At 42.6% G+C, this 72,089-nt stretch overlaps 2 protein-coding genes and 1 long non-coding RNA gene across 10 annotated transcripts; 2 read left to right on the top strand and 1 right to left on the bottom strand.

Annotated features, from left to right (window-relative positions):
* Positions 1-15,066: 15,066 nt before the first annotated feature.
* LOC127322818 (uncharacterized acetyltransferase At3g50280-like) lies at positions 15,067-17,424 on the bottom strand. Its single transcript, XM_071823128.1, has one exon. The coding sequence runs from the start codon at positions 17,330-17,332 to the stop codon at positions 15,722-15,724; it is 1,611 nt and encodes a 536-aa protein (XP_071679229.1). The 5' UTR covers positions 17,333-17,424; the 3' UTR covers positions 15,067-15,721.
* Positions 17,425-33,524: 16,100 nt separating this feature from the next.
* Positions 33,525-35,361, top strand: LOC127316531 (uncharacterized). Of its 2 annotated transcripts, none has more exons than XR_007860511.2 (5): positions 33,525-33,713; positions 33,796-34,005; positions 34,269-34,403; positions 34,512-34,575; positions 34,766-35,361. It is a non-coding gene; the product is annotated as an uncharacterized lncRNA (long non-coding RNA). The 2 variants fall into 2 exon arrangements; XR_011750816.1 differs by having other exon boundaries at positions 33,525-33,721.
* Positions 35,362-43,261: 7,900 nt separating this feature from the next.
* LOC127322793 (uncharacterized) lies at positions 43,262-48,041 on the top strand. 7 transcript variants are annotated; one of them, XR_007865124.2, is made up of 7 exons: positions 43,268-43,737; positions 43,956-44,072; positions 44,147-44,322; positions 45,066-45,142; positions 46,125-46,236; positions 46,890-47,039; positions 47,742-48,041. XR_007865124.2 is itself a non-coding variant. In XM_051351213.1 (6 exons), the coding sequence occupies exons 3-6, from the start codon at positions 44,308-44,310 to the stop codon at positions 47,866-47,868; spliced, it is 369 nt and encodes a 122-aa protein (XP_051207173.1). In that variant the 5' UTR covers positions 43,275-43,737; positions 43,956-44,072; positions 44,178-44,307; the 3' UTR covers positions 47,869-48,041. The 7 variants fall into 7 exon arrangements, 3 of the variants coding, with proteins under 3 accessions (XP_051207162.1, XP_051207173.1, XP_051207170.1); XR_011748045.1 differs by lacking the exons at positions 43,956-44,072; positions 44,147-44,322 and adding an exon at positions 46,358-46,400 and having other exon boundaries at positions 43,262-43,737; XM_051351213.1 differs by lacking the exon at positions 46,125-46,236 and having other exon boundaries at positions 43,275-43,737; positions 44,178-44,322.
* The last annotated feature ends 24,048 nt before the right edge of the window (positions 48,042-72,089 follow it).

Genomic DNA, 72,089 nt, shown 5'->3' with positions numbered 1-72,089 from the left:
CGTTGGGGCAAAGTAATTTGGTTGTGTTGTGCAGGTTCCACGTTGGCGCCGGAATCCCTGGTGTTGCGCCACACTACACTCCGCCGCCATCAACCTTCAACGTGCTTCTTGACTCCTACTGGTTCGATAAACCTTGGTTTCTTACTGAGGGAAACTTACTGCTGCACGCATCACACCTTCCACTTGGGGTTCCCAACGGTCGTGTGCTGTACTCGTGTCAAGCTAAATTTCTGGCGCCGTTGCCGGGGAGATCAAGACACGCTGCAAGGGGAGTCTCCACCTCCAATCTCTTTATTTTGTTTTTGTCTTGCTTTATTTTATTTACTTCTTTGTTTTCTGCACTAAAACAAAATACAAAAAAATTAGTTGTTAGCTTTACTTTATTTGCTGCCTTGTTTGCCATATTAAAAAACACAAAAAAATTAGTCACTTGCATTTACTTTATCTAGTTTGCTTTATTTACTATTGGTAAAATGGGTACTCCTGAAAATACTAAGTTGCGTGACTTCACAAACACAAATACTAATGATTTCTTATGCACACCTATTGCTCCACCTGCTACTACAGTAGAATTCTTTGAAATTAAACCTGCTTTATTGAATCTTGTTATGAGAGAGCAATTTTCTGGTGTTAGTTCTGATGATGCTGCTGCCCATCTTAATAATTTTGTTGAACTATGTGAAATGCAAAAGTATAAGGATGTAGATGGTGACATTATAAAATTAAAATTGTTTTCTTTCTCATTAAGAGGAAGAGCTAAAGATTGGTTGCTATCTCTGCATAAGAATAGTATTGATTCATGGACTAAATGTAAGGATGCTTTCATTGGTAGATATTATCCTCCTGCTAAAATTATATCTTTGAGAAGTAGCATAATGAATTTTAAGCAATTGGATAATGAGCATGTTGCTCAAGCATGGGAAAGAATGAAATCTTTGGTTAAAAATTGCCCAACCCATGGACTGACTACTTCATCCAAACCTTTTATGAAGGATTGAATTTTTCTTCGCGGAACTTATTGGATTCAGCTACTGGAGGTACTTTTATGTCCATCACTCTAGGCGCCGCAACAAAGCTTCTTGATAATATGATGGTTAATTACTCTGAATGGCACACGGAAAGAGCTCCACAAGGTAAGAAGGTAAATTCTATCGAAGAAACCTCCTCCTTGAGTGATAAGATTGACGCTATTATGTCTATGCTTGTGAATGGTAGGACTAATGTTGATCCTAATAATGTTCCATTAGCTTCATTGGTTGCTCAATAAGAACATGTTGATGTGAACTTCATTAAAAATAATAATTTCAACAACAATGCTTATCGGAACAATTCTAGTAACAACTATAGGCCATATCCTTATAATAATGGTAACGGTTATGGTAATTATTATGGTAATTCTTACAACAATAATAGGAATACATCCCCTGGACTTGAAGCCATGCTTAAAGAATTTATTAGTACACAAACTGCTTTTAACAAAACTGTTAAAGAAAAGCTTGGGAAAATTGATATACTTGCTTCTAAAGTTGATAGCCTTTCTGCTGATGTTGATCTTTTGAAATCGAAAGTTATGCCTAATGAAGATAAAAATATTAAGTCATTTGCTACAGCAAACGCCATCCAAGTTAGAATTAATGAGAATATAAGATTGATGGCGGAATTGCGTGCTAGGTGGGAGAAAGAAGAAAATGCTAAAGATAACAATGTAGCTAAAGTTTGGACTATTACCACCATTAGCAATGAAAATGCTTCACATGTTGACACACCTCCTACTATCGATGATAAAATAATTGGTGTTGGCAATGTTTCTACTCCTAATGCAAAGTGTGCAAAACTGCCTAAAACTGCTAAAACTGCTGAAACTGCTTGTGATAAAACTGCTGAAATTTTTTCCAACATTGGGGACAATGATCCCATTGCTTTAGATTATAATGGTTTAGATTTTGATGATTGTCATATCTCTGAAGTTATAAAGTTCTTACAAAAACTTGCTAAAAGTCCTAATGCTAGTGCTATAAATTTGGCCTTTACAAAACATATTACAAATGCTCTCATAAAAGCTAGAGAAGAGAAACTAGAACGTGAAGCTTCTATTCCTAGGAAGTTAGAGGACGGTTGGGAGCCCATCATTAAGATGAAGGTCAATGACTTTGATTGTAATGCTTTATGTGATCTTGGTGCAAGTATTTCCGTTATGCCTAGGAAAATCTATAATATGCTTGACTTGCCACCATTGAAAAATTGTTATTTGGATGTTAATCTTGCTGATAACTCTACAAAGAAACCTTTGGGGAGAGTTGATAATGTTCGCATTACGGTTAACAATAACCTTGTCTCCGTTGATTTTGTTGTCTTGGATATTGAATGCAATGCATCTTATCCCATTATATTGGGAAGACCTTTTCTTCGAACTGTTGGTGCTATTATTGATATGAAGGAAGGTAATATTAAATATCAATTTCCTCTCAAGAAAGGTATGGAACACTTCCCTAGAAATAGAATGAAGTTACCTTTTGATTCTATCATTAGAACAAATTATGATGTTGATGCTTCATCTCTTGATAATACTTGATATACACTTTCTGCGCCTAGCTGAAAGGCGCTAAAGAAAAGCGCTTATGGGAGACAACCCATCATTTTACTACAGTACCTTTGTTTTATATTTGAGTCTTGGAAGTTGTTACTACTGTAGCAACCTCTCCTTATCTTAATTTTTTTGCATTGTTGTGCCAAGTAAAGTCTTTGATAGTAAGGTTCATACTAGATTTAGATTACTGCGCAGAAACAGATTTCTTGCTGTCACGAATTTGAGCAGTAGTCTCTGTAGGTAACTGATACGTCCCCGACGTATCCATAATTTCTGTCGTTCCATGCTTGTTTTATGACAATACTTACATGTTTTGCTTGCACTTTATGATGATTTCATGCATTTTCCGGAACTAACCTATTAACGAGATGCCACAGTGCCAGTTCCTGTTTTCTGCTGTTTTTGGTTCCAGAAAGGCTGTTCGAGCAATATTCTCGGAATTGGACGAAATCAACGCCAAACCTCCTATTTTTCCCGGAAGGCTCCAGAACACCGAAGAAGAGTCGGAGAGGGGCCAGGGGGCCACCACACCACATGGCGGCGCGGGCCAGACCCTGGCCGCGCCGGCCTAGGGTGTGGCGCTCCCAGGTGCCCCCCTGCGCCGCCTCTTCGCCTATAAAATCCCTTTCGACCTAAAAACGCAGTACCAATTGACGAAACTCCAGAAAGACTCCAGGGGCGCCGCCGCCATCGCAAAACTCCAATTCGGGGGACAGAACTCTGTCCCGGCACCCTGCCGGGACGGGGAAGTGCCCCCGGAAGCCATCTCCATCAACGCCACCGCCTCCGCCATGCTCCGTGAGTAGTTCCCCCATGGACTACGGGTTCTAGCAGTAGCTATGTCGGTATTCTCTCCTCCATGTACTTCAGTACAATGATCTCATGAGCTGCCTTACATGATTGAGATTCATCTGATGTAATCGGTGTTGTGTTTGTTGGGATCCGATGGATGATACATTATGACTAGTCTATCTATAAAGTTTGTGAAGTTATTGTTGCTGCAATCTTGTTATGCTTAATGCTTGTCACTAGGGCCCGAGTGGCATGATCTTAGATTTAAGCTCTATATTGTTGCTTAGATTGTATCTACAAGTTGTATGCACATGTCACTGTCCGGAACCAATGGCCCCGAAGTGAGAAGAATCGGGAAAACCGGAGGGGATGGCGGTGATGTGAGGATCACATGTTTTCACGGTGTGTTAATGCTTTGCTCCGGTGCTCTATTAAAAGGAGTACCTTAATATCCAGTAGTTTCCCTTGAGGCCCGGCTGCCACCGGCTGGTAGGACAAAAGATGTTGTGCAAGTTTCTCATTGCGAGCACGTACGACTATATACGGAAAACATGCCTACATAATTAATAAGCCTGATATTCTTTCTTAATGCTTTGATTTCTATCAATTGCCCAACTGTAATTTGTTCACCCAACACTTGTTATTGGAGAGTTGCCACTAGTGTAGATAGCTGGGAACCCCGGTCCATCTCTCATCATTATATACTTGTTCTACATGTCATTGGAAGTAGTATCTACTATTTTCTGGTGCCATTGCTCTCATATTGCTATTACTGCTGCTGTGTTACTGTTACTACTGCTCTCATATTACTGCTACTTTCACATCACCCCTGTTGCTAGTGCTTTTCCAGGTGCAGCTGAATTGACAACTCAGTTGTTAAGGCTTATAAGTATTCTTTACCTCCCCTTGTGTCGAATCAATAAATTTGGGTTTTACTTCCCTCGAAGACTGCCGCGATCCCCTATACTTGTGGGTTATCAAGACTGTTTTCAAGGCGCCGTCTTGGGAGGCATAGCTCTACTCATAAGTTCACCTGGGGAGTACACTCTACCTCTCTCTCTGTTTTATTTTATTTTGTTTTGCTTAGTTTACTTTTGTCTAGTTTATTTGTGCTTAGTTTATTTCTGTCTAGTATTATTTTGCGTAGTTTACTTTTGCTTAGTTTATTTTTGTCTTGTTTTATTTGTCTCATATACCCAAAAATCCATAAAAATTTGAAAAACCAAAAAATTAAAAACTGCTGTTATGGGAGAACCTACAACCTACTTGGAGCTTATAGAATGTTATAATAATTATAGAAAATCAAGAACTGGTAAAATAATGAGTGCTATGATAGAGAAATTAAATACAATTGCTAGAATCTTGCTTAGACGCCATGATATAAACTGTTGCTCTCAACAGGATACTAAACATCTTAAATTTCAATGTGGCTTTAGTGAGGAATTTTTTATTAAGAACTATAACCGGAATTGCTATATTCATTATGGGTTCGAAGAGGTAGAACAATTTGTCTTATTTATGGGAGCCTCCGAGATAGAATCCTTCATGGTTGAGAATTATGAAACTTGTGCTATTTGTAAGGACCTTAAAGATTATGTCTCTACTATCCTTAATTCTTGCATAGAATGCTACAGTAGGAATCCTTATATCCTTGATTATAAAGAGAGACACATTAATGCACAAGAATGCACTCACAATTTGCAGGAATCGGTGGAAGAAGAAACTGATGAACCTGAAAGCTCATTGGATGAAAAAGAGGAGGAAATTGATGAACCTGAAAGCTCATTGGATGAAAAAGAAGAGGAGAGCGATGAACAAAAGGAGGAAGAATGGATTAGCTACCCATGCCAACCTTCTAATGAGAGTAACTCTTTATCTCTTACACTATTTGATTGTCCTCCATGCTTACCGGAAGAGGTTGAATGTTATGTTCCTGTGGATTCTCTTGAAATATTACCTATGAGTAAAACTTGTGAGAATAATTATGCTACTGTTATATATGATAATCCATGCTACTTTGATAAATCTTATGATAATGCTTTGTTTGTGCCTGATGTCGAAATGCATGGTACTAAAGAATTTTGTTTGGCAAATGTTTATGATAAAGCTCTAGATGATGGTCCTATGTTACTTGATACTATTAATTGTACTACTAATGAAAATGAGATTGGAGAAGATTTAACTTATTCTATGAGTCCCATATCTCTTGAGATTGATCAACTACCTTGTTATATTATTAATAAAAGTAAGTTTGAAAGTTTTTATTCCACTATTCTTGAACTTGATAAAAATTATGTGTGTGGAAATCATGAAAGGTATGCTGCATGTGATAGTTATATTGTTGAGTTTATTAATGAAGCTACTGAAAATTATTATGAGAGAGGGAAATATGGTTGTAGAAATTTGCATGGTACTAATACGCCTCTCTATATGCTGAAATTGTTGAAGTTACACTTGTTCTATCTTCCTATGCTTGTTACTTTGCTTTTCATGAACTTGTTTATTTACAAGATTCCTTTGCATAGGAAGCATGTTAGACTTAAATTTGTTATGGATTTGCCTCTTGATGCTCTCTTTTGCTTCAAATACTATTTCTTGCGAGTGCATCATTAAAACTGCTGAGCCCATCTTAATGGCTATAAAGAAAAGAACTTCTTGGGAGATAACCCATGTGTTATTTTGCTATAGTACTTTGTTTTTATTTTGTGTCTTGGAAGTTGTTTACTACTGTAGCAACCTCTCCTTATCTTAGTTTTGTGTTTTGTTGTGCCAAGTGAAGCCTCTAATCGAAGGTTGATACTAGATTTGGATTTCTGCGCAGAAACAGATTTCTATCTGTCACGAATCTGGGTCTAATTCTCTGTAGGTAACTCAGAAAATTATGCCAGTTTACGTGCGTGTTCCTCAGATATGTACGCAACTTTCATTAGTTTTGAGTTTTCTGATTTGAGCAACGGAAGTATTTTATTAAAATTCGTCTTTACTGGCTGTTCTGTTTTGGCAGATTCTGTCTCTATTTTTTGCATCGTCTCTTGTGGACTTTAAGTGAGCTTTTCTAGACATAGAGAGCTGTAGCTAATGTTTTATTGAGTTCTTTCAATGTGCCACTACAGGACCAAGGTGGATTCAAATTTTTTGAGTACTAACCCCTCTAATGAAGTTTATGAGAAGTTTGGTGTGAAGGAAGTTTTCAAGGGTCAAGAGAGGAGGATGATATATGATCAAGAAGAGTGAAAAGTCTAAGCTTGGGGATGCCCCCGTGGTTCATCCCTGCATATTTCAAGAAGACTCAAGCGTCTAAGCTTGGGGATGCCCAAGGCATCCCCTTCTTCATCAACTTATCAGGTTTCCTCCCCTGAAACTATATTTTTATTCAGTCACATCATATGTGCTTTACTTGGAGCGTCTGTATGTTTTATTTTTGTTTTGTTTGAATAAGATCGGATCCTAGCAATCCTTGTTTGGGAGAGAGACACGCTCCGCTTTTTCATATGAACACTTGTTCTTCGTTTTACTTTTAATGTTCAATGATAAAAGTTGGAAGCTACAATACTTATCTTTATTTGGTTGGAAGAAGAAAATGCCTCATATGTATTGGATAATTTGACACTTGGCAATTGTTTTGAGCTCTCAAGTAGATCATAAGTTTTTGCATGTAGTTTAAACCTATTAGTGGAGAACTACCGTAAAGCTTGTTAAAATTGGTTTGCATAATTGATCTCTCTTAAGGTCTAGATATTTTCTGGTAAAAGTGTTTGAGCAACAAGGAAGACAGTGTAGAGTATTATAATGCTTGCAATATGTTCTTATGTAAGTTTTGCTGTATCGGTTCATACTTGTGTTTGCTTCAAACAACCTTGCTAGCCAAAACCTTGTATCGAGAGGGAATACTTCTCATGCATCCAAAATCCTTGAGCCAACCACTATGCCAATTGTGTCCACTATACCTACCTACTATGTGGTATTTCCTGCCATTCCAAAGTAAATTGCTTGAGTGCTACCTTTAAACAATTCAAAATGCTTCTCAATTTGTGTTTATGTTTCATAGCTCATGAGGAAGTATGTGGTGTTTAGCTTTCGACCTTGTCATTTACTTTTGACGGACTCTCATATGGACTAGTGGCACATCCGCTTATCCAATAATTTTGCAAAAAGAGCTGGCAATGGGATTCCCAGTCCCAAATTAATTAAACTAAATAGACACTCCTCCATGGTATGTGATTGTTGGAAGGCACCCGAAGGATTCGGTTAGCCATGGCTTGTGTAAGCAAAGGTTGGGGGGAGTGTCATCATCATAATAAAACTAAAATAAAAAGGCACTCCTTCATGGTATGAGATTGTTGGCAGGCACCCGAGGATTCGGTTAGCCATGGTTTGTGAAAGAAAGGTTGGAAGGAGTGCCACCCAAAAATAAAATAAAATGGGAGCCGCTCTTAAAAGTCCGGTTGGCGAGGTAGTTAGTGTACCCATTACCATTCGTTGACAACAACAAACACCTCTCAAAATTTTACTTTTTATGCTCTCTATATGTTTTCAAAACCAAAGCTCTAGCACAAATATAGCAATCGATGCTTTCCTCTTTGAAGGACCATTCTTTTACTTTTAATGTTGAGTCAGTTCACCTACTTCCTTCCACCTTAGAAGCAAACACTTGTGTCAACTGTGCATTGATTCTTACATACTTGCATATTTGCATTCATCATATTACTTTATGTTGACAATTATCCATGAGATATGCATGTTGAAAGTTGAAAGCAACCGCTGAAACTTATATCTTCCTTTGTGTTGCTTCGATGCCTTTACTTTGAATCTATTGCTTTATGAGTTAACTCTTGTGCAATCTTTTGATGCTTGTCTTGAAAGTACTATTCATGAAAAGTTTTGCTATATGTTATCTACTTGTTAGCAACTATAGATCATTGCCTTGAGTCACTTCATTCATTTCATATGCTTTGTAATAGTATGATCAAGGTTATGTAAGTAGCATGTCACTACAGAAATTATTCTTTTATCGTTTACCTGCTCGGGACGAGCAGGAACTAAGCTTGGGGATGCTGATACGTCCCCGACGTATCCATAATTTCTGTCGTTCCATGCTTGTTTTATGACAATACTTACATGTTTTGCTTGCACTTTATGATGATTTCATGCATTTTCCGGAACTAACCTATTAACGAGATGCCACAGTGCCGTTCTGTTTCTGCTTTTGGTTCCGAGAAAGGCTGTTCGAGCAATATTCTCGGAATTGGACGAAATCAACGCCAAACCTCCTATTTTTCCCGGAAGGCTCCGAACACCGAAGAAGAGTCGGAGAGGGGCCAGGGGGCCACCACACCACATGGCGGCGCGGGCCAGACCCTGGCCGCGCCGGCCTAGGGTGTGGCGCTCCCAGGTGCCCCCCTGCGCCGCCTCTTCGCCTATAAAATCCCTTTCGACCTAAAAACGCAGTACCAATTGACGAAACTCCAGAAAGACTCCAGGGGCGCCGCCGCCATCGCAAAACTCCAATTCGGGGGACATAACTCTGTCCCGGCACCCTGCCGGGACGGGGAAGTGCCCCCGGAAGCCATCTCCATCAACGCCACCGCCTCCGCCATGCTCCGTGAGTAGTTCCCCCATGGACTACGGGTTCTAGCAGTAGCTATGTCGGTATTCTCTCCTCCATGTACTTCAGTACAATGATCTCATGAGCTGCCTTACATGATTGAGATTCATCTGATGTAATCGGTGTTGTGTTTGTTGGGATCCGATGGATGATACATTATGACTAGTCTATCTATAAAGTTTGTGAAGTTATTGTTGCTGCAATCTTGTTATGCTTAATGCTTGTCACTAGGGCCCGAGTGGCATGATCTTAGATTTAAGCTCTATATTGTTGCTTAGATTGTATCTACAAGTTGTATGCACATGTCACTGTCCGGAACCAATGGCCCCGAAGTGAGAAGAATCGGGAAAACCGGAGGGGATGGCGGTGATGTGAGGATCACATGTTTTCACGGTGTGTTAATGCTTTGCTCCGGTGCTCTATTAAAAGGAGTACCTTAATATCCAGTAGTTTCCCTTGAGGCCCGGCTGCCACCGGCTGGTAGGACAAAAGATGTTGTGCAAGTTTCTCATTGCGAGCACGTACGACTATATACGGAAAACATGCCTACATAATTAATAAGCCTGATATTCTTTCTTAATGCTTTGATTTCTATCAATTGCCCAACTGTAATTTGTTCACCCAACACTTGTTATTGGAGAGTTGCCACTAGTGTAGATAGCTGGGAACCCCGGTCCATCTCTCATCATTATATACTTGTTCTACATGTCATTGGAAGTAGTATCTACTATTTTCTGGTGCCATTGCTCTCATATTGCTATTACTGCTGCTGTGTTACTGTTACTACTGCTCTCATATTACTGCTACTTTCACATCACCCCTGTTGCTAGTGCTTTTCCAGGTGCAGCTGAATTGACAACTCAGTTGTTAAGGCTTATAAGTATTCTTTACCTCCCCTTGTGTCGAATCAATAAATTTGGGTTTTACTTCCCTCGAAGACTGCCGCGATCCCCTATACTTGTGGGTTATCAGTAACTCAGAAAATTCTGCCAATTTACGTGAGTGATCCTCAGATATGTACGCAACTTTCATTCAATTTGAGCATTTTTATTTGAGCAAGTCTGTTGCACCCCAAAAATTCGTCTTTACGGACTGTTCTGTTTTGACAGATTCTGCCTTTTATTTCGCATTGCCTGTTTTGCTATGTTGGATGGATTTCTTTATTCCATTAACTTTCAGTAGCTTTGTGCAATGTCCAGAAGTGTTAAGAACGATTATGTATCCTCTGAACATGTGAATTTTGATTATGCACTAACCCTCTAATGAGTTGTTTTGAGTTTGGTGTGGAGGAAGTTTTCAAGGATCAAGAGAGGAGGATGATACAATATGATCAAGGAGAGTAAAAGCTCTAAGCTTGGGGATGCCCCGGTGGTTCATCCCTACATATTTCAAGAAGACTCAAGCATCTAAGCTTGGGGATGCCCAAGGCATCCCCTTCTTCATCGACAACATTATCAGGTTCCTCTAGTGAAACTATATTTTTATTCCATCACATCTTATGTGCTTTGCTTGGAGCGTATGTATGTTTTTGTTTTTGTTTTGTTTGAATAAAATGGATCCTAGCATTCATTGTGTGGGAGAGAGACACGCTCCGCTGTTGCATATGGACAAATATGTCCTTAGCTTTACTCATAATGTTCATGGCGAAGGTTGAAACTGCTTCGCTAAATGTTATATGGTTGGAAACAGGAAATGCTACATGTGGTAAATGGTATAATATTTTGAATAATGTGATACTTGGCAATTGTTGTGCTCATGTTTAAGCTCTTGCATCATATACTTTGCACCTATTAGTGAAGAAATACATAGAGCTTGCTAAAATTTGGTTTGCATGATTGGTCTCTCTAAGGTCTAGATATTTTCTAGTAAGGGTCGAACAACAAGGAAGACGGTGTAGAGTCTTATAATGCTTGCAATATGTCTTTTATGTGAGTTTTGCTGTACCGGTTCATACTTGTGTTTGTTTCAAATAGCCTTGCTAGCCTAAGCCTTGTATTGAGAGGGAATACTTCTCGTGCATCCAAAACCTTGAGCCAAACACTATGCCACTTGTGTCCACCATACCTACCTACTACATGGTATTTCTCCGCCATTCCAAAGTAAATTGCTTGAGTGCTACCTTTAAATTTCCATTCTTTGTCTTTGCAATATATAGCTCATGGGACAAATAGCCTAAAAACTATTGTGGTATTGAATATGTACTTGTGTATCTTATTTCTTATTAAGTTGCTTGTTGAGCGATAACCATGTTCCTGGGGACACCATCAACACTTTGTTGAATATCATGTGAGTTGCTATGCATGTTCGTCTTGTCTGAAGTAAGGGAGATTTATCATGAGTTCAATGGTTTGAGCATGCATATTGTTAGAGAAGAACATTGGGCCGCTAACTAAAGCCATGATCCATGGTGGAAGTTTCAGTTTTGGACAACAATCCTCAATCTCTTATGAGAATATTATTTGTTGTTGAATGCTTATGCATAAAAGAGGAGTCCATTATCTGTTGTCTATGTTGTCCCGGTATGGATGTCTAAGTTGAGAATAATCAAAAGCGAGAAATCCAATGCGAGCTTTCTCCTTAGATCTTTGTACAGGCGGCATAGAGGTACCCCTTTGTGATACTTGGTTAAAACATATGTATTGCGATGATAATCCAGGTAATCCGAGCTAATTAGGACAAGGTGCGGGCACTATTGGTATACTATGCATGAGGTTTGCAACTTGAAGGATATAATTTACATAATACATATGCTTTATTACTACCGTTGACAAAATTGTTTCTTGTTTTCAAAATAAAAGCTCTAGCACAAATATAGCAATCAATGCTTCCCTCTGCGAAGGGTCTTTCTTCTACTTTTATGTTGAGTCAGTTTACCTATTTCCTTCTATCTTAGAAGCAAACACTTGTGTTAACTGTGCATTGATTCCTACATACTTGCATATTGCACTTATTATATTACTTTATGTTGACAATATCCATGAGATATACATGTTACAAGTTGAAAGCAACCGCTGAAACTTAATCTTCCTTTGTGTTGCTTCAATACCTTTACTTTGAATTTATTGCTTTATGAGTTAAATCTTATGCAAGACTTATTGATGCTTGTCTTGAAAGTACTATTCATGAAAAGTCTTTGCTATATGGTTCAATTGTTTACTCATTGTATTTACCATTGCTTCGAATCGCTGCATTCATTACATGTGCTTACAATAGTATTGATCAAGATTATGATGGCATGTCACTTCAAAAATTATCTTTGTTATCGTTTACCTACTCGGGATGAGTAGGAACTAAGCTTGGGGATGCTGATACGTCTCCAACGTATCGATAATTTCTTATGTTACATGCTTGTTTTATGATGATACACACATGTTTTATACATACTTTATGTCATATTTATGCATTTTCCGGCACTAACCTATTAACAAGATGCCGAAGAGCCAGTTGATGTTTTCTGCTGTTTTTGGTTTCAGAAATCCTAGTAAGGAAATATTCTCGGAATTGGACGAAATCAACGCCCAAGATCTTATTTTTCCACGAAGCTTCCAGAAGTCCGAAAGGGAAACGAAGTGGGGCAACGAGGCGGCCACACAACAGGGTGGCGCGGCCAGGCCTGGGGCCGCGCGGCCCTAGCGTGTGGGCCCCTCGTGGCGCCCCCTGACCTACCCTTCCACCTACATAAGCCTTCGTCGAGAATAACTCCAGTACCGAGAGCCACGATACGGAAAACCTTCCAGAGACGCCGCCGCCGCCAATCCCATCTCGGGGGATTCAGGAGATCGCCTTCGGCACCCTGCCGGAGAGGGGAATCATCTCCCGGAGGACTCTTCACCGCCATGGTCGCCTCCGGAGTGATGTGTGAGTAGTTCACCCCTGGATTATGGGTCCATAGCAGTAGCTAGATGGTTGTCTTCTCCTAATTGTGCTATCATTGTTCGATCTTGTGAGCTGCCTAACATGATCAAGATCATCTATATGTAATGCTACATATTGCATTTGTTGGGATCCGATGAATAATGAATACTATGCTATGTTGATTATCAATCTATTATCTATGTGTTGTTTATGATCTTGCATGCTCTCCGTTATTAGTAGAGGCTCTGGCCAAGTCGTTACTTGTAACTCCAAGAGGGAGTATTTATGCTCGATAGTGGGTTCATGCCTCCATTAAATCTGGGACAAGGATGAGAAAGTTCTAAGGTTGTGGATGTGTTGTTGCCACTAGGGATAAAACATCAATGCTATGTCTAAGGATGTATTTGTTGATTACATTACGCACCATACTTAATGCAGTTGTCTGTTGTTTGCAACTTAATACTGGAGGGGGTTCGGATGATAACCTGAAGGTGGACTTTTTAGGCATAGATGCATGCTGGATAGCGGTCTATGTACTTTGTCGTAATGCCCAATTAAATCTCACAATACTCATCATAACATATATGTGCATGGTCATGCCCTCTTTATTTGTCAATTGCCCAACTGTAATTTGTTCATCCAACATGCTATTTCTTATGGGAGAGACACCACTAGTGAACTGTGGACCCCGGTCCATTCTTTACATCGAATACAATCAACTGCAATACTGTTTCTCTTGTTTTTCTGAAACATCATCATCCACACTATACATCTAATCCTTTGTTACAGCAAGCCGGTGAGATTGACAACCTCACTGTCACGTTGGGGCAAAGTAATTTGGTTGTGTTGTGCAGGTTCCACGTTGGCGCCAGAATCCCTGGTGTTGCGCCGCACTACACTCCGCCGCCATCAACCTTCAACGTGTTTCTTGACTCCTACTGGTTCGATAAACCTTGGTTTCTTACTGAGGGAAACTTACTGCTTTACGCATCACACCTTCCACTTGGGGTTCCCAACGGTCGCGTGCTGTACGCGTGTCAAGTCTTCAGGGGCTGATGATTATTGTGATAATGATGATGATTCTCCTCCACCTGAGGTTTCCTCTATTATGAGTCCAATGAAACAGGTGGGGACTCAATCGATCCTTGATGAATCTGGTGATAGAGAGATGATGTCTTGGAACTCTGCAAACTCTAATGCTATGGTTCTATCAGCTAGTGCTTTAGAAGAGATCAATGGGGAGCAGGTTGTCAAGATTACTTCTAAAGAGGATGTTTTTGATAAAGATTTTGGCACCAGGGAGCTAGATGCCAGTGCTGAGGAGGATGATGGGAAAAGTCAAGCTGGAGGGCAGTGGTTCATCTCAGAGAGAAAAGGGGGTAAGAGAAGCAAAATTCTTCCAATTGTGGTGAAGAAAAAGAGTAGTAGGGTGTTGGACACTGGAATTTGCTAACATGTTTAACTGTAAGCTTGGTTACCTTCCAATGGTATACCTAATTAAGCATGCCCATTGGGGAGTACGAGAGTGGTCAATTTCTTCCTCTCGTGGCTGAAACCACTAAGAAATAGACCCTTGGCAGGGAAAGTTAATGTCATCTGCGGCTAGATTAACTTTGTACAATGCTTCCCTGGCTAATCTTCCGATGTTCCAAATGGGGTTCTACCTGCTTTGGGAGGGAGTCCATGGAGAGCTTGATGAAGTCAGGGGTACGTAGATTCTATTTGGAAGGTTGTTCTCAAGATTTCAAATACCACATGATGAAATGGGAGCATATATGCAGGGCGATCCCCTTGGCATTTTGAGTGTGTTGATACCGATTCTATAGGGCAATATATTCATAGTGGTGTGCACCATCTACTTGCTGAAGTAGCATCCACGGCGGCAGCTGAAGCCATCGCTATGAGCGAGGGTTTAGCTCTTTCTAATCGCTTCGGGTGCAACAATGTTCAAGCTGAATCTAATTCTATCGAAGTTGTTGATGCCCGCTCGGGTGAAAAAGATTGGTGGGGAGAGTCTTTAGCTATTTTTGCTAACTCTATAGATTTATAGCCGTTTATTGGATGCGTCACTCTTAGGCAGTGCCCTAGGGTTTAGGGAAGCCAGCGAAACTTGCTCCTAAACTAGCTGGAGTTTGTTTTTCTAATAAGGTTTCGTGTAATTAAGTTGGTGAACTCTAACTTAATTCACTGTAAACTCATACTACTGTAGTTATTCGGCACCACGAGATAATATATGAAGAGAGTATGATGATCCTTTTCCGGGGCATTTTGCCGTCTCTTTGTGAGAACACAGTACAACGCAGACGCTTACAAACACGCACGTATAAACACCCCTATGAACGCACGCACACCCTACCTCTATGAGCACCTCCGAGGGACTGAGCCGGCATATCTTGAGGTTGACGAAGTCACCACTGATATCTCGCTGTTGACGAGCACATCACATACCACTGAAAGCATAGCGCCGGTTAAATTCTAAAATAAATCCAGATAAATTCAAACATCCATACTAAATCTAGAACTTAAACCTGGGTGGACTGGTTCCACCACAAGAAACCAACTCACCAAAGCCAAGCTCTGTTTGCATTTTGCCGTCTCTTTGGTACGACTTGATTCCATTGTTCAAGGCACTAGCATCACTCACCGTGCACCTATCTAGTACCTTACCTGGTCACTCCCACATACTAGCCGACCAATACTTGATATTTCTTGATATCTTGCAATGATACAAATCCAGTAGTATCTAGCGCGCAGCAACATGTGTTACACGTGACATGTCCGGTGGGCGATCACAGATAGCCAGCCAGCAGCCATGCCACATCTTATGCGCTGGTACCGTACTAGTACAACACAGCAGGGGCAGGGCGGCCAGATGCGTTGCATCAAGGGCAAGGTGCAGGGGACACGTACTGCAGGAACTCATCGTCGCCGAGGAGGCGGGCCATGGTGTCCGGCGCGAGGCACACCTCGACGTCGACGCTGCCGTCCCCAGCCTGGCCCGGGAACGCCGACATCTTCCCATCGAATTTGTTGGCGCGCCCGCTCCGAACAGCCACGGCCCTGCCCCACCCGAAGTCGTTGCCGTCGTACATCGGGAACCGCGGCGAGCTGCCCATGGTGAGCGCTGCGCCGTCGGGGTTGCCCAGCGGGAAGCACCGCGGTGCCGCCTCCCAGTCTGCCGCGGCCTGCCGGATGGCGCCGTCCTCGTGCGCCACCACGGTCGCGTGCAGCCTCGACGCCGCCCACCGGAGGTCGTGGGAGGCCAGCTCGGCCACCGTCGCCGTCGTCGCCACGCTCTGGATGGCGTTGCCGAAGTAGACCGCGGAGATCTTCGGGCGCAGACGGTGCCGGCAGTTCACCGCCATGCGGAACGTCGTCGTCGCGTCGGCGGCCAGCTGCAGCCGCGCCCGCGTCACGGCCCTCCACATGTGCGCGCACATCGACTGGAAGGAGGAGATCTCTCCGCGGCCTCCCTGGACCTTCACCAGGTCATGCACGAGCTTGCCGTTAACCTCATCATCCTCGCTCGTTTTGCTGCAGCGGTTGGCCGCTGCCTTGAGGTCGCGGATCGCCGCGGCGCTGAAGTGGATGACTCGCTCTCGGAGGGGCGCCGCGGCGTCGAACGTCACCGCGGGGCCGTCGCGTCCGGAGAAGCGGAGAACGGCCGTCGAGCCGCCGAAGAAGTTGCGGGCGAAGTCCGGCGGCTGGACAGGCTCCCCGCGGCACAGCCCGGCCCACGTGTTGAAGAAGTGCCAGAACGAGGTGCCGTCCACGACGGCGTGGTTGGCGACGAAGCCGACAAAGACGGCGCCGTCGCCGAGCACGGTGACCTGGAACGACGTGAGCGGGCGGCGGTGGCCCTCGTAGCTCACGGTGCGGTCCATGGGGAACAGCTCTTTGGTCAGCCTGGTCGGCACGTCGGCGTCGGGCACGAGGAAGTCGCGGAGAGACAGGGAGGGCGCCACCGCATGGTAGAACTCGACGGCCGCGTCGTCGCCGCACCGGATAACGATGCGGCCGTCGGGGAGCGTGGCAAGCCGTCCCGCGAGCGCCGGGAAGACGCCGAGGGCGCGGGAGAGGGACGACGCCAGCGACGACACGAGGCGGGCCATCGGCGTGCCGGTGGGCGGGAAGAACAGCCCCTTCTGAATGTAGTGGCACGACAGCATGGGCATGTCGGAGACGGATAGCTTGAGGTCTCCGACCGGCGGGGACGCGCCCTCCGGGTGGACCGTCTGCTTCGAAACGACGGTGATGATCGGCGCCGGCGGCATGGTCGCGCAAACCATTTGGTTTAGCACGGCCATGGGCGCAGCCTCCACCACGACGTCGGCGGAGGTCGGCGGAGCCATTCTATCTGGATTGGTTGCCGTTGCGCTCTCGATCGGCGATGGCGTCACACAAGATTGTGGTGTGCATTGCTGGGTGGTCGACACGTTATATAGCCATGGAGATGGGTTTGGGTGCATGCATCTCCTCTTACACCTGTTCATGTAATCATGTTGCACATTTTCTGCGAAAGGTTTGTGGGGTGTGGCTCCCAGTCCCAGGTAGAGTATGCTCGAGTGGATGTGTCTGCTGATAACAAGTTGATCTTCCTGGCCACAAAGTAGAGAAAAGGGATAATTTACCACAGCACGATCCACCAGTGCGGTCGTTATAAAACCTGTCGCTCTTAAGATGAAAAGGTGTCGTGAAGCACGTTTCAGAGCCAGGTAAGTAGGATTCTACCCAAATATCTCCGGATTAGCATAGAAAATCACAGTACGTGTTCTATCTGATCCTCAACGTAGGTAGTTCTAGACAGTGACATACGCAATTCGATTTGGCACTTTGACCATGAATTGCATTGAAATATCTCCAGAATAGCCTAGAAGTTACACAATATACATACGTATTCTTTCTAATAGTAAACAGATAATTTAGATAGTGACATCAATTTTTGCATCCTCAAACTCACACTTTGGCCTTTACCAAAAGAAGAAACTTCGACAATTAATCACATTAAAGACATCTTTCATTCATAAAATAAAAAATGTCTTACTAATATACTACCTCCATCTCAAAGAATAAGGATTATATTTTTTGAAAAGTTAAACCAAATAAAGTTTGACCAAATTTTTAGAAGAACCTATCAACAAATATGATATCTTGTAGATACCATAGGAAAATATATTTCACTATCTATCTAATGATATTAATTTTTATTTTGCATGTTAATTATTTTTGGTAAAAACTTAGTCAAACTTGACATAGTTTGAATTTCTAAACATAATATAAGCCTTAAGCTTTGAGATGGAGGTAGTACAAGTTTAATATTGTACGAGAGCGTACAAGACAGATGTTTTATTGGTGTGTCATCGGATTTGGTGTGGCGTCGTCAATTTAATATGATATAATATCTCAAGTTCAAGACCCAAGTAATGCACTATTCAATATAGAAAATTGTTACGGTCTTTCATCAATCTTAAGATCTTTTCATGGCTACATGCATAGGCTTAGCGTGAGAAAGTGCCAAAATATATATTACCAACGCTTGACTTTGGTTGAACTAGTTGGTTCATCAATTTAATACTAACGAGATAATATTTGTTTCTAATTCAAACGTCCTAATCCTTGACTCCTTATCCACATCAAGTTGAGTAATTTCAAATTTTAGAAGTTTTGTACATGTGTGTTTAGTTTTGGTTTGGTTTATCCATAGTCCTAATCCTTGCCTCTTTATAAACATAAAGTTTAGTAATTTTAAATTTTAGAAGTTGTTTACATATGTGTTTAGTTTCGGTTTGGTTTATCCACGCTCCTAATCCTTGACTCTTTTGAGTAATTTCAAAATTTAGAATTTTCTTTGCCTGATCAAGAAACTATAGTAGTGGCGCATTGACATAGTGCTTTATTTTGGTACCTGAGCTCCATTGAGCTCGTTTTTGAAAACCTCTAAAAACATATTTTAAAGATACAAACTTTTTTTAAAAATAATGTAGCTAATCATGTATTATACTAGTGTGTTAATTTTCACTACAAAATACTCCCCCGGTCCATCAGGGATTCAGTACAAAGTTGTACTAACTTTCTACTAAATCCCTGACACTTATTATGGATCGAGGTAGCACCTTATAATTATATCCTCGGAAATACGAAAAATGGGGGGGGGGGGGGGGCATGATAAATGCAACCTCCGAATCTTCTAAATTTTTCCACTTTATGTTTTATTCATAAGCCTAAAATACAAGGTATTTTACATTAAATAATCTCGCTTGTAGTGTACATAGTTGAGTAGTTGAGTACACCCATGTATTTTTCTGGAATTTTTTGAAACTGTGAAAATCAAGTTTTCATTTTTTTAGGGGTTCCATGGAGCACAGGTACCATTGGTATTCCAAAAGGTTGGCAAGCATCCAAACTAGAACAAACTTTTTGATCATGGCTACCGAACCAAGCTCCAAGGAGGAATGGGGTTCCGTGACTTGCCTACTTTCAATTTGGCACTTCTCGCAAAACAAGTCTGGCAATTGTTGATGAAACCAGAGTCGTTATATGCTAGAGTGATGAAGGGGAAGTATTTTCCACATTGTGACTTCATGCAAGCAAAGAAAGGAAAAGACTCCTCGCATACATGGCGTGCTATCCTCAGTGGGCGTTATGCGCTGGAACGTGGTATGATCAAACGAGTCGGGGCTGGAAAGGATATTAAAATATGGGAGAACAATGGATCCCCACAAACAGATCGCTTAGACCCTTATGTAAACCATCGGACACCCAACTAACATGGGTGGCCGATTTAATAAATGCAGCCGAAGGAACTTGGAATGAAAGTCTGGTACGTGACACTTTTATACCAGATGCAAATGCAATTCTCTTCATCCCTCTTGGTGGAATTGAAAGTGACACTCTAGCCTGGGCTTTTGAGAAGCATGGTATGTACACATTACGCTTGACCTACCATCTTTTATCTAATGCTGCTATGGAACGACGCCTTCCTCTGCAGGTCATGACCTTCCTATGTGGAAACAATGCTGGCAACTGAATACATTGCCGAAAATTAAACACTTATGGTGGCGAGTTCTTCATGGCTACATCCCTACCATAGGAATTTTGAAGAGGCGCCACATAGAGGAATCTGGGACATGCGTTTTCTGTGGGCATCCAGATGAATCCATTTTCCCGTATTTCATATACGTATTTCATACATATGAATAGAGACCATTTTTACGAAAGTTTGAGTTTGCCAGGGGTACAAATGGAATAAAAATGAAATGATAAAACATTCCTAGAAAAAAATTATGCCAATTAGACTTTCATGATATTCTAATCAGATTGGATGGCAAAGATTTCTCATTTTATTTCCTTTATATTAATATAATAAAGCCATAATTTAATATAATAAATGGACTAGAAAGTTTGAGAAAGTTTGGCTTTACTTCGATTTAGAATAGCGCGCTTACTTTAAATTTCAAAAAAGAATTTGCGGGTTCTTTTTTATTTTGGAGTAGTAGAATTGCACGCAATCATATCTTGCCCATGTGTCATTGGAGCATGGAAGGCGATCAAGAATGTCACAGGTGTTAGATTGCCCCATCTGCACCCAAATACGTGGGTATCTGAAATTATAAATGGGCGAGTTTGCTCATGCTATGATGCTGAAGTTATCACAACTGCAGCATATAGCATATGGATGAGTAGAAACAAGCAGAAACGAGGGGAACAACACTTCAACACCCGCCAGTCAGCACACTGGATCACAGAAGTTATCTAGGAGGTTTGCTCAGCTATTAGACAATCAAACCACGACACCTTAAATAATGCTATTCGTTGGCAACCTCCTCCTAATGCATGGGTTAAAATCAATGTGGATGGCAGTTTCAATCCTTCATCTACAACTGGTTCTACCGGATGTATAGCTCAAGATCATGATGGTCGTTTTCTAGCGGCTCGAAGCCGTTGGTACAATTATGCACAAAATGCTCTGATAACAAGGCTTTGGCTTGCCGTGATGGGATTGAGCTTGCGAAGTACCTTGGAGTCCAACAGGGTAGTATCGAGATGGACTGTCAATGAATCACTTGAACAATTGTCGAAACGAGCGATCAGAAATTATGGAAATCCTCCATCAAGTTCAAACGCATGCCTCGCAGTTGGCTGGTTGTAGCTTACGGTTTACTAGACGACAAACAAACTATGCGGCACACTTGTGTGCGAAGCAATCTAGCTGTGAAAATATTAATACCTCATGGGTAGTGATGACACCTTCTTTCCTTGTAAGTTGTATCGAACATGATTGTAACTTGCTTGGAAATATATAAATGAAGCCATGAGCTTTTCTCAAAAAAAAAAGTTTGGTTCGGTACATTTTCGTCAACTTAGATTTCTATTTCTCACACAATTAGAAAAGACAATCCGCTAGAAACTACCATGATAGTTCTATGACTCCTACCTCTATTAATGACTGCCATTGTTCTGTTGCTAATAGCCAAAGGTGAAACTGGTTGATAGAAGTAAACTATAAAGCATTATATTCTATTATGGGAAACCCTCACAAATTCGAGAAGATCATGCCTTTGGGAAAACTTGTTCATAGTTTTTATTTAAAGGAAGAAACACATTAGTTTATCGAACATCAATGGAAGAATCGAAAAATTGTGAAGAGGTATAAGTCAACATGTTTTAGTTTAAGCGAGCATCAAGACAACAAAATAGTACTCCCTCCGATCCATAATAATTATCATGGATTAACGTTAATTTTGAACTAAAATTACAATAGTTATTATGGATCAGAGGGAGTATAGTACATATACTACTGATGGGTCATGGTACATTTCATGAGCCAACAGACGAAGGTGTGTCAATACATTTCGTTTCTTGCACATGACCAATTCCATAGGTCATAGGTAGTTCTCGTGTATTGGGCTCAATGAATTATTTCAACTTATCAAGGGGGCATCTAGCCTATCCAAGGATCCATAGTGTTCAAAGATGGTGCAAACCAGTTCAACAATATTCCACAAGTTAGTCTAATGTGGTGATTTTGTATGTTCTCATTTTTTTTTCATTTTTCATGCATACTTTCGTCACAAAAATGCATAAATATGTTTTTGATTGCCAACAAATTAAATAAGAGAAATATAGGAAGACTATTGAGAACAAAATTAAGAAGAACCAACCTATCCGCGCATGAGAGTAGTTTTCCTTGCAAACATCCAAGATTTTTTTTTTAAAGTGAGATTCAACTGCATTCCATTCCACATTCTCTAACATCCTATGACGAATTGGAACCCCAAGGTACTTAAAAGGTAAGGAACCCGACTCACATCCAAAAATCTGCATGTATACAAGTTCCTCCTCCTCCCCAGCCTTTCTGAAACTAGACATTTGCTGAAAGATACAAATAATTAATTTCATGTTTACAACTTTCTGAAAGTCCTGTTCCATGATTTTTTGTTGGATCATCTGCGTATTGTAAGATAGATAGTTAGACACCCCTCCATCCACTAGATGAGGGATAAGTCCTCCTACTAGATCATCATCCTTTGCTCTTGTAATAAGAATAGCCACCATATCCACAATTATATTTAAAAACATAGGATATAATGGATCCCCTGCCTAATTCCTTATCTGTTTGAAAATAGTGTCCAATATTATTATTTACCCTAATTAGAACACTACCACCTTGAACAAAACTAGCAATCCAATTACACCATTTAGGGTTAAAATCCTTCAGCCACGTGACTTGCTACAAGAAAGCCATCTTAACTTTATCGTATGAATTCTCGAAGTCCTTTTTAAACATGATTCCATTCATCTTCTTCCTTTTAAGTTCATGTATGGTTTTGTGTAACACCACCACTCCCTCTAGAATGTATTTTCGAGGAATAAACATTGTTTCAGATGGTGTACTGATTTTTTTAGCAATGTCCCTAATATGGTTGGTTGCTACCTTCATATAAATTTGAGACGATTGGTTTGAGACGGTCCAATAATTTCTTTAGCAATGCCTAGTTTTTTTACGGTATGCAAAAGGCTTACAAATTTTTATAAATTTCTATAGCCAAACATTTACAAGAGACCGAACCCAAAATGTGAATGAAAATGTTCACTAGCAATGCCCCACACTAAGTACTTACTCAAATTTCTACTTAACATATTTTTCTTTTCTTTTCATGACCTAAATAAAGTGCATGCAATTGAAAACTAACACGGTACCACTAATATTTACACTTCGGGAGAAACAACAAATATTTTTGCACTTTTGGTGGACAAAACATAATGCACGGAAACAATCAAATCAACAAAGTTTGTATTGATTATCTTTTTTAACATTTTGTATTATCAATAGTAATTTATAGTCTATTAAGATATGTTTTTTGGAGATACATAAGGGGCTATGCAAACGGTTAGATTTCTACCTCTCTATGTTTTTCTGGCAACTAGCACAGTGGCCCGCTCATACGCGCGGGCATCACCTAAACATGCATCATATTTTACATGTAATATTTTGCTTTATTTCATAAAAGTAGAAAATATATAGTAAATTATATAACAATGTATGAAATCTAGATGTATATAGCACTCAACATCATGGTAATTTTGAGTATTGTATGCATGGAGCGGGTTGCCTTTTTCATTTTTCACATAGTGCACTATTTACGGCCTCTGATTTAGCAAATTTATACACCAAAAGAACCTACAAAGATTACCGCCATCGAGAATCGGAGTACAATATGTATTCCATATCAAACTTGTCCATGTCAATGCCTTTTCATTATTGAACTTGTGCAATTCCTTGATCAGACGGATCAACTTGTGCAACTATACAAATTTCAATACTTTAACAAAGTTAGTGCTCTCATTAGCCTGGTCCAGACTCCAGTATTTGCCATGACAACCACTTTCGTCAACCTGTAATATACGCCAGGGTAGGGGGGTTATTGAAAAACCAGAAACTTCAATAACTTGCATGAAAATTTAGGAATTGGGGAGTATAATTATACTATAATCGAAATACATCACACATGGAAAATTGCGTTCCTGCGTGTCAAAGAGACTGACATAAATTGTATGGATAAAATTAGACAAATACAGTAGGGATCGTTTCTAACATCAAGTTTATTAGCGCATGGTATGTTCCAATATCATAGGATATCTAGCATGAATTATCTTGCTCATGGACTTGTTAAATCTCAAAGTCTGTTTAACATTATGCCAAGTATATATAGTAAATGACAACTGGGACTTACAAAACAATGGCTTAAACCGTATAAAAAAATCGAAGTATCCATATGTACCTTGATCTACATATAGCTTATTATTGCAGTTCTTCCATGTTTTATTAAATATAATTTGATTGGTGCTCTTTGTTATGCTAGAATTGCTAGAAAAATGAAAGAAATGAGGTCATTAATATCAAGGAACATGTGATACGTCTCCGACGTATCGATAATTTCTTATGTTCCACGCCACATTATTGATGATATCTACATGTTTTATGCATACTTTATGTCATATTTATGCATTTTCCGGAACTAACCTATTGACGAGATGCCGAAGTGCCAGTTCCTGTTTTCTGCTGTTTTTGGTTTCAGAAATCCTAGTAAGGAAATATTCTCGGAATCGGACGAAATCAACGCCCAACATCTTAGGATTGCATGAAGCTTCAAGAACACCCGAGAGCCGCCAGAGAGGGGCCACAGGGGGCCCACACATGGGGGCGGCACGGCCCAGGGGGGCACGCCGCCCTAGTGTCTGGTGGCCCCAGACCCCTTCCGACTCCGCCTCTTCGCCTATTTAAAGGTCCCTGATCTAAATCTTCGATACGAAAAAGCCACGGTAGGAGAAACCATCCAGAGCCGCCGCCATCACGAAGCCAAGATCTGGGGGACAGGAGTCTCTGTTCCGGCACGCCGCCGGGACGGGGAAGTGCCCCCGGAAGGCTTCTCCATCGACACCGCTGCCATCTCCACCGCCATCTTCATCAACGCTGCTGTCTCCCATGAGGAGGGAGTAGTTCTCCATCGAGGCTAAGGGGCTGTACCGGTAGCTATGTATTTAATCTCTCTCCTATGTACTTCAATACAATGATCTCATGAGCTGCCTTACATGATTGAGATTCATATGAGTTTTGTATCACAATTCATCTATGTGCTACTCTAGTGATGTTATTAAAGTAGTCTATTCCTCCTCCATGATGTAATGTTGACAGTGTGTGCATCATGAAGTACTTGGTATATGCTATGATTGTGATCTCTTGTAGATTATGAAGTTAACTATTACTATGATGGTATTGATGTGATCTATTCCTCCTTTCATAGTGTGATGGTAACAGTATGCATGCTATGTTAGTACTTGGTTTGGTTGTGTTGATCTATCTTGCACTCTAAGGTTATTTAAACATGAACATCGAATATTGTGGAGCTTGTTAACTCCGGCATTGAGGGTTCGTGTAATCCTACACAGTTAGTGGTGTTCATCATCGAACAAGAGGGTGTAGAGTTTAGCATCTATTTATTTATTCTGTTATGTGATCAATGTTGAGAGTGTCCACTATTGAAAGTATGATCCCTAGGCCTTGTTTCCAATACTGCTATTGTTGCTTGTTTACTGTTCTACTGCATCTGTACTGTCTGCAATATTACCACCATCAACCACACGCCAGTCCTGGGCAGCAAAGCACTTTTCTGGCGCCGTTACTACTGCTCATACTTATTCATACCACATGTATTTCACTATCTCTTCGCCGAACTAGTGCACCTATTAGGTGTGTTGGGGACACAAGAGACTTCTTGCTTTGTGGTTGCAGGGTTGCATGAGAGGGATATCTTTGACCTCTTCCTCCCTGAGATCGATAAACCTTGGGTGATCCACTTAAGGGAAACTTGCTGCTGTTCTACAAACCTCTGCTCTTGGAGGCCCAACACTGTCTACAAGAATAGAAGCACCCCTAGACATCAAGCACTTTTCTGGCGCCGTTGCCGGGGAGGAAAGGTAAAAGGCACTCATATTCCGGTTCCAGGTAACTAAGTACTTTTCTGGCGCCATTGTATGTGTGCTAGAAGCTATTTCCTTTAGATCCTGCAATTCCATCTTTTTGTTTCTTGTTTACACTAGTAAGGCATAATGGACAACAATGAGCTTCTTATTCTATTTCCTGATTTAAGACATGGATGGTTTGATCCGAAAATTAAAAAACCCATGGAACATATTAGTATGAACACTTTGAACACCATTGTTGCTAATGATATGGAAAATTCTAAGCTTGGGGAAGCTGGCTTTGATGGGCATGATATTTTTAGTCCCCCAAGCATTGAGGAGAAAATTTACTCTGATGATACTTTACCTCCTATTTATGATGATTATAATGATAGTAGTCTTTTGGTACCGCCTGTTATGGAGGATAAATTTGATTATGATTCCAATATGCCTCCTATATTTGATGATGAGAATAATAATGATAGCTACTTTGTTGAATTTGCTCCCACTACAACTAATAAAATTGACTATGCTTATGTGGAGAGTAATAATTTTATGCATGAGACTCATGATAAGAATGCTTTATGTGATAGTTATATTGTTAAGTTTGCTCATGTTGCTACTGGACATTATTATGAGAGAGGAAAATATTGTTGTAGAAATTTTCATGTTACTAAAACACCTCTCTTTTTGCTGAAAATCTTGAAGCTGCACTTGTTCTATCTTCCTATGCTTGTTACTTTGCTCTTCATGAACTTGTTTATTTACAAGATTCCTTTTCATAGGAAGCATGTTAGACTTAAATTTGTTTTTAATTTGCCTCTTTATGTTCTCTTTTGCTTCAAATACTATTTCTTGCGAGTGCATCATTTAAATTACTGAGCCCATCTTAATGGCTATAAAGAAAGAACTTCTTGGGAGATAACCCATGTGTTTATTTTACTACTGCACTTTTATTTTATATTTGAGTCTTGGAAGTTGTTACTACTGTAGCAACCTCTCATTATCTTAGTTTTGTTGCATTGTTGTGCCAAGTAAAGTCTTTGATAGTAAGGTTCATACTAGATTTGGATTACTGCGCAGAAACTGATTTCTTGCTGTCACGAATCTGGGCCTAATTCTCTGTAGGTAACTCATAAAATTATGCCAATTTACGTGAGTGATCCTTAGATATGTACGCAACTTTCATTCAATTTGAGCATTTTCATTTGAGCAAGTCTGGTGCCTCTTAGAAATTCGTCTTTACGGACTGTTCTGTTTTGACAGATTCTGCCTTTTATTTCGCATTGCCTCTTTTGCTATGTTGGATGGATTTCTTTGTTCCATTAACTTACAGTAGCTTTGGGCAATGTCCAGAAGTGTTAAGAATGATTGTTTCACCTCTGAACATGTGAATTTTGATTATGCACTAACCCTCTAATGAGTTGCTTTGAGTTTGGTGTGGAGGAAGTTTTCAAGGGTCAAGAGAGGAGGATGATACAATATGATCAAGAAGAGTGAAGGCTCTAAGCTTGGGGATGCCCCGGTGGTTCATCCCTGCATATTTCAAGAAGACCCGAGCATCTAAGCTTGGGGATGCCCAAGGCATCCCCTTCTTCATCGACAAATTATCAGGTTCCTTCTCTTGAAACTATATTTTTATTCGGCCACATCTTATGTACTTTACTTGGAGCGTCTGTGTGCTTTTGTTTTTGTTTTTGTTTGAATAAATGCTTGTGTGGGAGAGAGACACGCTCTGCTGGTTCATTTGAACACATGTGTTCTTAGTTTTTAATTTTCATGGCGAAGGTTGAAACTGCTTCGTTAATTGTTATATGGTTGGAAACGGAAAATGCTACATGTAGTAAATGGTATGATGTCTTGAATAACTTGATACTTGGCAATTGTTGTGCTCATGTTTAAGCTCTTGCATCATATACTTTGCCTATTAGTGAAGAAATACATAGAGCTTGCTAAAATTTGGTTTGCATAATTGGTCTCTCTAAAGTCTAGATAATTTCTAGTATTGGGTTGAACAACAAGGAAGACGGTGTAGAGTCGTATAATGTTTACAATATGTCTTTTATGTGAGTTTTGCTGCACCGCTTCATCCTTGTGTTTGTTTCAAATAACCTTGCTAGCCTAAGCTATCGAGAGGGAATACTTCTCATGCATCCAAAATCCTTGAGCCAACCACTATGCCATTTGTGTCCATCATACCTACCTACTACATGGTATTTCTCCGCCATTCCAAAGTAAATTGCTTGAGTGCTACCTTTAAAATTTCTATCCTTTACCTTTGCAATATATAGCTCATGGGACAAATAGCCTAAAAACTATTGTGGTATTGAATATGTACCTATGCACTTTATCTCTTATTAAGTTGCTTGTTGTGCGATAACCATGTTCCTGGGTACGCCATCAACTACTCTTTGTTGAATATCATGTGAGTTGCTATGCATGTCTGTCTTGTCTGAAGTAAGGGAGATTTACCGCTAGAATGGTTAGAGCATGCATAATGTTAGAGAAGAACATTGGGCCGCCAACTAAAGCCATGATCCATGGTGGAAGTTTCAGTTTTGGACAAATATCCTCAATCTCATATGAGAAAATTAATTGTTGTTGAATGCTTAAGCATTAAAGAGGAGTCCATTATCTGTTGTCTATGTTGTCCCGGTATGGATGTCTAAGTTGAGAATAATCAAAAGCGAGAAATTCAATGCGGGCTTTCTCCTTAGACCTTTGTACAGGCGGCATAGAGGTACCCCTTTGTGACACTTGGTTAAAACATATGCATTGCAATGATAATCCAGGTAATCCGAGCTAATTAGGACAAGGTGCAGGCACTATTAGTATACTATGCATGAGGCTTGCAACTTGTAGGATATAATTTACATGATGCATATGCTTTATTACTACCGTTGATAAAATTGTTTCTTGTTTTCAAAATCAAAGCTCTAGCACAAATATAGCAATCAATGCTTCCCTCTGCGAAGGGCCTTTCTTTTACTTTTATGTTGAGTAAGTTCACCTATTTCTCTCCACCTCAAGAAGCAAACACTTGTGTGAACTGTGCATTGATTCCTACATACTCGCATATTGCACTTGTTATATTACTTTACATTGACAATATTCATGAGATATACATGTTGCAAGTTGAAAGCAACCGCTGAAACTTAATCTTCCTTTGTGTTGCTTCAATGCCTTTACTTTGAATTATTGCTTTATGAGTTAACTCTTATGCAAGACTTATTGATGCTTGTGTTGAAGTACTATTCATGAAAAGTCTTTGCTATATGATTCATTTGTTTACTCATGTCATTTACCATTGTTTTGATCGCTGCATTCATTACATATGCTTACAATAGTATGATCAAGGTTATGATGGCATGTCACTCCAGAAATTATCTTTGTTATCGTTTACCTGCTCGGGACGAGCAAAAACTAAGCTTGGGGATGCTGATATGTCTCCGACGTATCGATAATTTCTTATGTTCCATGCCACATTATTGATGATATCTACATGTTTTATGCATACTTTATGTCATATTTATGCATTTTCCGGAACTAACCTATTGACGAGATGCCGAAGTGCCAGTTCCTGTTTTCTGCTGTTTTTGGTTTCAGAAATCCTAGTAAGGAAATATTCTCGGAATCGGACGAAATCAACGCCCAGCATCTTAGGATTGCATGAAGCTTCCAGAACACCCGAGAGCCGCCAGAGAGGGGCCACAGGGGGCCCACACATGGTGGCGGCGCGGCCCAGGGGGGGCGCGCCGCCCTAGTGTCTGGTGGCCCCAGACCCCTTCCGACTCCGCCTCTTCGCCTATTTAAAGGTCCCTGACCTAAATCTTCGATACGAAAAAGCCACGGTACGAGAAACCATCCAGAGCCGCCGCCATCGCGAAGCCAAGATCTGGGGGACATGAGTCTCTGTTCCGGCACGCCGCCGGGACGGGGAAGTGCCCCCGGAAGGCTTCTCCATCGACACCGCTGCCATCTCCACCGCCATCTTCATCAACACTGCTGTCTCCCATGAGGAGGGAGTAGTTCTCCATCGAGGCTAAGGGGCTGTACCGGTAGCTATGTGGTTAATCTCTCTCCTATGTACTTCAATACAATGATCTCATGAGCTGCCTTACATGATTGAGATTCATATGAGTTTTGTATCACAATTCATCTATGTGCTACTCTAGTGATGTTATTAAAGTAGTCTATTCCTCCTCCATGATGTAATGTTGACAGTGTGTGCATCATGAAGTACTTGGTATATGCTATGATTGTGATCTCTTGTAGATTATGAAGTTAACTATTACTATGATGGTATTGATGTGATCTATTCCTCCTTTCATAGTGTGATGGTAACAGTGTGCATGCTATGTTAGTACTTGGTTTGGTTGTGTTGATCTATCTTGCACTCTAAGGTTATTTAAACATGAACATCGAATATTGTGGAGCTTGTTAACTACGGCGTTGAGGGTTCGTGTAATCCTACATAGTTAGTGGTGTTCATCATCCAACAAGAGGGTGTAGAGTTTAGCATCTATTTATTTATTCTGTTATGTGATCAATGTTGAGAGTGTCCACTAGTGAAAGTATGATCCCTAGGCCTTATTTCCAATACTGCTATCGTTGCTTGTTTACTGTTCTACTGCATCTGTACTGTCTGCAATATTACCACCATCAACCACACGCTAGTCCTAGGCAGCAAAGCACTTTTCTGGCGCCGTTACTACTGCTCATACTTATTCATACCACCTGTATTTCACTATCTCTTCGCCGAACTAGTGCACCTATTAGGTGTGTTGGAGACACAAGAGACTTCTTGCTTTGTGGTTGCAGGGTTGCATGAGAGGGATATCTTTGACCTCTTCGTCCCTGAGATCGATAAACCTTGGGTGATCCACTTAAGGGAAACTTGCTGCTATTCTACAAACCTCTGCTCTTGGAGGCCCAACACTGTCTACAAAAATAGAAGCACCCGTAGACATCAACATGGCAATTCACTTCGTGTTAGTTAAAAAATGGAATATAATGTGGTACATATGTTGAGAGGCATTCCTCGAGATAATGCAAGCTAGTGACTGCAACTTCTAATTTATATGTGTAGGCCATATCTAGGATCTACAATAAGATATATTCATTCAGAATTTTGGACTGCAACCAAAATGTTTACAGTGACCTGGTTTGAGGGTGGATTGATAATTCCAAAATACATACTGCATTGTGAACAAAATTTGTACCTTATGTATTTAATAATAGATGTAGAAGCCATATTTGAGTGTCCATCCCCGTCTAGTAAAGAAGTTTGACAGTATACCAGCTGCTACCAAAAATAAAATTCCACTCGATGGGTGTATTTGATTAGTATATCCAAACCTGTAACAATGACCTGGTTTATAAAAAGGGCATCATATAAGGTGATATGGACACATTTGCAAATATAACCACTGTGACTCACTATAGAAAACCCGATTCAATAAAAATATTAGCATTGACATTAGCAGATAAACAAAAGGCTTACATCCCAAAAGAATCAAAGTTCATACATACTATGGTATGTATTTAGTGAAAATCAACTTTCCATACTATATTAACACTGGTGAAAATATCTTCCATTCATTTCGTGTTTGCTCAAAAAATGCAATATAATGTTCTACATATGTTGAGAGGCATTCCTCGAGATAATGCAAGCTAGTGACTGCAACTTCTAATTTATATGTGTAGGCCATATCTAGGATCTACAGTAAGATATATTCATTCAGATTTTTGGACTGCAACCAAAATGTTTATAGTGACCTGGTTTGAGGGTGGACTGATAATACCAAAATACATACTGCATTGTGAACAAAATTTGTACCTTGTGTATTTAATCATAGATGTAGAAGCCATATTTGAGTGTCCATCCCCGTCTAGTAAAGAAGTTTGACAGTATACCAGTTGCTACCAAAAATAAAATTCCACTCGACCGGTGTATTTGATTAGTCTATCCAAACCTGTAACAATGACCTTGTTTATAAAAATAATGCATCATATAAGGTGATATGGACACATTTGCAAATATAACCACTGTGACTCACTATAGAAAACCTGATTAAAAAAATATTAGCATTGACATTAGCAGATAAACAAAAGGCTTGCATCCCAGAAGAATCAAAGTTCATACATACTATAGTATGCATTTAGTGAAAATCAACTTTCCGTACTATATTAACACTGGTGAAAATATCTTCCAAAGTTGCCCCGAGTTGACTCTCATATAGAATTGGCTATATGTATTTTTTTTATCACTGAGTAGAAAACCCAATACCTAACTGATGGATATTGATGTATCTTCGAGTCACCTTAACTCTAAATACATAGTTTGAGGCTACGAACAAATGAGCATGGTCACCTTCAAGAGAAAAGCACATGAACTTGTAAGTACCAAATGTGGACTGCTAAATGGAGATAAACGTTAGAACAAACTCTAAATAGTTGATACATGAGATGTTAGCTCCAGCTCACTATGTCTCGGCATCACACCTTGTGACATTGCAATTTTAATAATTATCAGTGGCATGTATCTAGCATACCCTCGTAAACAATATCTGGTACTGTACTGCAGTAAAAACACGGAACATGTATAGCGGAATATTTTTTGATCCAGAACCTGAGCATAGCTGCACCTAGGACCCTAGCTGCACCCTCTTGCGGAAAAGAACACACACATCACCGAAAGAAGACCAAACTCAACTTAAGATGAAATATTAAAATGTCCCCAAATAATTTTTTTTAATGTCAACTCTTGCAGATCCTCGCCTGATACATCGTCAAAAGAAAAATCTCAACTGAAACAAAAATTAGAAACCTTATAATAAAGCAGGTAAACAACATTTGTTAATATCATCGACCATTAGCAGATTAGGACCACACATAATATATTGGGCTGAACTGTTAAGATGTATATAGATATATAGATGGTGAATACTATGATAAAGGGGTACATTTAAATGTAGCACTGTAAAAGAAACAAAACATCACTTCTCTTTCGACCAAGAAAATTGAAACTTTTACACATCCGCAGCACACATCATGCTAGCTCAGAAGTTTACCTTGCTTATAGGGCACCGTAATCCAGAAGTCACCAAGCCCTTTCTTTCTCTGGTGCTGCTATATCTCCTCGTCCAGCCGGAGGCAAAGCATTTCTCCTATAAATGATCCTAGACTACCCTCTCAACCAGGCCATCTGAGAGGGGCAAACCAATCTGGTTCGTCCAATACGCATGCTACAGTAACTTCTCACACCCACTTTTCACAGCAGCCGTTGGATGCAGTGGTTTCTTTTTCACCTGCGGCTTCTCTGGATGAGTCCATGATAGCTGGGACCAGGCTCTTGCGGGGCCGACAGACAGAGATAGCGAGGCTGCTCGTTTTGTGTCGCCTTCATTCACGCATCCGCGGGGCAGAAGTGAAAACCTAGATCGCCTGGGGCACCCTCCAATCCGCCGCCTCCCTCTCTTCCCCAATCACCGCACGAGCCCTCTCCTCGCCAATCCCTAGCTCTCCTCCTCCCCCAATCAGAGCACCGTCTCCGGCCCCTCCGGCGCCACCCCATCTTTCCCCTCCGCCATCCCCACCTCCTTGCCAAGCCCCTTGCACCAGATCGACCGGGACCGCCCAAGAAACGACGACGGGAGGAATGGCGCGTTGCCACCGCGGCTCCTCCGTCGCGTGCGTCGTCGTGCGTTGAGAAGGTGGGAGGGCGCCGCCTCGGGTCGACGCCGCCGTCGCGGCTCCTCCACACCATGGCCGACGTATGCTCGGCGGCGGCCTCCGACGAAACCCTAGCCGCCGTCTTCGCCCAGATAGAGCCGGTGGAAGAGCGGCGAGCCGTTGCCGGGTGAGGGGAAGTGCTGCAGGAGCGCGTCCTGGAGGAGGCCGGCAACACAGGTGGCGAGGTCGTCGTCGTCTTCCTCTCTTTCTCTCAGCTTTCTTTACCTCTCTCATGTTTGAGCTTCTTCATTTTCAGCAGATGCAACCACTGGTGGGGTAAAGCTACCAAACATGGGAGCAAGGGTGATGAGGGACTCCTCCATGAGTGAAGCCCTTCTCTTCCTCTCAATGCCCCTCAGATCCCTCTTTCACTTTCTCTCTATCCACAGATCGGGCGACGCGTGAGACTGCAGGAGGGAAAGCAGGTGTGGCATACAGAGGAGGCACGACCACGGCCACAATCGGAAAGGTACAGTTTTTCTTATGTACATGACGCCCCCTGCGTCCATTCTACTTCTCCCTTCAGGAAATTCAGGAATTGCAGAGAGATTGGAGCCAGCAGACACTCATGTGCTCTAGAACTGCATTTATATTTGTATGTGTATTGACTATTTCTAAATTTTCTGGTCATATTCTCCATATATGGATATTTAGAGTTCTTAATAGATTTGGTCATTCTATTATTCTCATTAAAACCATTGATGTTGATGATGGTTCACTGCTATTTTTCAGCTTAGGCATGGATTTGAGAAAAAGAAGAGTCACAGGAATTTGGGTCCTCTATCTTGCATCTAGGGTTTCAGTGTACAGAAGATTCTTACCAATGGTGATAATAGGCAGCATGTGAGTTAATATTTTCCATGTCTGGTACAAGAAATCATATCTTCCACACCGCTATTTCCTTGTCTCTTGTACTCTGTTGTCTCCACACAATACTGTTTCTCGAATTCTATATCTCCTCTCTTTAAGCTACAGGCAGGAAATACAGTTGAGGGTTGCTGCCGGAGCTTGGCGTGAGTTCTTGTGATGTCATGGTGAGGTGAGAAATTTTTGTTCCTCCTTTTTATTTTCTATGCTTGTTCAGGTATTGATTGTTTCTATGCTGGTTGTGACAATCCATGGTACCTTCTTTTCCCTATATGGTTGAATTGTGGGTTCAACTGCTCCGTACAATAACCTACTGATATGAAGGTTTGTGAATGAATTTTCTTCTGGGTTGTCATTTGTAGGTTTCTAAAAGAGATTGTTGTTTCGTCCTCGATGCAGATGCAAAAGGAGAGGTACAATTTGGACTCAATGATGCATTTTTTACTAAAAGAAAATCTCTAAATAATTATTGCTGGTTATTTTTTATGATAGGTCATTTTCTCTGAAAAAAACTTTGTTAATACCACACATTGTTTGACAGTTTCTCTAAATTTGTTAGAATCAAATAGTTCCAGGTATCATGGCTCCTAGAGAAAAAAAATATTAATAGTGTACCTGCAATTTTTTCTCTTTCACTAATCCTTTGTTGTTTTATAAGTGCGGCATAATGCTTATTTATACCTCTAGCAGGGTCATGTAATTACTGTCAAGAATGCTGCCAATTCGTTGAATGCAACTAATGGTATAGATTAAAGGCCATGCTTTTCTCGGGATTTTTTTGTCGTTCCAGTGATGTGATGAGAAGCCTACCCCTAAAGTCTTGCGTTGAAGTGCATCTTTATTTGATTTGTGAAACAAGCAATGTAGTATTGGGTTATATTGAATGCAACTATCTAATTATTTCCATATTTTGCAGTTGGTGAAGGAACATAAAGTTTCAGTAAATCCATTAAAGGCTGTCAGGTATTTTCTAGCTGTGCAATGCTGTGTTGCAGTATAGGCTTTTCTTAACTTCTCTTAGCTGAGTTTTGGTTTTAACATATATTGCTTCTAATGCAACATAGTTTTTGTAAATGGAGATTCCCAGCTAATATTTACTTTGCTCCGAGAAATGATGTTTACGTATTTGCTCTTTGCAAGAATATATTGAAGCCCTAGAACTATAGGAGTGCAAAATAAGGTTAATAACCAGTTATTTAAGTTCCTGCTGCTTTGATTCTTTGACTAATAAACATGCCTGCCAATGTTCAACTCTAAAAGAATTAACATGTTTTAAATTTGATGTACTGGAAATATTTGTTGCTGTGCATTTCTTTTACAGCTATCTGCCCTAATAGCTATATTTTGCACTTTTTGAAGCTTCATTTACACAAAATTTAATTACCTTCTTCTGAACTTTCTATTGTTGCAGCTTAAGGGACTCGATGTTGAAGTTGACCCGGCATAGTGACAGACATGTAATGTACTAGCTACCATGCATGTCTTTCAACTTCTACTTTGGATATGCATGTTGTCTGTATTTGTTAGAATGCATAGCTGATTCCTGGACTAATGCATGAAAGATAGTCAATCTTCTTGTAATTTTATATATAGAATGGATAAATGAGATAATCTGGGAAAGAAATTCCACTTTAAAAGAATAGCATAGATTAGTTGACATCAATGAAGTATTTGAAAAAAAAAATCTTAGGAACAAGTGAGTTACAGCCATATAGAATGGATAAATGAGATAATCTGGGAGGGAAATTCCACTTTAAAAGAATAGCATAGATTAGTTGACATCAATTAAGTCTTTTTTTTTAAAATAAATCTTTGGAACAAGTGAGTACTGCCTATTTTTACAAGTGGTTTTGTTCTTTCTCTTGTTCTACTTCTAAATGCCTCTAGGCTACCCGGCCAACTGAGGCACTCCAGGGGGCAACTCTTCGTTGGCCGTCCGATTCACTTGGTCGTACACGTTTTCCCTCCCGCAGTGATTCTGAGTCATGCATTTTACCCTTCCCTCGTTCACGTTGGCTCAGTGGTGAGATGTCCATGACGATTGGACCCCCTTGTGAGTGGGGTCATGAGGCTGAGAGAGAAGAACAAGTCCTCGGCGTCAGTGGTTTCTCCCAACCACGGTGAAACCCTAGAGCATCGCGAGCCTCCTCCTGTCCCCAATCGGGTGCATCCTCTTCTCCCCCAGTCCCATCTCCTATTCCCCTCCGCCGCCTCTCTCATTTTCTCTCCCACGCTGGATGGAGGCAGCACGAGGCTAATACGTCTCCGACGTATCGATAATTTCTTATGTTCCATGCCACATTATTGATGTTATCTACATGTTTTATGCACACTTTATGTCATATTCGTGCATTTTCTGGAACTAACCTATTAACAAGATGCCGAAGTGCCAGTTCCTGTTTTCTGCTGTTTTTGGTTTCAGAAATCCTAGTAACGAAATATTCTCGGAATCGGACGAAATCAACGCCCAGGTTCCTATTTTTCCCGGAACCATCCGTAACACCCGAGAGCCGCCGTAGGGGAGCCCTCGGGGGCCCCACACCACACCCTGGCGCGGCCGGAGGGGGCCGCGCCGCCCTATGGTGTGGGCCCCGTAAGCCCTCCTGCGCCGCCTCTTCGCCTATATAAAGCCCCTGGATCGAAAACCCTGATGCGTTCGACGAAAACCACAGAAACCTTCCAGAGCCGCCGCCATCGCGACGCCAAGATCTGGGGGACAGGAGTCTCTGTTCCGGCACGCTGCCGGAACGGGGAAGTGCCCCCGGAAGGCTCCTCCATCGACACCGCTGCCGTCTTCACCGCCATCTTCACCGCCATCGCTGCTTCCATGATGAGGAGGGAGTAATCCACCCCCGAGGCTGAGGGCTTCGCTGTAGCTATGTGGTTCATCTCTCTCCCATGTACCTCAATACAATAATCTCATGAGCTGCTTTACATGATTGAGATTCATATGAGTTTGTATCACAATTTATCTATGTGCTACTCTAGCAATGTTATTAAAGTAGTTCTATTCCTCCTGCACGTGTGTAAAGGTGACAGTGTGTGCACCGTGTTAGTACTTGTATTATGCTATGATCATGATCTCTTGTAGATTGCGAAGTTAACTATTGCTATGATAATATTGATGTGATCTATTCCTCCTACATATGCATGAAGGTGACAGTGTGCATGCTATGCTAGTACTTGGTTTAGTCTTTTGATCTATCTTACACTAAAGGTTACTAAAATATGAGCATTATTGTGGAGCTTGTTAACTCCGGCATTGAGGGTTCGTGTAATCCTACGCAATGTGTTCATCATCCAACAAGAGTGTAGAGTATGCATTTATCTATTCTGTTATGTGATCAATGTTGAGAGTGTCCACTAGTGAAAGTGTAATCCCTAGGCCTTGTTCCTAAATACTGCTGCGTTACTACTGCTTGTTTACTGTTTTACTGCGTTACTACTGCTGCAATACTACCACCATCAACTACACGCCAGCAAGCTATTTTCTGGCACCGTTGCTACTGCTCATATATATTCATACCACCTGTATTTCACTATCTCTTCGCCGAACTAGTGCACCTATTAGGTGTGTTGGGGACACAAGAGACTTCTTGCTTTGTGGTTGCAGGGTTGCATGAGAGGGATATCTTTGACCTCTTCCTCCCTGAGTTCGATAAACCTTGGGTGATCCACTTAAGGGAAAACTTGCTGCTGTTCTACAAACCTCTCGCTCTTGGAGGCCCAACACCGTCTACAGGAAAGGAGGGGGAACGTAGACATCAAGCACTTTTCTCGGCGCTCGCTGTTGGGAGGAAAGGTAAAAAGGCACTCATACTCCGGTTCCAGGTAAAGTACTTTTCTGGCGCCATTGTGTTTGTGCTCGAAGCTATTTCCTTTAGATCCTGCAATTGCATCTTTTTGTTTCTTGTTTACACTAGTAAGGCATAATGGACAACATCTGTGAGCTTTTTATTCTATTTCCTGAGTCAAGACATGAATGGTTTAATGCGAAAATTAAAAAACCCATGGAATCTTATTTGCATGCTAGTAGCAATGATATTAGTATGAACGCTTTGAACACCATTGTTGCTAATGATATGGAAAATTCTAAGCTTGGGGAAGCTGGCTTTGATGAGCATGATATTTTTAGTCCACCAAGCATTGAGGAGAAAATTTTCTTTGATGATACTTTGCCTCCTATTTATGATGATTATAATGATAGTAGTCTTTTGGTACCACCTACTATGGAGAGTAAATTTTGTTGTGATTATACTATGCCTCCTACACTTGATGAGAATAATAATGATAGCTACTTTGTTGAATTTGCTCCCACTACAACTAATAAAATTGATTATGCCTATGTGGAGAGTAATAATTTTATGCATGAGACTCATGATAAGAATGCTTTATGTGATAGTTATATTGTTGAGTTTGCTAATGTTGCTACTGAAAGTTATTATGAGAGAGGAAAATATGGTTGCAAAAATTTTCATGTTACTAAAACACCTCTCTATGTGCTGAAATTTTTGAAGCTACACTTGTTTTATCTTCCTATGCTTGTTACTTTGCTCTTCATGAACTTGTTTGTGTACAAGATTCCTTTGCATAGGAAGCATGTTAGACTTAAATGTGTTTCTAATTTGCCTCTTGATGCTCTCTTTTGCTTCAACTACTATTTCTTATGAGTGCATCATTAAAACTGCTGAGCCCATCTTAATGGCTACAAAGAAAAGAACTTCTTGGGAGATAACCCATGTGTTATTTTGCTACAGTACTTTGTTTTATATTTGTGTCTTGGAAGTTGTTTACTACTGTAGCAACCTCTCCTTATCTTAGTTTTGTGTTTTGTTGTGCCAAGTAAAGTCTTTGATAGTAAAGTAAGTACTAGATTTGGATTACTGCGCAGTTCCAGATTTCTTTGCTGTCACGAATCTGCGTCTACCTCCCTGTAGGTAGCTCAGAAAATTAAGCCAATTTACGTGCATGATCCTCAGATATGTACGCAACTTTCATTCAATTTGAGCATTTTCATTTGAGCAAGTCTGGTGCCATTTTAAAATTCGTCAATACGAACTGTTCTGTTTTGACAGATTCTGCCTTTTATTTCGCATTGCCTCTTTTGCTATGTTGGATGAATTTCTTTGATCCACTAATGTCCAGTAGCATTATGCAATGTCCAGAAGTGTTAAGAATGATTGTGTCACCTCTGAATATGTTAATTTTTATTGTGCACTAACCCTCTAATGAGTTGTTTCGAGTTTGGTGTGGAGGAAGTTTTCAAGGGTCAAGAAAGGAGGATGATATACCATGATCAAGGAGAGTGAAAGCTCTAAGCTTGGGGATGCCCCGGTGGTTCATCCCTGCATATTCTAAGAAGACTCAAGCGTCTAAGCTTGGGGATGCCCAAGGCATCCCCTTCTTCATCGACAACATTATCAGGTTCCTCTCCTGAAACTATATTTTTATTCAGTCACATCTTATGTACTTTACTTGGAGCGTCTGTTTGTTTTTGTTTTTGTTTGTGTTTGAATAAATTGGATTACATCATGCTTGTGTGGGAGAGAGACACGCTCCGCTGCAGCATATGGACAAGTATGTCCTTAGTTTCTACTCATAGTATTCATGGCGAAGTTTCTTCTTCGTTAAATTGTTATATGGTTGGAATTGGAAAATGATACATGTAGTAATTGCTATAATGTCTTGGGTAATGTGATACTTGGCAATTGTTGTGCTCATGATTAAGCTCTTGCATCATATACTTTGCACCTATTAATGAAGAAATACATAGAGCATGCTAAAATTTGGTTTGCATATTTGGTTTCTCTAAGGTCTAGATAATTTCTAGTATTGAGTTTGAACAACAAGGAAGACGGTGTAGAGTCTTATAATGTTTTCAATATGTCTTTTATGTGAGTTTTGCTGCACCGGTTCATCCTTGTGTTTGTTTCAAATAAACCTTGCTAGCCTAAACCTTGTATCGAGAGGGAATACTTCTCATGCATCCAAAATACTTGAGCCAACCACTATGCCATTTGTGTCCACCATACCTACCTACTACATGGTATTTTCCGCCATTCCAAAGTAAATTGCTTGAGTGCTACCTTTAAAATTCCATCATTCACCTTTGCAATATATAGCTCATGGGACAAATAGCTTAAAAACTATTGTGGTATTGAATATGTAATTATGCACTTTATCTCTTATTAAGTTGCTTGTTGTGCGATAACCATGTTCACTGGGGACGCCATCAATTATTCATTGTTGAATTTCATGTGAGTTGCTATGCATGTCCGTCTTGTCTGAAGTAAGAGAGATCTACCACCATATGGTTAAGCATGCATATTGTTAGAGAAGAACATTGGGCCACTAACTAAAGCCATGATCCATGGTGGAAGTTTCAGTTTTGGACAAATATCCTCAATCTCATATGAGAAGAATTATTAATTGTTGTTACATGCTTATGCATAAAAGAGGAGTCCATTATCTGTTGTCTATGTTGTCCCGGTATGGATGTCTAAGTTGAAGAATAATCAATAGCGAGAAATCCAATGCGAGCTTTCTCCTTAGACCTTTGTACAGGCGGCATAGAGGTACCCCTTTGTGACACTTGGTTAAAACATGTGCATTGTGATGATCCGGTAGTCCAAGCTAATTAGGACAAGGTGCGGGCACTATTAGTACACTATGCATGAGGCTTGCAACTTATAAGATATAATTTACATGATGCATATGCTTTATTACTACCGTTGACAAAATTGTTTCATGTTTTCAAAATCAAAGCTCTAGCACAAATATAGCAATCGATGCTTTTCCTCTATGGAGGACCATTCTTCTACTTTTCAATGTTGAGTCAGTTCACCTATTTCTCTCCACCTCAAGAAGCAAACACTTGTGTGAACTGTGCATTGATTCCTACATACTTGCTTATTGCACTTATTATGTTACTCTATGTTGACAATATCCATGAGATATACATGTTACAAGTTGAAAGCAACCGCTGAAACTTAATCTTCTTTTGTGTTGCTTCAATGCCTTTACTTTGAATTATTGCTTTATGAGTTAACTCTTATGCAAGACTTATTGATGCTTGTCTTGAAGTGCTATTCATGAAAAGTCTTTGCTTTATGATTCAGTTGTTTACTCATGTCATTACCATTGTTTTGATCGCTGCATTCACTACATATGCTTTACAAATAGTATGATCAAGTTTATGATGGCATGTCACTCCGTAAATTATCTCGTGTTATCGTTTTACCTGCTCGGGACGAGCAGAACTAAGCTTGGGGATGCTGATACGTCTCCGACGTATCGATAATTTCTTATGTTCCATGCCACATTATTGATGTTATCTACATGTTTTATGCACACTTTATGTCATATTCGTGCATTTTCTGGAACTAACCTATTAACAAGATGCCGAAGTGCCAGTTCCTGTTTTCTGCTGTTTTTGGTTTCAGAAATCCTAGTAACGAAATATTCTCGGAATCGGACGAAATCAACGCCCAGGTTCCTATTTTTCCCGGAACCATCCAGAACACCCGAGAGCCGCCAGAGGGGAGCCCTGGGGGCCCCACACCACACCCTGGCGCGGCCAGAGGGGGGGCCACGCCGCCCTATGGTGTGGGCCCCCCAGAAGCCCTCCTGCGCCGCCTCTTCGCCTATATAAAGCCCCTGGATCGAAAACCCTGATGCGTTCGACGAAAACCACAGAAACCTTCCAGAGCCGCCGCCATCGCGACGCCAAGATCTGGGGGACAGGAGTCTCTATTCCGGCACGCTGCCGAAACGGGGAAGTGCCCCCGGAAGGCTCCTCCATTGACACCGCTGCCGTCTTCACCGCCATCTTCACCGCCATCGCTGCTTCCATGATGAGGAGGGAGTAATCCACCCCCGAGGCTGAGGGCTTCGCTGTAGCTATGTGGTTCATCTCTCTCCCATGTACCTCAATACAATAATCTCATGAGCTGCTTTACATGATTGAGATTCATATGAGTTTGTATCACAATTTATCTATGTGCTACTCTAGCAATGTTATTAAAGTAGTTCTATTCCTCCTGCACGTGTGTAAAGGTGACAGTGTGTGCACCGTGTTAGTACTTGGTTTATGCTATGATCATGATCTCTTGTAGATTGCGAAGTTAACTATTGCTATGATAATATTGATGTGATCTATTCCTCCTACATATGCATGAAGGTGACAGTGTGCATGCTATGCTAGTACTTGGTTTAGTCTTTTGATCTATCTTACACTAAAGGTTACTAAAATATGAGCATTATTGTGGAGCTTGTTAACTCCGGCATTGAGGATTCGTGTAATCCTACGCAATGTGTTCATCATCCAACAAGAGTGTAGAGTATGCATTTATCTATTCTGTTATGTGATCAATGTTGAGAGTGTCCACTAGTGAAAGTGTAATCCCTAGGCCTTGTTCCTAAATACTGCTGCGTTACTACTGCTTGTTTCTTGTTTTCTTTGCGTTACTACTGCTGCAATACTACCACCATCAACTACACGCCAGCAAGCTATTTTCTGGCACCGTTGCTACTGCTCATATATATTCATACCACCTGTATTTCACTATCTCTTCACCGAACTAGTGCACCTATTAGGTGTGTTGGGGACACAAGAGACTTCTTGCTTTGTGGTTGCAGGGTTGCATGAGAGGGATATCTTTGACCTCTTCCTCCCTGAGTTCGATAAACCTTGGGTGATCCACTTAAGGGAAAACTTGCTGCTGTTCTACAAACCTCTGCTCTTGGAGGCCCAACACTGTCTACAGGAAAGGAGGGGGAACGTAGACATCAGAGGCCGGGGCTCCAACCCGTGCAGCAGAGGCGGGGAACATAGGCGGCAGGCTGGGCGACGAGCGACGGTTGGGGTGGGCCGGTGCGGGGAAGGGAGGCTGATGGTTGTCGCGGGACCTCCGACGGCGGCGGCAATCGGATAGCAGTGGGGCTCTCTCACGCAGGCGGCTGGACGTGGTGGGGCTGGGCCGGTGCGGGTAAGGGCTGCTGCTGGTTTTTGCGGGAGCTCCGACGGCGGCGGCGGTCAGATGGCCCCGGGGCCTCCTCACGGTCGAGGCTCTCTCACGCCGCCCCTCCTCATGCGACGAGGCACAATAGGGCGGAGCTGAGCAAGGGCTTCACATGGCGCCCCCTCCTCCAGCTCCCCAAATCGAATCGGCCAAGGCACATGTACGGCAAGAGGAGGCGCCACAGCATGGTGGTGAGGCATGGCGCGCCGGAGCTGCGTCCAGGTGGATTGCGCACGAGCGAAGTCGCTGGCCTCCTCGCAGGTCCAGTGCACAAGCGCGGAGGAGCGGCGCAAACAATCTTGATGAGGCACGCGGTGAGTTTCTTCCCATCTTTCCCCTCCGCTGTGTGTGTTGCTAGATTTTCTCTTTTGAAGGATGCAAGATGCAGAAGAGGACAGCGTGAGTTTCTCCCCATCTTTCCTCCCCTCCGTTGTATGTGTGTGTTGCTAGATTGTCTCTGTTGGAAGATGCAAGATGCAGAGGTGGCTGGCGTGTACTAACAGTTCTCCTTGCTACCAATCTTCCGTGGCAGGCTGTAAGAGCTGGGACCAAGAAATAGAAGTATGAGAAATGGCAGGGTCTACGAGCTGGGAACAAGAAACAGAAGTATGAGAAAATTAGTGAGCGGAAGATCACCACTTGACTTGAGGTGTGTTCTTGTCTGCAGCAAATTCAATCATGCGTTAACCAGTTTGCATTTATTATTGTCTTTTTTAATTTCAGGCTCCTTCATAGATACCCTTCTGAATTTCAGTCATACTTCCTTTACTGCCGTTCACTACGTTTTGAGAACAATCCAGACTATCAATAGATGTGGTGTTTCCATTATTCTTCTCTCATGAAAGCCTGCAGGACCAAATCATGGTTTATAATTCCATTATGGAATGTTGGAGACGGAGGTATGAAAAGAGCCTTCAGACTGTATTTTTTTTTAAATCTTTGATGCCTTCTTAAGATCAGCATCCCGAGGGCCTTTCCTGCCAGCTCGTCATCATCTTTGATCAAGCTATTTTTATTGTTCCTGTCTCTTCTAGACGAAATAGCAAGCGGCTTAACTATGAGTACCAAAAAAACTATGAGGACAGTAGCATCTAATTTACCAACGAGTTGGTTAATAGTAGAATTTGTCTGCCACCGTAATCTAAAAGCTATATACTGAAATCAAGTTTGCTAACCCAGAACATACCTGACAGTGCTTTAGTGTACACACGTATGAGAAATTGTAAAACAAATCTACTAGCAGCACACGGATTGGTGCCCTTGAGAGTACGCACCTTGTTATTATTATTCCTATCGCTATGCTGGAGAAGTTATTTAAGCACCCAAGATATATGACTTATATCCTATAGTGATTGGTGAGTAGGTTTGATTGGTTCATAACTTATTATGTGTGAAAACATGAGAAAATATCTTCTAAGTAGCCTAATGAGTACAGGAAAACCAGGTTTCCACATCAAATTCGCTTATGAACATGTTTGCTGCTCCAACTACTGGAAGGGTGCTCTGCCCTATTTCTTGCCATAACACATCACATGGATTTTCTTCACTGCCTCATAGACCAAAATTTGAAGATATACTTTTGCTCGCTGCTGCCCTGCTTTACGGTGTGGTTGTTGGCTGATTGTTCCCTTTCACTTTGCAGGTTCTACGATTTCGTAGGTTTGTTTCTCGTTACATCCTCAACTGGGCTCTGGTTCTGTGCTCCTCTGCTTTGTTAAGGTTTGTATCATTCTTTTCCTTAATACAAATCCATCTTTGATTCCAGGACCTTTTTTCTCAATGTTTTGATACTGATGGGTTTACACAGATGTAATTTGCTACATACGGATGAAAAAATGCTTCTTGCTTCATATGTCAACACGTCCTAATCGTTAATTAACCCCTTTTTTGTGTGTTTTTCATCGAAGAAATGAAGTTTGGGAAGAAATGTAGAGATAGCAACCTTTGAGTAGGTTATTTAGTTGGAAACTGGTTATGCGATGTATCTTTGTAATGTCCATCAGTGCAATTTATTTTGATTTTGCTTTATTAGCTCTTCAGATATTTCTTGAACTGGTTATGATTTTCTTACAGTATTATGTGCTTTGCATATGTGATGAAACTTTATGCTTATAGCTTTGTTTACGGGATCCTTTTCTAGGATATGGTTTTCCTTTTGCAATTTTTTGTTTGAGGTGCTTCTAAGTTTCTGAAATAGTACCCAGAAAATGTTGAAGGTACCATGGTTTTCTTTTTCATATGTCTACTTTGCTTGTTGTCCATCTTTTGGTGCTCTACTGCCTTATCGGTGAATACCTTTCAAATAGCAGGGATACATGTTATATTTTTGCACATTGGGGGGTCCTTCTACTTTGCAAGTTGGGGGATCCTTCTATTTATTTCATAATTTTCCCAATTCTAATATGACTTGGCAAAAGCATACATCCCTCGAGTTATTTGATGTGAGATAAAATTTGTTAAAGATGTTAGTAGACGATATTATCTTTGCCGTGTTTCATTTTACTAAATTTGGCTAGCAAGGGAAGCCTTGAAAAGTAAATAATTAATTAGCAACAAAAATTTGTGACTATGTGCAACGACCATATGGCCATTGGATAGAGACGCCATAGATAGGTGGAGTGAGAGCTGTACTTAGTTTGAAACATAATCTTTGACTTCTCATGCTAATGAAAGTCTGAACACATTTGTTCTCTTTATGTAGGGTTTGGTGTTCCCAGTCAGCAAACTGGGTCAGTGATCCAACAGATAACCTTGTGGGATAGATAGCCTCTTACGAGCAGTGTCCTTGTTGTAACTTTGCTGATCATATACATGTAAGATTGCAAAAATCATTACCACTCAATAGCAATCTCTCTCCGATCACCACTTCGAGTGCATGTGAGCCTGGAGTAGTAAACTTGTTGTGTAAGTTTTTCCTTTGTAATTTTAATGCAGCGAGTGGGTCGGTTTTCTGTTGGCGGCATCCCTGATGCTAGAGGTGGGTGCGTTGTTCTGGGCCAGTGAAAGGAGAGGAGCAACAATAAAATTGATGTTCTATCAAATAATGTTTTCAAAACATATCTATTCAGGGAGATTTAATTATGGCTATAATTACTGTACTAAATGTCCATGGAGTCCTAGGAACAATGAACTTACTCTATTGAGAACTTGTTGATTTGGATGTTGGGGTTTTTTCCATGATTACTTGTAGTGTTGCCATCTCCATTCAGTTATCAGTAAAAAATAGTAGCGTCTAGGTGAATAATCACTGCTCACTGACATGCCTACAACTTTTGGGAAATGAACTTGTTTGTATGTTTAATTTAATGGCATATTAAACCTGGTGTTGCTTGTGGCCAATGATATATTGTTAGCAACTGTAAATGTTTAGTTCAATGCAATGTCATTCTTCTGAATTATTTGAGAGCTGCATATGATGTTCATATCTCGCAAGACCATTGAAGAGGTAGCACCTTATGTGTTTTAGGTACGATGGTGGCCAGATGGGGTTTGAGACAAGAGGCAAGGCTGGATGGAGCTTTGAGGGCCTCTGGTTTGGCGGCGGCATGTGCCTATCATGGAGGAAGTGGTTACAATATCCATTTGAAAGATGGAGCGGGCACAAAATAAGTTCCTGGTAAGCTTCCATATTTCTGTGCCCCACCTTTAATTCTGACCACTCAAGTTCCTGTGTTTTTTCTTATTATCTGAATTATAGATCTTGCCCTACCATAAATCCATGTATGTCTTTGCCTGAAAAGTGAACTGTGTAGGCTTCGGCTACCATAAATCCACTTATGTCTACCTCCTAAATGTCTTGGCCTGAAAAGTGAGAACTGGACAGATAATGGCTCTTCCGCTGAAAACTGGACAGTTTTTTGTTTAAGAGTTTGCTCTTCTTATCATAATCCTATTTATTTTGTGAATTTAGTTTAGATGATTTCCCTTTTTTCCATACTTGATTTTTGTGTTATGCCTATAATTATTGTACTGAATGTTCACGGAGTGGATATCTAGGAACAATGAACTTTTTGGATGTCAGGGTTTTTCCTTGATAACTTGTGGTGTTGGCATCTCCATTCAGTTCATAGTGAAAATTGTAGCGTCTAGCTGAATAATTACCGCTCACTGGCATGTCTACAACTGTTGGGAAATGAACTTGTTTGCTATGTTTAATTTAATGCCATATTAAACCTGGTGCAGCTTGTGGCCGGTGATGTTTTGTTAGCAACTGTGAATGTTCAGTTTAATGCAATGCCATTCTTCTGAATTATTTAAGCTGCAAATGATGTTTGTATCTCGCAAAACCATTGAAAAGGTAGCACCTTGTGTGTTTTAGGTACAATGGTGGCCAGATGGGGTTGAGACAAGAGGCAAGGCTGGATGGAGCTTTGAGGGCCTCCAGTTTGGCACGTGTGTCGATCTGGAAGCACCCTATTAGAAAATTACCACGAAATCATTATTGAGCTTCAACCGTTCCTAATATACTTATGGCAATATTATTATTAGATGAACCACTACCTATTTCTATCTATGTTAGAATTTATGTTATGTGTAGCTAATGGGGGACCAATCATGAGCCTCACGGTTTAAAGTCAACAAATCTCAATCCAAAACTTGCAGTTACAATATTGTCTCACTCTTAACTTTGTGCCGGGGCGCAACAAAATGAAGAGCAAAGGTTCTTTGCATTTTTTCGAAAAAAGAAACAGATGCCATGTGAACCATGTGATGTACGATTGAATGTACTATAGGGACGAATATTGAAATGCAAAGTTACTTTTTCATAGATTTTACATATGTGTTTGCAAGGTACTAAAGAAGTTAAACTTCGAGCTAATTTTTAACACTAAAATAAGATAAAATTTATGGTTTAAATTCTAACTTGATTTTGCCATTTGCGCGATAGCGCAACGGGTCATCTAGTACATACAAATATCGAGCCTTGTGCGCAAGGTAATATAGGGAGCGCCTTTCCAATCCCTATCTCTCGTGCAAGCATGCTTGCATGTGTTAGTTTTCTCCAACCTTGATAACAGATTTGAATGCCTAATTAGAAAACCATAGGCTGGAACTATATCTGAGTATCATGAGAATACAATTGCGCGAATTTTTTCACTTCTCAATCGGCTAGGCAGATTAATTATTTTACTAACTGTTGACACTAATATTTGGAAGGCAATGATACTTAGATATCGCCGGAGCATTGGACAACAGCGGAAGCCACCGGCACCATTGCAGGGACATCGAGCGGTGCCAGGAAGGACCTAATCGGGCTGAAAAAACAGAAGTACAAATTAGTAAACATTACCTGCGGTTGACAAATTATGATAAGTAACAATATTTATAAATTTCCCAGAAAGATGATCTAATCTCTGATAGACAAACATACACGTATGAAGCCTTCATACCAAGTAGATTGATTATTATTCATTCGGGCAATTCCACGCATCTCCGTGGAGTTCATCATGGATCAACAACCCCTTGGATTTAGTTGAGGAGTAGGCTCAGGGCCGGTCCATAGATTTCGAGGGCCCTAGGGCAACACGACACCAAAGGCACCTTCTTTACAATGTCGAAGCTTTTTAGGCCAGGGGGCCATGGCCCCCTACTATGGAGAATTCCTTAAAGATATATATATTTATGCTATTTTTTACATTTTATTCACAGTTTAAGTACGATTGGTGTTCTTGGCACCCCTAACAATCTCCGTCATGTTCCGCCATTTGGTTACGCATAATTTTAAAAAATATTATTAGTATTCCACAAGAGAAATATTCGGGTAATGCAATAGCAAACTAAATAATATTTACATTTGAAACATCCATGGTCTTTGAAATCTCAGTAAAGATATTGAAACTATTTATTTCTATTGTTTGAGAAAATTATATATCATTATTCTTATTGTTACCATAGCTACATATACATATATATCTCTAAAATTAATCGGAGAAAATTTATGAGAGTCGGTGTTGTGGTTCATATTTGGAAAGGCTAGAGAGAAATCATGTCACCAGGAAAAATTATTTAGAAGTATTGAATTATTTTTGTAAAAGGAGTCAGAGTAGAGGTATGATTGGATCTTTTGTATTTTCTAGAATTATTCTAAGCCGTATGACCTAAAGAGTAATTGTTGATTCTTCTGGCATTAGGAATCAGAGTAGAGAAGCGGAATGCTACATCATAAAACATCTATATATTCTAGAATTATTTTAAATTAGACAACCCAAAGAGTATATGTATAAGTGTATTAAATATGCAAACAAATCTTGGGCCAGGACCCCTAGCTCCTGGAGGCCCGGGGCGAGCGCCCCTCTGCCCCGCCCTATGGGCCGGCCCTGAGTAGGCTGCAGCTGGCCGGCCGGTCGGCGACGTCACCACACTACCTTGCCAATCCGTGTACCTGGGTGAGTTAGCACAGATCCAACCTTGATAGAAGATCTGAACGCCTAATGAGAAAATACTAGACTGAAATTACATCTTGATGTATTGACTTCAGCTGACACAGAAACGGGTCAATTTGCTGGCGCCTTTCAATTTGCTAGGGTCTTCATCTGGATTTGAAGCACAGGCGTGCGGGGCGCCGCCGCAACGCTGGACTTCCAGGGTTCGAGACCATAGGCAATGGCTACCGCATGTACTCTTTTTTACGTACGTGACCAGAAGCAACTTGCAAGCCTTATATTTTTTCCTAAAAAACATCCGACGGCCGTGCTCTGTTAATTATAAGTGGATCCACTAAATTAATGGCCAGATGTTTCTAATTATTATGGAATTTTCTAATCTATTTCTCTAATTTATGGTTACCCCTTAATGTACTTTTAATATATAATAGAAATAGATAGATGTGATGAAATTAAGAAAAAATATAGACTCATTAAATAGGAAATTATTTGTCGTCATAAGGATCAAGGTGGTCATGATATAGGGGACTAGGACTAAAGAATAAGTGTTTGCTCGGGAAATGGATGTTCAAACTACTTACAGAGGATGATATTTGACAAGAGTTGTTACATAATAAATAACTCCGAAATGAAACGCTGACCAAGTTGAAGTAAAATTTACATACTCCCTATTTTGGAAGGGTTTAATGTGTATTGAGGATATTATATTTCATGGAGGATACTTCCAAGTGGAAAATTGAAAATGTACCAGATTCTACGAGGATGTTTGGTAGGAGCCTCACTCATTTATCAATATCCATCATTATATAATATCGTGCAACAAAGAAGTTTTGTCTCAAGATCCAGTAAACATATGTTTTAGAAGGGATTTAATGTTCAATAAATGGGAGGCGTGGCTTCATTTATAACGGTTAATGATGCTTCAACTTTCGGAAGAGCCATAACGATGTATTTGGAAGCTGACTACAATAGGAATATGCTTGGTGAAATCAATATATGAGGACTTAATGAACGGTCAATAGCGATTTCCTGAAAGAATCTACGGAATTTGAAGGTCTTGTTGAAGATAAAGATCTCCATGTGGTTCCTAAAAAGAAAAGTGTTGCTTAATGAAGATAACCTTGCTAAAAGAAAGTGGATGGGGTGTAACATTTATTGTTATTATGATTGAGATGAGACCATAGAACATTTATTTTCTTCATGTATGTTTCCCCACCTTGTTTTTCGCATTGTTTACTTTATTTTTAATATCACTCCACCAACCAATATCACAAATATGTTTCAGAGTTGGTTAATTGGAACAGACAAGAACACTTAAGCTAGAATACACATAAGAACTTCAACTTTATGTTGGTCTATTTGAAAGTATAGAAACAATACCATTTTTAACAACATTGGAGGTTAGAACTTTTTGTAGGTTATATGTATGGCTGCTTTCTTTTTATGCAACTATCTACTAGCGGTTGCACATATCTACAACATGACTGGTTGTCAGCATACCAGTAGATTGAATGATGTTTAGTCTTAGTATGCTTGTCATGTTTACATGGTTGATACTTATGTGATCATTAAGATGTAATAATTGAATGTTCAACTTGTTAATGGATAAGGATGTGTGCATTAATTGTTGCGGAGGCCTTGTATGCCCCAATTCTTAAAAAAAATACCTAGTGCAAGAAATTATATTAATGTACTTCATCGATTCTGATTTTAGTCTACATTCTAAAAAAATGAGATAAACTATTGTTGCATTTATTAGCAGTACTTAGATATGTGAAAAACCAATTCAAACTACATTAAAATAGCAACGTCCAATAAAGAGAGGAAAATCACTTTATTTTTTTGTGTTGTTATTGACTAAAAGGTAGAATGTAGATTATTTTAGAACTTGTATATATAGACTATTTCAGAACGGATCGAGTATGCTGCATACGGAGATAAAAGATAAAGTGTAATCATGGAAGATAAATTGTATGTTGATACTGGAACGAGAAAGAAGTTGTGGGTTAATTCGGTAAAAAAACATGCAGGCATTCATGGATCTAAAACATATGGAGCTGAAGTGCTATTGAGTACAGTTTACATTATAAATTTGGATGAAACGAATGGTCAAGATAGTTGGTGGCTCCAGATATTTTTGTTCATTGAGATAGACGGGTTACAAACTTACAAACGACACATGCGATGCATCGCCGAATGCATAGCTTTGATATGTACTCAAGGCAAATCCGAGTTTGTCCTCTAGTCATGAAATATTTTTTCTACAGTAGCACAAAACACAATAGAATGTACATACTCCAAGCCCTGCGTGCCATGTCGGGCACATAAATCCAACACCACCGTTAACACGTGTCATGCAAGATTTCTAATTGCGCACAAGGGAACAAGGGTAGGGCCTGCCGGTGCCTGCATCTAGACCGGAACAAGATAACCCCGGCTGAAGAACGACTGTTGCATCGCAGTACGAGCTCCAGTCGACCGTCCCTCGTGCGGCTTGTCCCCCCTGCCGAGCTCACCGCACCGCCGCAAGGCGCCAAGCCATCGAATCTCTCCGGCGGTGTGGCGTCGCTGTCGCGACGAGGCCGTGCGATATTATTTGACAGCAACGGAGCACCCCGGGGGAGGCCGCGCCGATGCGCACGGGCGGCTGAGGTTCGCCGAGTGTGGCGGAGGGGGAACAGCGGATGGCCCCCAGCGCTCCGGCGGCGTCGTGGTGCGTCGCCCGCCACAGCCTTCGGGATGGGGAATTGGGCCAAGGCATGGAGCTGCATACTGTTTTGCCGGCTCGCCGTAGCGACGGCGGAGGCAACGCGCCCAGACAGGGCGTCGGCCACGAGCATAACGAAATGGACAGTCCGAGCCATGCCCCCTAGCGCAAAAACACGAAAGTTGGGCAGGCAGTTGGGCAGGCGATTTTGATCTGCTTGTAAATAGACGTTGAACGATCGTTTATATCCGCCATGACTGAAAATGCGTTTGGGGCATGCTCCAGTGGGGCGACCAGAATTTCCATTTGGCTTTGAAGCGAGATTCCACACCTCTATCTTCTTGGTGAATTCTCCCTTACTGATTCTTGGAAAACACCAAAGACTCTGGCCTATGGAGACAAAGACTCCAACCCAAAGACTCTAGCCTTACAACTGAGCAATGTGCCAAGTCGTGTATTATTCTGTTGCTAGTCCAGAGTATGTTCAGAGACTTTGGTCCGGAGACACTGGTCTTTCTCTAACCTGGCTCATCGCCGAAGACTCCGGCCTCCCTAGGGTGATAACTCCGGGGTAGGTTTCCTACAATGACTAGTTTTTGGAGAGACTTATATAAAACCTCCTTCTTCCCAAAGTTGAGCAAGCTTCTTCCCACTCTCTCTATCCTCCGTTGTTGACACTGAAGATCTAGCCCCAACTCTACACTCCACCTATGATTCTTGCATCTTTTTGAAGAAAAAGAGAGAGAATGATATCTAGATCTATATTTTCGCCAATCATTATATTCTCTTAGTGAGGGGAACCTATTTTATCTTGGGGTCTTTTGTGAATTCACACCTTTGTTCTTCCTTTCACATCCCTCCATAGCATTGCTTGTGGTGGGATTTGGGAGAGAATGACTTGAGCACTTCTTATTCTCTTTCCATTGCATATGATGCATTAGTTTGAGTTCTCCATGGAGATCCGGTTGATGAAAGTAGAGATGCTCATTACTCTCAGGTGCTCAGTGCTCATACTGGATCTTGTTCCTCTTGGATTAATGGAACCCTAGATTGCTTTGCACCCATGTGGTTCCATGGAGCTCAATCGTTGTCGGTAAATCCTGCGGTGGATTACATGGGGGGTTCAATTAAGTTGTGATGATTTCCCAAGCGTGAGGCCTTTTGTGGTGATTACTTGAGAGACTCTAATTAATTTGTGGAGATTGCCCTAAACTTTTATGGGTTTGGTGACTGCTCTCAAGGTTCCCATAGTTTATTGAGGACTTCCCTTTAGGTGAAAATGCTCAAGGAGAATATGATGAGCCATTGTGGCGTTTGAGGAGCCTTGTGCCTCCGCACCACTCCAACGATGAGTAGCATCCGCATGGGTGTGAACTTTGGGGTACGTCATCGTCTCTGGTGCCTCGGTTATTTCTTTACATGTGCTATTTACTTATGCACTTTACTTTGTGTGATAGCCTTTGATACGTCTCCAACGTATCGATAATTTCGTATGTTCCATGCCACTTTATTGATGATACCTACATGTTTTATGCATACTTTATGTCATATTTATGCATTTTCCGGCACTAACCTATTAACAAGATGCCGAAGAGCCAGTTGCTGTTTTCTGCTGTTTTTGGTTTCAGAAATCCTAGTAAGGAAATATTCTCGGAATTGGACGAAATCAACGCCCAGGATCTTATTTTTCCACGAAGCTTCCAGAACACCGGGGGAGAAACGAAGTGGGGGCGACGAGGCGGCCGAGACGCTAGGGCGGCGCGGCCCAGGGCCCTGGCCGCGCCGGCCTAGTGTGGGGGCCTCGCGTCGCCCCTAAACCTACGTCTGCGACTATAAGAAGCCTTCGTCGATAATAACTCCAGTACCGAGAGCCACGATACGGAAAACCTTCCAGAGACGCCGCCGTCGCCAATCCCATCTCGGGGAATTCAGGAGATCGCCTCCGGCACCCTGCCGGAGAGGGGAATCATCTCCCGGAGGACTCTTCACCGCCATGGTCGCCTCCGGAGTGATGAGTGAGTAGTTCACCCCTGGACTATGGGTCCATAGCAGTAGCTAGATGGTCGTCTTCTCCTAATTGTGCTTCATTTTTGGATCTTGTGAGCTGCCTAACATGATCAAGATCATCTATCTGTAATGATATATTTGTGTTTGTTGGGATCCGATGAATAGAGAATACTATGCTATGTTGATTATCAATCTATTATCTATGTGTTGTTTATGATCTTGCATGCTCTCCGTTACTAGTAGAGGCTCTGGCCAAGTTTTTGCTTGTAACTCCAAGAGGGAGTATTTATGCTCGATAGTGGGTTCATGCCTCCATTAAATCTGGGACAGTGACAGAAAGTTCTAAGGTTGTGGATGTGCTGTTGCCACTAGTGATAAAACATCGATGCTATGTCTAAGGATGTAGTTGTTGATTACATTACGCACCATACTTAATGCAATTGTCTGTTGTTTGCAACTTAATACTGGAAGGGGTTCGGATGATAACCTGAAGGTGGACTTTTTAGGCATAGATGCATGCTGGATAGCGGTCTATGTACTTTGTCGTAATGCCCAATTAAATCTCACAATATTCATCATTTGATGTATGTGCATGGTCATGCCCTCTTTATTTGTCAATTGCCCAACTGTAATTTGTTCACCCAACATGCTATTTATCTTATGGGAGAGATGCCTCTAGTGAACTGTGGACCCCGGTCCATTCTTTTAATCGAATACAATCTACTGCAATACTTGTTCTACTGTTTTCTGCAAACAATCATCATCCACACTATACATCTAATCCTTTGTTACAGCAAGCCGGTGAGATTGACAACCTCATTGTCACGTTGGGGTAAAGTAATTTGGTTGTGTTGTGCAGGTTCCACGCTGGCGCCGGAATCCCTGGTGTTGCGCCGCACTACACTCCGTCGCCATCAACCTTCAACGTGCTTCTTGGCTCCTACTGGTTCGATAAACCTTGGTTTCTTACTGAGGGAAAACTTGCCGCTGTACGTATCACACCTTCCTCTTGGGGTTCCCAACGAACGCGTGCTGTACGCGTATCAGCCTTCGTGCTTAAACCATATATATGTTTATCACATAGTTGCTTGTCTTGCTTATCATAAGTTGTTGGTGCACATAGTTAAGCCCATCATGATATAGTTTTTGTGCTTAACAAATTAAATGTTAGGTTTATTATGTATTTGTTCAAGCTAATATCGTAATTTTTAAATTGTTTATTGACCCCCATCTAGGGGACATCCTTGTCATTTCACCGGTCATGACTACCTAGATGTGCAAACATGAATTGGGAATGGGTATGTTGGCTACACTTCGATAGCGCCCTGGTGTTGGCCATTCGATATGTGTTGCCATCGTATTAAGACAACAAGAGCGACATGCCAACGACTGCATGAAAACTTCTAAAATACCTCATAAATACCGTATACAATCTAGAATTTTCTATTCACTTATACAAGTCATTCCACTAGAAACCACTATCAAGATCATTTTTAGACTCTTCCAGCCAACCTTGTTACTTAACATTATTAAAGAGTGTAAGTAAAAAACACATGTAAACTATAATTCATACTATATGAAAAATTATTTGGTGGAGGCATATCTCTAAAACATGTAGATTGTCTTGAAAATATGACTCAAATTTAGCAAAATAATGTGTACTATTTGAGTAACATACAATTTGAGTAACAGACATTCGAGCAAGATGACAATGTGAACATAATTAATGTCTGGAAATAGAAAATAAAGTCTTAAGATTATTCTTTGTAGAAGTGTTTTATAGAAGTATAAAAGTTCAGTACAAATACTATTTTTGTAGGAAGTCTAAGGCCCCCTTCTTTTGGGCTTCTAGAGTGACTTATAGGTTTCCTACCGGAGAAGCCCAAAAAAAAGTGTCTGATTATACCGGGCTTCTCAACAATAGCACCGAATAGTTACCGATGAATGCCCTTTTTATTTGTTCAAATTACAGCAGAAGTGCCACCGAAGGCCTGAAACATTATCCCCTTCGTTTTCTTCTGTTTCTGGCCCGAGCTTGCCCAAATCCGACGCCCATGTCTCCCCATCATCTCTCTCAAGTGAGGCTTTCTCAGTTGCCCCACCACTAGGGTTCGAATCTCGAGAGCCGCCGCAGCATCCGCCGGCCGCCCCTGCCGCCGCCACATCCAACCGGGAGTTCACCTCCCGCCGCTCGACCACTCATCGGAGTTCGCCTCCCGCCCAGCACTGAAGCCCGCCTCCCTCTGCATAACCAGCTGCAGGATCTTGCCTCCCGAGAAGTGCGTAGTTTCCTGCCGGTCGAGAGGTGCTATGGCTGGATCTCCACATCGATCGGCTGGGTGACCCGAGCTAGATCCCGATCAAGAGCACACCGGTGAACCAACTCGGATCAGAAGTTAATTGTTCGAATATTATATTAGATGTGTGCTTGCAGCAAAAGCTAGTTGTTCCTGAGCATAGTACGTACATCTGCAGAAAACTGATGAATTTGCACTTGTAGATTTTCTTATCTAATGGTTGTAGAACAGCAATTGTCAACAAAGCCTGGTTTGAAGTTGTAATTTTCTTTTGACTCGTTTCTAGACTATTTCCTGCTACTAAAACGACATACAGAAAACATATTCATTTACCTATGTCACATAACATACCTAAGGGCAATATAGACATCACACACATCATGACTCAAAACCTCATAAGCCCAAAAGAAGGGGGCCGATAGTTTTTTGCAGTTTCTCCCCACCACAGCTTATCCCCACCGATTTCTATAAGCTTGCTTCTCTATAAGCATAAGACAAAAAGAAGGAGGCCTAAGAAAGGAGAAAGAACTTGCCCATGTAAAAGTCTAAAGACGATATGCTCAAAGACATCCAGTGGTGACGTGTTGATTGATGACCCACAAGTATAGGGGATCGCAACAGTCTTCGCGGGAAGTAAAACCCAATTTATTGATTCGACACAAGGGGAGACAAAGAATACTTGAAAGCCTTAACTGCGGAGTTGTCAATTCAGCTGCACCTGGAAACAGACTTGCTCGCAAGAGTTTATCAGTAGTAACAGTTTATAGCAGTAGCAGTAGTGAACTAACAGCAGCAGTGTAACAAAGACAGCAGTAGTGATTATAGTAAACAGCAGGATTAAAATACTGTAGGCACAGGGATGGATGAACGGGCGTTGCATGGATGAGAGAAACTCATGTAACAATGAAAGTAGAGCATTTGCAGATAGTAATAAAATGGTATCCAAGTACTAAACAATCCATAGGCATGTGCTCCGTATATAGTCGTACGTGCTCGCAATGAGAAACTTGCACAACATCTTTTGTCCTACCAGCCAGTGGCAGCCGAGCCTCTAGGGAATCTACTGGAAATTAAGGTACTCCTTTTAATAGAGCACCGGAGCAAAGCATTAACACTCCGTGAACACATGTGATCCTCATATCATCGCCTTCCCCTCCGGTTGTCCCAATTTCTGTCACTTTGGGGCCTCGGGTTCCGGACAGCGACATGTGTATACAACTTGCAGGTAAGATCATAAAACAATGAATATCATCATGAAACAATAACATGTTCAGATCCGAGATCATGGCACTCGGGCCCTAGTGACAAGCATTAAGCATAACAAGTTGCAACAATATCATCAAAGTACCAATTACGGACACTAGGCACTATGCCCTAACAATCTTATGCTATTACATGACCAATCTCATCAAATCCCTACCATCCCCTTCAGCCTACAGCGGGGGAATTACTCACACATGGATGGGGGAAACATGGCTGGTCGATGGAGAGGCGTCGGTGGTGATGATGGCGATGATCTCCTCCAATTCCCCGTCCCGGCGGAGTGCCAGAACGGAGTTTCTGGTCCCGAGACGGAGTTTCGCGATGGTGGCGGCGTTCTGGATGGTTTCTGGCGACTTCGACTTCCCATCTCGCGTTTTTAGATCAAAACCCTTAAATAGTCCAGAGGGGGGCGTTAGAGGCTGGCCGAGGCGGCCTCACCATAGGGCGGCCCCCCCCCCAGGCCGCGCCGGCCTATGGTGTGGGGTCCTGGGCCTCCCCCAGGCATGTCCTTCTGGCTCCGTGAATCTTCTGGGAAAATAGGCCCTTCGACATTAATTCCGGGGATTTTCCTGAAACTTGAATTTCTGCACAAAAACGAGACACCAGAGCAATTCTGCTGAAAACAGCGTTAGTCCGTGTTAGTTGTATCCAAAATACACAAATTAGAGGCAAAACAATAGCAAAAGTGTTCGGGAAAGTAGATACATTTTCGATGTATCAACTCCCCCCAAGCTTAGCATATTGCTTGTCCTCAAACAATTCAGTTAACAACTGAGTGCGGTAAAAGAACTTTCACGAACACATTTGTTCATATGATGTAAATATTCTCATGATATGGACAAGTACTTAGGCAATTCATAATAAGATACATGCAAATAAAATCATCTAATAGCTATGTCAGTCATGGAAAAGGTACCAACAAATTAATAATAAGCATCATGAATCATGTCTATCAGCAGGATTGCGATGTTCATAAAAGGATATGATAAAGTGGTATCTCGCTTGCCCGTATTTGTACAGCAAAACATAAATGCTCGGGCACCTTTGAAGTTCATGGAAAGACTAGAAATAGAGATTGTCAAAGATAAAAGCATCAAAGTTATACCACAGTTAATCACATTTTGGGACAAGCATATTATACTAAGAATGACAGTTGTGCTCTCAAGAAAGTGCTCAAAGAAAGGATGGTGACTCAATGTAAAAGTAAAAGATTGACCCATCGCAGAGGGAAGCAGGGATTAACATGCGCTAGAGCTTTTCATTTTTAAAATAGGAGTAAAATTATTTTGAGAGGTGTTTGTTGTTGTCAACGAATGGTAATGGGTACTCCAACTACCTCGTCAACCAGACTTTCAAGAGCGGCTCCCACGAAGGACGTTATTTCTACCAGCAAGGTAGATCATCCCTCTTCTCTTTTGTTTACACACGTACTTTAGTTTTATTATGGGTGACACTCCCCCCAACCTTTGCTTACACAAGCCATGGCTAACCGAATCCTCGGGTGCCTTCCATCAATCTCATACCATGGAGGAGTGTCTATTTGCAAAATTAAGTTGCTTACTGATGAATCAGGGCAAAACATGTGAAGAGAATTAAGTTTGATTAATTGGGGCTGGGAACCCCGTTGCCAGCTCTTATTATGAAAATCTATCAAAAGTAAATGACAAGGTCGAAAGATAAACACCACATACTTCCTCATGAGCTATAAAACATTGACACAAATTGAGAAGCACTTTGAAGGTTTAAAGGTAGCGCATGAGAATTTACTTGGAATGGTTTGAAATGCCATGCATAGGTATTTATGGTGGACACTTTGGAATAACTTGGTTTTTAGGGGTTTGGAAGCACGAGCAGCGTTCTCGCTCAGTACAAGTGAAGGCTAGCAACAGACTGGGGAACGACAGTCAAGAGAGCAGTCACTGTCATAATCATGCTTGCGGCAAAACAAATTAACGGAGGCATAAAAGTGATACAAGAACTCTGAGGCAAAGTAAATCATCAAGGCTTAATTGACTTTTGTTCAGTCATATGCATGCGTGAGCATGTGCCAAGTCGATTCGAATGAATTATTCAGAGGAGGATACCACAATGTCATACCTATTTATGAATAAAACAATGCAAGCAAACATCCATGACATGCTACTCATATTAATAAACTGGAGCTAAACATGAGAGATCATGAACTACTAGACTTTCTTAAATGACATATACCTCACATGAACCAACTAAGCATGCTCACATGGATGAGTATATGTACAAAAATGAAAACAAATAGAGTTCATACCAGCCTCTCTCCACAGTCGAATTGTCGTAGATCGTCATTATTGCCTTTCACTTGTGCAGCTCGAATAATATGGAATGAAAACCAATCTCCAGCCACCGAAGACCATTGAACTCCATAATGAACTTTACAAAACCAAAGAAGAACAGCAAATATTTTTTGTGTTTTCGAATTGGAAACAAGAACAGAAGGAAACAAGCAAGCAAAGCAAAATCTTTTTGGATTTTCTTATAGCAAACCACGATAGCAAATAAAGCAAAATAAAAGCAAGAAACCAAAATAAACAAATGGTGAAGAGAAACAACAGAAATATTTTTGGTCTTTTTGTGTTTTAGGAAAGAAACAAAGCAAAAACAAGAAAATGAAAACTAGAAGAGTCACATAAACACAAAGCAGCAGGAATTCGTCAAACTTGACAGCAGTATGGTAATCGATTTTTAAGAAATTCTTCTGCTGCTCAGCTCGAAAAGTGTTCAACTAATGAAAGTTAGATAACAACCTGGGGAACATGCAAAAAAATTGGCTTCACAAAATAACGTTCTGGCTGTTTTTGAGTATTTTTTTGGTATCAGTCCAGAATCTGTTTTCAAGCAGCACTTCCCCAAATATCATCTCCCTCTTATTAGAAAACCACTTTAAGAAGCTAAACAAGATGTACATGTTGGGGGGATAACCCCCGGTATGCCAAAGGCATGCCAAACCGGATGGTTTGAGCCATCGAGATACCGGTTTAATATTCTTACCGGAACACAAAGGTAAGAGTTTGGGCTAAGTGAAGCTAAGCCGGTATCCCCAAGGGGGTATGCCGGAACCCGGTAAAGAAGATACCGGGGAGAAGGGCCTGTCGGCGGAACTGGTCAAAGATTCTCTTCAGAGCAAGAAGACAAGGATGAGCTAAGCAAAGCGGCTTTAATCGAAAGCCACGGCGCCAAAGAGAGAGATGACGCTGAAAGAAGCCGGAGGACGTCAGCGTCCCTGATTAAAGAAGACTCCGGCGTCATCTGTGATTAAAGTAGCTTTGTAAAGTAGTTTGTCCAGTCAAAGATGCCATTAGGGTTTCTTGTTCTGTAAGCCACCCTCTCCCCTATATAAGGAGAGGGGGTACTGCCTCATACAGGCGTGTGTCCAGGGAGGAAATTAGACGATAGAATCTGTAACCAAGCACTTGTAATCGAGTTGAGATCAATGAAGCAAGCGATCTAGTAAAGAGTTCTTCCTCTTGTCTCTCTTCTTGCATACCGGCCTTTGGTTGTGTTCTTGAGGAAAGCATCCGGAAGTTCATCCCATCTAGTCGCAAACCCTCCCCCGAATTCTCTAGCGTCCATTCGGCCCCAATCTAAGCCATCCTATGGCATCTGTCTGTTCACCACGACGACAGTTGGCGCCCACCGTGGGGCATGAAGTGGCGCTTGCAGGAGTTCACATTCGGGCGGGCATCCTCGAGGTCGCCGGCGAGCGTACGGTGTCCGCGCTCGTGCAGCGCATCTACGACATGACTTCATCAACGACAACGCGGGCTGCTTCGCCAACGGCGGCATCTTCCCCAAGAACGGCCGCACCATCGAGTTCGGCAGCCACCGCGTCTACTTCGGCACCGTCCCTGTGCGCCAGCGCCTCTCGCCGGTGCTGGTGGCACCGGACCCGCCAAGGTGGCTCTGTGCTGGCCGCGCCGCCGGCAGTGTCGAGGTAATGATGACCGGCGTGGTTGGTGCAGGAAAAGAAGCTGTGGATGAAGGTGCTGGTCGTGCGGCCTCGACCCGTGCGGCCAAGCCACCGCTGGAGCGCGACGCTGGCGCTGCGGGAGCATCTTCCGCACCACCGGCAACACCACTCCAAGCGGCGATGAACGTGCTGGCAACGCCCATCGCGCAGAACATCGACCCGGCAGCGGCTCAGGCGGAGCTGGAGGCACAACGCCAGAAGCTGCTCGCGAACGGCGCCGACATCGTCCGGGCGCAGCGCGAGCTGAACCTAACCCTACGTGAGTATAACGCTGCCCATGGCTTTGCTTCTGTTAGCGCTCATGCTGCTAGGATACCGGAGAACCGGCTAAAAGCTCGCAACCTAGATCAGGATTTGCGCAAAGAAGTTCTTGCCGGCAAAAGTACCTCTGCATCTGTTAGCATCGTGGAAAAACCCAAGTACAGTAGCCCGGATAAAACTATAAAAGCTGCTAAAGCTGCAGTAGAGCTATGTGAATCGCTTTCCGGAGATGCTTTGGCAAAACAGCAAGAGCGTGTTAGAGAGCTGCTGGAAACTATTGAGCAGCAGAATCTTTGAGCAATCGGCTAAGCTGAACAAGGCCGCGGCCTCAAAATCCGCGCGTTCAACAAAGAATGCCGGAAGCAAGTCCCATGGGCAGGCATCGTCCCCCCATCCGGACAGAAGAAGAGAAAAAGAGATGAACGCACAGCAGATGACTGTGTACGATCCGGTCCTTGCCGGAAAACAACAAGCCGGGCAACACGATGCCGGTAGAAAAAGCCAAGGGGCAGGTCGAGGCTACGCCAGAGGAGGCTATGCCGGAAACAATCATGCCGGTAAATATGAAACCGGGCAAAATTACCGAGCTGCAAGGGCAGTATGTGAGGAAATGCCACCACCAAGGTACCGGCAGGCAAGAGCCGCGGAACCGGAAAGATACGGAGAGGGAGATTCCGAAGTAGAACGAACAAGAGTCTACCGGAACCCCTTGGGGGATCGCCTGGGGGAAAGATGTTTGCCAGACCAGGATGCGAGGCATAGGCTGGACAGAGTACATCTTTCTGAAATGATCGAGTCAGAGGGTCCTCCTGGCCCGAAATGTTTTGGTCCACAGATCATGGGAGAAGAGCCACCAGTACGCAATTTCCAGCTGCCCCGAGACACAAAAACGTATGATGGCACGACCAAGCCGGAAGATTGGCTGGCGGACTATGTCACAGCTGTTTATGTAGCTGGTGGTGGAGTAAACCGGCGTTGGGCGGTGAGAATCATACCGTCCTACCTGGTAGGCCCTGCACGGATTTGGCTTAACAACTTGCCGGCAGGAAGCATTAACGGATGGCTGGATTTTGAGGAAGCCTTTGTGAACAACTTCAGTAGCACTTACAAGAGGCCAAACCGGCCCCAACAGCTCGCTTTGTGCCAGCAACGTGCCGGTGAGACAGACAGGGATTATCTTACCCGATGGAACTCAACAAGAAACACATGTGAAGGAGTGATTGAAGCACAAGCAATTGCTTGGTTCAGTCAAGGATGCCGGAGAGGATCACCGCTGTGGCAAAAGCTGCAGAGAAGCATGCCAGCAACCTTGGCAGAGATGATACGTGTGGCGGACAGCTATGCATTGGGAGACCCATTGCAACCAGCAGTACAAGCTGAGCCGGAGCAGCGACAGGAACAATATCGAGACAACCGGAATAACAAGAGAAGGGAAGATTTCCCGGATCGAAGGTATGCTCCGCAGCACGTTGCTGCCGTGCAAGAAAATTATGATGCCGGCAGCAGCCAAAGGCAAAAAACCGGATCGCAGCCATGGGCGGGTCCAAAAAAGCAATGGGTCGAAAAGAAACCCTGGGACCAGAAAAAGAATTGGCAAGAACCCGTAAAATATACCATGGAAGCCGCCATGGATCAACCTTGCCGGTGGCACACGCCAAACCCGGATCACCTGTCAAACCACCTGACGAAGGATTGTTCTTGGACCAAGTACTTGATGCAAAAGGGAGCGGTAAAGGACGCGCAAGCACAAGGGTGCTCAACAGTGTTGCCACCATCACAAGATATGCTGCGTCAGCAACAACTACCACCACCGCCACCACTCACCGGAGCAAACGCTTTACCGGCACAGCATCAGCCAAATAGGCAGCAGTACCAGCAAGTTAACCGGGTGGAGCAAAACGATGATCAACCACCTCCACCGGCACCTTTAGGCCGGAATGTTTACGAGGGCCCGCATCTGTGCTGTGTTGTCTTTGTCACTGAGCCGACAGACAGGCAAAGTGTGCATCGCCGCTCCATGGAGGTAAACGCCGTGATGCCGGCGGTTCCCAAATACATGCTGTGGTCAGATCAGGAAATTACCTGGTCATTTAAGGATCACCCCAAAATCATGCCGAATCCGGGTGGATACGCTCTTGTTGTGGACCCAATCATGAAAGGGCCGCAAACCCGAGTAAAATTCAGCAAGGTGCTGATAGACAACGGCAGCAGCATAAACATCATGTACAAGCATACCATGTGACATAGGCATCCCAAATGGGCCTGCCGAAGATAGTACCCGGGGTTTACTGAAGGCCCACTACCCGAAGAATAAGAAGATTCGGGAGCCCAAGATATATCAAGGAAAGTCAAGAGTTGTAATAGGAAGTGTTATTTGTAATATGGCGGGATGAGTTAGAAACCGTCCCGGACTCTGTAACTTGTATAGCACGAATTCCTCGGCTCCACCTCCTATATAAAGGGGGAGCCGAGGGACGAAGAGAAAATCGAATCATTGTTTACAAACCCTAGTTTTCATAATCGTCGAGTACTTTTCGGCTGAAACCTTCGAGATCTACTTACCCTCTACTTCCAACTAAACCCTAGCCTACAATCCATAGGCATTGACAAGTTGATACCTTGTCAATTGGCGCCGTCTGTGGGAACTAGAGGCGTAAGAATCTGATCTCGATGGCACGTTCAAGATCTTCGACATCGTCAACCGCAAGCAACACAATGGATCGAGGTAAACAGATCGCTGCTGGTCTTGTCGATTTTGTTCCTCACCCACCCTCCCGTTTGGATGCATATGCGTATCTGGCGGAGCCCATGGAGATGACGTTCGGAAGGTTTCACTTTCGCGTCGAGAAGGAAGGATCGTATCGTGTCGAGATTCCGGTTTCGTCGGGATCGTCGGCGGTCGATTCTGATTTTGCAAGCTATGCATCGTCAACCGAGTCAGGAGAAGAAGAAACTTCGGCGACACGCTACTTCAGCACCAGAGCAAGAGAGAAACTCGCCAAGATCTTCAACGACATGTCGTTTGAGTCATCTGCGGACTCATATATAAGCGATGGCTCAAGCGATGTCGACAGTCACGACTTCATCGACAAATCTCTCACAGTGGGCAAGGTCTTCATCAATCTCAACGATGATGTCACCAAACCCAACATAGATCTGAGTACAAAGTATCATCAGATTTATGCCATTGAAGATCAAGAGGAAACATCTGAGGCTTTCGACAGTTTGGGAAATCCATACGTCGATCCCTCCAATCTGCGACAAGGCCTGGGCAACAAATACGTCGGGCCAGAGCCGCGAGATAGAGTTCAACTTTCGCAAGCAGCGTGGGACAGAGCCGCGAGAGCTATGAACGGTACAGAACCAATGGCTACCACGGCCACACCAGAGGAATTACAAGCATATCAATATAGGCTCGCACGAGCTGCCAGGGAATTGGAAAAACAGACAGCTGAGTTGAACAGAGAAAGGAGGCAGCTTCGCATCCGGCAGAGAAGGGCAGATCTAAGTCGACAATCTAGAACTACGGGTGATAGCCACCGGGAGGCGCGGAACAGAGCAAGATCAAGGCTGCAACACATACCCGAAGCAGAAAGAGAGCACTTGGTCCAAAACCTCGACATGTCCTTTATGTCGATAGATACAAGAGGAAACATCATCCCTAAGACACCAGAGGCTGGGTATATGGCAACACATGCTTTTATCCTTGCATCTAAACCACCTCCAGGTGATCCAAGGGAAACACTGTACAATATGGCAGTAGCAGGAGTTGGAGCTATGGGGACAGCGTTTGTATCAACGCCTCCCGAAGGAGCGGCAAGGCAAAATAGTCCACGACCTGCAGCAGCAATGGCAAGACTCGAAGGACCAAGTGGAGCAAGAGACACAAGAAGCACAAGCAAGGGTCGACAGAGCGCGGCAGCGAAGGGATCATCGGCAATCTCCAGAACTTAATGACGAGGATATGTGCGGCTTACCATGCTTCACGAGGAGAGTCCGAAAAACTCGAGTCCCCTCAGGATTCAAGTTACCCGATAATTTCAAAAAGTTCGACGGCCTCCAAGATCCAGAGGATTGGCTAGTCGACTATCTGGAGACGGTGAAGCTGACAGGAGGAACCAGGGCAATAGCTATGCAAAGCATCCAGGTACATTTAAGTGGAGCCGCACGATCTTGGATAAAGAAACTCGCTCCAGGATCCATCGACAGCTGGGAAAGTTTCGAGGATGTGTTCATCAAGAACTTCAGATCCACGTGCAAAAAACCCGCGTCGTTAGAGGAGTTGAGAGCATGTCGACAAAAGCCAGATGAGCCAATGAGAAAATACATCCAAAGGTGGAATATCATCAAAAACTCGGCAGAAAATATATCTGACGAGAGAGCAATAGATGCGTTTGTCGCAGGAGTCAGGCGTGGAGATTTTGTCGAGGACTTGGGAAGGACCAATCCAAAGACAGTATCCGCGTTAATGGAGATAGCAAATAAATGGGCAGATGGAGAAGACGATGTCCACAACAAACGGCACAGGTCACCAGAGGAGGACCGTGGTCGAAATTATCAACCAAGGCGAAGATTTCCTCGGCAGTACCAGAACTACGACGCTCCAGGACAAATTTCGGCAGGATTTCGGACAAATACAGGAGGAAGCAATAGAGATGATTACCAGAGAAGCAATGAACAGCGAGGTGATAACAGGGATGATTCACGCAACAGGCAAAATAGCGGGCCTAGGTTCCCAAGGCCTTTCATGTCCCCTGAAGAGATGATGAATGGACCGTGCCAGATGCATTTTTTCCTCGACAGCAACGGTAAAAGACAGTCAGGGCACTTGCAGAAAGATTGTCGAAATTTTCAAGCAATGTTGCGGTACGCAGAGAACGCTAATGCACGGGCAGCACAGAGAAATCCTCGAGAACCCAGAAGCGAGATTCACTTGCCGCCTCCTCCCGCGATTACAGACGACAATCGGCATCAGCTCAGAATAGCGGCAGCACCTCCACCACCACCTTATGTTAATCCTAACTCCAACGGAGCAGTGTCGATGATTCAGAAAGGAAGGCCGTCCAATAGAGCTCAGAAAGTAATCTCACGACAGGTGTTTATGGCAGAGAAAATGCCTCCACCAACAGTTGAGTACCTTAATTGGTCAGGACAAGATATCGGCTTCACAATAGCAGATCATCCGCAGCAAGTTCCTCGACCAGTGGCAACAAGCACTTATTCTCGCCAAAGAAGCTTATCGCGGGATTTGATGTCTCTCGAGTGTTCATAGACGGCGGCAGCAGCTTAAACCTTATGTATGCAGATACATTGAGGAAGATGAACATATCCTTAGCAAACTTGAAACCAATGTGACACAAGGTTCCACGGCATCACACCGGAGAAACCAAGTTATCCAGCAGGAAAGATCAATCTCGACGTTCAGTTTGGGACCCGAGAAAATTATAGAATCGAGAGGCTCGAATTTGAAGTCGTGGATTTTCCGTCGCAATACCACGCTCTGTTGGGACGACCAGCATATGCTAGATTTATGGCGGTGCCACACTATACATACCTGTTGTGGAGGATGCCTGGACCAAAGGGACCAATCACAGTCAAAGGAAGCTTTGCCTTAGCCGATAAGTGCGACAAGGATTTTCACCGGTTGTCAGAAACCTTCGGGATGCAAGCTGAGTACTTGGCGTCAAAAAGCATGACTGATTACGACGTACTGCCAGACGTTGGAAGGCCAAACAAAGAATCAACTTTCAGTACCGAGAAAAATTCAAAAGAGGTGCAGATTCACCCGACAGACCCGAAAAAGACGACATCTATCGCAAATGACATGGATATCGCATAGGAAAGCGCGCTCGTCGAGTTCCTCCGTGAAACCTTTGGAAAATCTTCGCATGGTGTCCAGCTGACATGCCAGAGTACCCAGTGGAACTTGCCGAGCACCACCTAAACTTGGATCCACTAGCGAGACCAATCAAACAACCTTTGCGGCGTTTTTCGGAACCAAACCGCAAAGCCATGCTGTCAGAAATCAATCGACTACAAGAAGCGGGTTTTATCAAAGAGATATTCACAGAAGCCACATGGGTAGCAAATCCTGTGCTGGTGCCGAAGAAAAACACTAAGGTCCTTCGCATGTGCGTCGACTTTACGTGTCTCAATAAACATTGTCCAAATGATCACTTTCCCCTCCCGAGGATCGATCAAATTATCGACTCCACGGCTGGATGTGAACGTCTTTCCTTCCTGGATGCATATTCTGGTTATAACCAGATCAGATTGAAAGAAGAAGATGAAGTAAAAACCGCGTTTATTACACCTTACGGCGTGTTTTGCTACAGAACAATGCCCTTTGGTCTAAAAAATGCGGGAGCAACATATCAGAGGATGATGCAGAAGTGTTTGGCGACACAGATTGGGAAGAACGTGCAAGTATACATCGATGATGTCGTCATAACATCAAAAAAGGGGGCAACGCTGATCGAGGATCTCAAGGAAACCTTCGACAACCTTGATAAGTTCTGCCTCAAACTGAACCCGACGAAGTGTTCTTTCGGCGTCCCAGCAGGAGAACTTCTGGGGTTTCTAGTTTCAGCAAGAGGGATCGAAGCAAATCCCGATAAAATACAAGCTATCGTAACAATGAGGAAGCCAACAAAGTTGAAAGAAATTGTTGATCGCCAAAACCCACCGGCGGGCAGCGGCCTGTCAACACGGTAGAGCCGGGAAGAGCCTAGAGCTGCGGCTGGCTGAGACCCCTCCGAGCGACGGCCCGCAATGCTCTTCTGGTCACACGCGGCGATGCGAAGTGCAAGGGCGTGCCACCTGACCTATACCTGGTCAGGAAGGTGATGGGGATGCCTCGCTTAGTTCCTGCATGGCATACACGTAAACATTAAATCAGAGCCTCGATCGGCTCTCAGGCTATCCTGTGAATCGGCTCAAAGAGCCGATCCACCCATGATCCGTACGGGGTGCACGAATACTTGGTGATCCTGCTTGATCAAGATAAAGCTAATGAGATCTACGACGATTTAGGGTTTTCACCGCATAATCGGATCATCCTACTCCAGGTTGGGCCTCGCGGCCACGCACGGTGCTCGTAAGCCGATCCTAAACAAGGCCACACAACCAACGTGACGTTGATCATCGGAACATCCTGTTTAGGACTTGCGAACGCCACCCTACGTGCCGCTGGATCCTCCCCCCCTTCGTAAGGCCTAACTATTGCAGATATTAAACTAATCCTTGCGGAGCAAGGAGCAATCGTAACGGATCAGATCTACTAGATGATGAACAAGCAGGGTGCCGCCCCCACGCCTGAGATAGGCGTGAGGGCGGCTAGACATGCGAGGGTTGCACTACGTAAACATGTTTATACGAAGAGCTATGCTAACCCTAACACATCTATGATAACTACGTTGCCCGCCATCAAAGACGCTTCAGTACGGGCAACGCATGAACAACGTGGGGCTTGTGCTGCCTAGATCGCAAGATGCGATCTAGGCAGCATGTCGCTTGCCTGATTGAAACCCTCGAGATGAAGGAGTTGGCGATGCGCCGAGATTGGTTTGTTTTGGGGTGAACGTTGTGTTGTTGTTTATTCCATAAACCCTAGATACATATTTATAGTCCAGCGGACTTTCTAACGTGGGAATATCCCACCGTGCGCGATACAAATTCTAAACCTTGATCTAAGATATGACCTACTATAATTAAAGATACACGGGCAAACTAGCCCAAATTCTCCGTGCAAGGCCGCTTCAGAGATCTTCCACGTGTATTCCTCTAAGCCCATCTCTCTTATGGCCCACCTCTGGATTTGTCCAAAATCTGGTGAAGACACATGCCCCCCTGGTTTTGGAAATAATTTTTCCAAAATCATTATATTTTCCTTTCGAAGGGTCATGTCGTGGCAGGACAGAGCCATTTGCAGCTTCCGTCATCATTATGCCCTGTCCTTTCAGCTTCTCTGCAAAATTTGACAGTTCTGACATTACCCCTTCGGAAACTGTGATGGCAGTAATTCCCACCAGGTTTCTCATTATTTAACCGTGCCGACTAAATAGTCATCTTTATCCTCTTCCTCTGTTCCAGCCATCGGCACTCCAAAAACAACCCTTCTGCGCACCATGTCCTCTTCTTCCTCTGCCTCGTCGGGACTTTCTTTCGAGTCCTCTTCTCCCGAGCCGATGCCAGCACCGAGCCCACAAGAAGTTTAGGCGGCCAACATCCGTCGCGCCATTGAGGCCGGGGAGGAGTCAGACCATGACTTCTCCATCTGGTCCGAGAACGACCAATCCTCGACGGGCGGGGAGAGCGACCTCCGCTTCCTCGCCAACGGGGAATCGGAAGAGGAGAGCGATGACGATCGCTTCTCCTGGGATGACTTTACCTCCCCCGAGGTGAAGGAAGAGGGAGAGGAAGAGGAGGACGACGACGACGAAGGTCCTGCCGGCGGCCGCTACAGCAGCGACGACGAGCTCGCCGGGAGCAGCGCTGACAGCGCTGACGACGGTGACGACGAGGGCAGTGACGGCCCGTAGAATAGGACCTCTAGAATAGGATCAGCAACAGTAGACGGGGCAATGTATCCCCTTAGTACTCCCTTTTGAGAGCAATCAGCTCTTCTATGTAAGAAATCTGGTTTATCGTTGAAGAACTCTTTCCCAATCTTAATTCTGCCGATTTCTTCTGAGTTTGATTGAGCCGATTCTCTCTTCTACTGACCCCACCGATCGTCACTTAGCCAATGGCCAACAAGCCGATGACAACGCACCGGTAACTTAATGCCCCATCCCTTTGAGTTCTGGCGGACAACTAGGCAAATCGATGTTCTCACGAGAGAACCAGAATTACTGCCGAAAACGACTTGATCCTGAAGTCGATACCATTGTGTTTTCAGCCTGATGAAATCTCAATCGGCTTCTTAAGAACGGCAAATTCTGCGCCATCAGTTGCCCCTCGAGCCTTTATCAAGGCGAGCATATCAGTGGACTAACCAAATGTGTCGCCATCGGTTTCCAAGTCATGACGCGGAACCAGCCGATTTCAGCAAAATCGGCTCTCCAGAGCAGAGAACCTTCAGGGTGAGCTGCCCCCCGAGCTTCTTCAGTCCACTTTCGCGCTTTGCAAGTCAGATCGGCTCCTCCCCTGTGGTGGATCTGATGCAACCCATCCTTAACCTGATCTGCACATTGCTCGCAAAGAGGAAACCAGAGGTTCTTGAAGAGAAAATCGAAGTTATCAAGTCACTCAATTGAGGAGCTCTTCCATTAGAGTCTCTTTTCGTGACTCACTTCCTGCTCCGTTGACCCTTTCTGCTCATAACAGCTGTAGCTGTACCTCTTGAGTCGATGGCCACGTATCTGCATCGGCTAAACTTTTGTGTTGTTTTTTTTTTTGTTTGGCCGAATTTTCTTAATCGGCCCCCAATGTTCCACTGCACACAAGTCTATCTGCACACGTTCATCTGACTACATGCCCCCCGAGCCGAATCTGCCAAATGATTGCAGATATCGGCTTTCTTGGTAAGCCAGGGCACTGCACTTGCACGTCGTCTTTGCAAAGATTCATGCTGACTTCCATCTGCCGACGTGGCCGCTGCCCAGTAGATCGTTGCTGACCATAATCAGAATATGTGCAGAAGATAATTTTGGCCGATTGCGGGAATCGGCCTCCACATTGCTTGCTCGATGAAGGTTTTGTAATGTTCCTCCATAAAATTTTTGGGGCCGATCACAAGGATCAG

The sequence above is a fragment of the Lolium perenne genome, chromosome 1 (genome assembly GCF_019359855.2).
Source record: "Lolium perenne isolate Kyuss_39 chromosome 1, Kyuss_2.0, whole genome shotgun sequence".
Classification (NCBI taxonomy): Eukaryota; Viridiplantae; Streptophyta; class Magnoliopsida; order Poales; family Poaceae; genus Lolium; species Lolium perenne.
Note: the sequence above shows the minus strand (reverse complement) of the source record. Positions and strands in the feature narration are given on the sequence as shown.

Bases quoted from the DNA above. Each gene is read 5' to 3' on its own strand.
- LOC127322793 (XM_051351202.1), top strand. From the start codon at position 43,582: ATGTACGGCAAGAGGAGGCGCCACAGCATGGTGGTGAGGCATGGCGCG. The intron at 43,738-45,065 runs GTGAGTTTCTTC...TTCACTTTGCAG, and splicing joins CAATCTTGATGAGGCACGCG to GTTCTACGATTTCGTAGGTT. The intron at 45,143-46,889 runs GTTTGTATCATT...TATGTGTTTTAG, and splicing joins TGCTCCTCTGCTTTGTTAAG to GTACGATGGTGGCCAGATGG.
- LOC127322818 (XM_071823128.1), bottom strand. From the start codon at position 17,332: ATGAACAGGTGTAAGAGGAGATGCATGCACCCAAACCCATCTCCATGG.